This window comes from Nicotiana tomentosiformis, chromosome 9 (assembly GCF_000390325.3).
Source record: "Nicotiana tomentosiformis chromosome 9, ASM39032v3, whole genome shotgun sequence".
Taxonomy (NCBI): Eukaryota; Viridiplantae; Streptophyta; class Magnoliopsida; order Solanales; family Solanaceae; genus Nicotiana; species Nicotiana tomentosiformis.
In genome coordinates, this window is record NC_090820.1 from 38,420,754 (window position 1) to 38,492,842 (window position 72,089).

A 72,089-nucleotide genomic window follows, 5' to 3' on the forward strand; every position below is an offset into this window, starting at 1 on the left:
TTTGCCAAGCAATCATCAAAGAAATCCCCGACTACTGAGAAATCATCCATGAAGACTTCAAGGTAGTCTTCTACCATATCCGTAAATATCGCCATCATACACCGTTAAAAAGTTATCGGTGCATTGTATAATCCAAATGGCATCCACTTGAAAGCGAAAGTGCCATAAGGACAAGTGAAATTTGTTTTCTCTTGATCTTCGGGGGGAATAAGAATTTGGTTGTAGCCCGAATATCCATCTAGAAAGCACGGCCAACCAACCTATCAAGCATTTGGTCAAGGAAGGGGAATGGAAAATGGTCTTTCCTTATGACTTTGTTTAGCTTCCAATAGTCCATACACAGTCTCCACCTGGTCACCGTTCTTGTGGGAATTAACTCGTTCTTGTCATTGATGACCACTGTTATGCCCCCCTTTTCGGGACACATTGCACCGGAGAAGTCCACGAACTGTCAGAAATAGGATAGATCACCCCGGCATCCAACCATTTGATAATCTCCTTTTTTACCACGTCTTACATGGATTCATTGAGTCTCCTTTGATGTTCAATGGAGGGTTTGGCATCTTCCTCCAAATTAATCTTGTGCATGCAAAATGCGGGGCTTATTCCACGAATATTTGCCAAAGTCCACCCAATAGCTTTCTTCCTCTTGTGGAGCACCGCCAATGTAGAGTCAACATGCACGTTAGTTAAGCAAGAGGAAAGAATAACCGGTAAAGTAGAACAAGGTCCAAGGAATTCATACCTGAGATGTGGAGGTAATGGCTTCAACTCCAAGATCGGAGGCTCTTCAATTGAAGGCTTTGTAGGAGGAGTTTTCCTATTCTCAAGATCCACGGAAAGTTTCCGGGTGCATAGCTGTACGACCACATTCCTTGCAAAGAATTAACATATTCCATGAAGCCATCCATCTCGTCATCATCAAAATTGAGCAAGACGGCCTCCAATATATCACCCACATTAATCGTGGCACTTTTAACATCAATAATCACATCGGTCACCAAGTCCACGAATGAACACACTTCATTACTATTCGGTTGCCTCATAGATTTGCATACGTGGAACACCACCTTTTCATCACCCACCCGGAAAGTGAGTTCTCCGGCTTCCACATCAACAAGAGCCTTCCCCGTAGCAAGTAAAGGTCTTCCAAAAATAATCGGCACCTCATAGTCCACTTCACAATCAAGAATAGCAAAATCCGCTGGGAGAATGAACTTATCGACACGAATCAATACATCTTCAATCACCCCCAATGGTGCAAGGGATTGTGAAAGCACCAGGATCTTCCAACTTAGGAGCCATCAAATGCACAATTGCACTTACTTGGTGAGTGACTTTGATAGTTTCAAAATTCATCGACCGCTTCTTTGTCACCAAGTCCTTCATGAACTTTACGTATCCGAGCATTTGGTTCTCGCCATTTTGCTTGGCAAGCCTTTGAGGATACGGAGGAGGTGGCTTAGGCAATGGTGCCTTAGCCTTTTGCACTACCGGTTCCGGTATGTCAATCACATGCTCCCTAGACGGGTTCACTTCCTCTTGAGTCTCTTCCACTGTGTCATCAATATCAATCCGCACTTCATCATTTGCTTGCACTACATTGGATGGGATCTCCTCTTCTTCTACCACTTTCTCATCATCCACAAGTTGCCTTTACTTGAGGTGGGTGCATTCCTACCTCTTCCAGTTCTTGTAGTAACGGCCATGGCATCCCCCGTATTATTCCCACCCTTCGGGTTCACCACCGTATCACTTGGTAGTACCCCCTTAGGATGAGAATTTAAAGCTTGAGAGATTTGACCCATTTGCACTTCCAAGTTACGGATCGAGGTATCGTGTGAAGCAAGTTAAGCATCGGAATCAGTGTTCTTCACCATCATTTGCTTGAACATGTTCTCAAACAGCCAATTTCATTGTTTGAAGAACTAGGACCATGGGAAGGATTAGGAGGTAGATTTCGCGGTTGTTGATACATCGGGGGCCTTTAAAAACCCGACCCCTGATTTCCTTGATTTTATTCCACCCGCCTTGATTGTTGCCTCCCACATTGCCTTGGTTATTGTTGTTATGCTAATTCCCTTGATTATTGCTTCCACTCCAATTGCCTTGACTGTTGATTTATTTTATTTGTTTTGATTGTTTTCACCACTCTAATTACCTTGGTTGTGAGAATTCCAATTGCCTTGATTATTTTGAGGTCTCCATTGTTGTTGGCTAGGGCCTTGGTAGTTGTTTCTTTGCCCTTGAAAGTTGTTCACATATTGGACCTCCTCTTTCTGGTCATTGTAATATTCATCTTGATCAAATCCACTAACATTTTGCCCAAAATTATCCACTTTTTGTTACACTTATGAACTTCTTGTTCTTCGCCTGTTCACCATCATACTTACTCCCTCCATTGCATTGACTTGCCTTGGGTTTTGCACTTGTTGAAGTTGAGCCTTTGCCAATTAGTTCATGGTGGTAGTCAACTCGGCTATGGCTTGTCCATGATCATGCAACTCTTTGTGAAGGTGAATCACATTGGGGTCACCTTGTAGAATATTAGCCCGAGATTGCCACACCAAAGAAGTATCCGCCATCTCATCCAAGATATCACACGCCTCCGCATAAGGCGTAGTCATAAAGTTCCCACCGGCAAGTATATTCACTACATATTGGTTGGTGGTATTGATCCCCCGATAGAAAGTTTGGTGAATCATGGTCTCCGTCATATCGTTGTTAGGGCACTCTTTCACCATTGTTCTATACCTTTCCTATATCTCGTGTAGTGGTTCATTGGGCTCTTGCTTGAATGCTAGAATTTCATCCCGAAGAATAGCCATGTGCCCGGGAGAGAAGTACTTAGAAATAAATTTCTCTGCTAGTTCATCCCAAGTATGAATGGAATGATTTGGCAAACGTTCCAACCAATCTAAAGCTTTCCCCCATAGAGAGAAGGGGAAAAGCCTTAGCTTCAAAGCATCCTCGGAGACATTAGTTTGTTTACTCTCCCAACACGTATCTACGAACCTTTTCAAGTGTTTATACTTATTTTGACTAGGTGCACCAGTGAAGAACCCTCGTTGCTCGAGCAAAGTGAGCATCACGTTGGTTATTTGGAAGTTGCCCCTAATACGGGGAGGGACTATAGCACTTGCTTACCCTTCATTCGGCAACACCCGGTGTGGAGCCGTTCGTGGTGGAGGTGGGGGTGGAGCGGGTACATTGTCTTGAGGCGCTCGGCCTCGTCTGTTTGCTTGAGGTTCAAGAGGGATCTCATCCATTTGATCATCCTCAACATCCACGTACCCCTAAGCTATGTTTCCGAGATCATTGTTTGCCATGATATTGCACCTACAATCTCTTAATTCGTTAATAACAAGGAAGGAAAAGAATATATCCCAAAAACACACATACTATATAGCTAACACCGTTTTTTTGCTCCCAGGCAACGACGCCAAAAATTGATCTCGTCCAAGTTCACATCTTAATTCAAGGTTTATGAAAACGGTCGATGCAATAATAGTAGCCAACAAGAGTCGGGGTCGAATTCCGTAGGGAGCTATAGATAGGAGTTAGTAGTATATATCGTAGCGCGTGAGTTTGTATATCTAAATTTGCACTTCCAAAAAATTTGGTTATTTTGAATTCTAATTCAAACTACGATTGCAAGTTGAGAAATAAAACTAGGAGATTGTTTTTGTTATTTTTCAACTGTTGTAAAAAGGCCTAGGGCTATGACCTTCACCTAGGTATTTTCCTAATGGGATATAAACTTTAAAGTTTGTTTTATCGGTCGGGGTGTATTATAGCCATCAACACTCAATTACCCACTCAATACCTCTCGGTCAGAGAGTGATTTTGCCCAATTTGGCTTTCTCAAGTCCAAATGGGTATTGAACAAAATGGTGGATAAAAGGCTCAAGTCGGGTTGTTACTATCTCTAGGTTCAACCCTTTAATTGGGATTGTCAATCTCTCGATTGACCCAATTTCTTCTTAGCCAAGTTTTCCTAGACTAAGTCTCTCTTTATCAAGTAGAGACCAAGTCAAATAGGCATGAAATAATGTTTGCAACCATTAATTCCACAAGTAAAAGCAAGAACAAGGCTAAATAATAAACACCCAACCATAAATAAGCATTAAATTAAACACCCATTAAGTTTACACACTAGGGTTGGGTCACAACCCTAGTGAAAATCTAGCTACTCATGCTTGAAATGGAAGAAAAAGAAGAAGAAATGATAATGCTCATATTACTAATTAAAATGATAAAATCTATGTTCAAATAGCTCAAGATATGAAAAACTACTAAAAAGAGTAAAAGGAAACATCTATTGTAGAAGCTGATTCAAAAGTTGACCTAAAAATGTGAAACTTTTCTATTTAATCCTACGTCACCCCAATCCATATAGGCCCGACAACATCATCTCAATCGAAGATTATTCCTTCTACTCATGCCGATAAGCCTTAGAATCAATTTCCACATCCACTAAGTGCCCTAACACCACACACACTTTGTAATATCCTCAACTAGATGCAATAGCTCATGCATACATCCACAAGATATAACCACGTGACATAACACATCACTCATATGCCCAGAGCAACAACTCTGACTATAATAGCTGTCCATTACCAAGTCCGGTACCGGCAAACAGACTCATATAGACTAGAACCTTGTTCCGGACCTTCAAAACATTGACAATGAAGAAAGAAACATGTGGAACTCATAACTACTCACCCGATCACAATCCACATCGAATGCCACCCGAGCACACACATCGCAATCCAAACCCAACAAGCATAACTCGAACACGACTGAATATGAGAAGAGGAACACATGAAATAACTATCAAAAAACCCAACATGCATGACTCCATGACGATATCGGACTACGGATCCATTCCTCTAGGAAGAAGCAAGACACACACAACGACCACAATGAATTTCACCCTAACATAACCCCACCGCGGTGCGTAGCCCTGTACAATCACGCCTATCCACAAAGAACACCAGGTCCCCATCCTCCACTCGGAACCACGAGTACGATAAACATCTCAACAACTAAAACACTCTACTAACTCAATCCCGTAAAATCAAAACCACAACATGACGCAAACTTCTCATACCCGTAGAACGCCCAAATCAAAATTCGTGGCCAAAACACCAAGAAATCACATCAAAACCTACCATATTAACTAACAGAAAATTCACCCAAGCCTCATGACCCTCAATAGCAACCAAACCAAAATGATAGACACGGGCTATCACAATAGGATTCCCCAACTAGTGTGAACACATGAACATAATATAAGAATCACAAAACATAACCATATCTGAAGCATGGTAGGATGAATCGTACCAATAAATGGGCCCGAAATAATATCTATAATCAACCAAAATCATACCTGTAATGACATCATCTGGTGCACCAGCGATTGCCCAACCAGGAAGAGCATAACAATGGGCCCGACCTTCCCCTCTAGGACGACCTCTACCCACCTGACCTTTACTCCTAGCTAGAGGTGTAAGTATAGCAGCAACTGGAGTGGAACTTATAGCTTGAATACCCCGCTGTGATACATATATCCGGATTCTGGGAAAATCTCTCACCATGTGATTGGTATCCCCACACTCAAAGCAACCTCTCCGCTGACATGGTTGTGGAAGCTGCCCGGTATGGGTACTCTAGGACCCATGGATATCTGAAGTACCACGTGAAGCCTGAAGTGCAAACTGAACTGGCTGACCCACAAAACCTCTACCATAACGCAGCATGCCTCCAAAATAGGGATTGGTAGATCCTTCCGGTCCACGAGGCCTCTTAGCCTCCCTGTCCTATCTCTCCTGGCCCCGCATAACCTCTAATCTGTGAGCGATCTCTACCACTTGCTGAAATGGAACATCCATCTCCAACTCCCGAGCCATGCTGAATCGGATACCATAACTGATCCCCTCAATGAACCTGCAGACTCTCTCTCTAACTGTAGAAATCAAAGCAGGTGCGTGACGGGACAACTCACTAAATTTGATGGCGTACTATGATACTGTCATAGTGCCCTGACGCAGCTGCTCGAACTCTGTGTGCCACGCATCCCGGAGGGTCTGGGGACAAACTCCCTCAAAAACATCACTGAAAACTGAGTCTAAGTGGGTGGCGTTTCATCCTGGTCTACCCTCCTCATAAGACTTCCACCACTGATATGCTGCTCCAGACAGTTGAAACATAGTGAAAGCAACTCCGTTCGTCTCCACAATACCCATGGTGTGGAGAATACGATGGCGCTTCTCGAGAAAACCCTGCGCATCCTAGGTAGCTAAGCCACTGTAAGTAGGGGATGATACTTCTTGAATCTCTCAAACCTCTTATGCTCCTCCTCTGATGCCCCTGGCCTGACCTCAGGCTGAACCAGAATAATAAGTTGTGCTGACATAACACCCGTTTCTTTGGAGTACGGGCGGCGGGAGTCTGAGTTCCTTCCCCGATCTGTGAAGTAGCTGGGGCAGCTAGAATCAATCCCGCCTGAGCCAATGTACCAAACATGCTCAGGAACTGCACTAAAGTCTCCTGAAGTCCATGGGTAGTAACAGGCGCCTCCAGTTCCTGTCGCCCAACCGGACTCACTCGAGCCCTCGGGGCTCGAAACCAAACATTAACATAAGTCTAAAAATATAACATGACCTCGCTCGCGTGATCAAACCATTAAAATAATATCCGAAACCATGAATCGGACCTCCAAAACAGATGAAATCAACATGAAACTCAATAACTTTTAAAAACACAATTGCGCGTTAGATTCCTATCAAATCAACTCGGAATGACGCCAAACTTTGCGGACAGATTCCAAATGACAAAAAGAACCTATTCAAGTCCCAAAACATAAATCTAAACACGATAGCTATGAAGTCAACCTGCAGTCAAACTTCTAAACCTCAAGTTGATAACTTTCGGCAAAACAACACAAATCAACCTACGGACCTACGAATTCAATTTCGGGTGTATGCCCAAGTCTAAAATCATGATACGACCCTATCAGAACCACTAAAATACCGTTCCGAGATCGTTTTCATAAAAGTCAAACCTCAGTCAACATATTCAACTTAAGCTTCTAAAGTGAGAATCAATTATCCAAATACATTCCGAAACATCTGAAAATCAAATCCGACCATGCACACAAGTCATATTACACAATATGAAGCCACTCAAGACCTCGAACCACTTCACGGAACCTCAAGGCTCAAAACGGCCAGTCGGGTCGTTACAGTTATAAGGTTCAATAACCCCTATGCTAATGGTCGATTAAAAATATTGACAATGGATGTTTCCTAAATCTGATTCTATGGGCAATTGATGGTGTGAACGTGGGTGATTTCAAGAAAAATTTTGAGCTCCCAACATATTTTACTGGAGTTTCACTTGTCAAAAATTTAAACTCCTAACACTATTTACTAGAATTGTTTCACTTGAAGTGGACTCCAAAAAGCTATTATTTCACTTCAAATCATTCACAAAAATTCAAAAATAGCTTTAAATTGTATTCATGTCCAATCATAACTCTAATTTCAAATGCTATTTTCATTTAATTTCTTTTTTACTTTTTTCTGAAATTTCACAATTCTTATATCCAAACGCCCACCTAAAATTATATAGAAGGAAGTTGGCATGAAAGACTTGCAAATCCTTGGAATCAATGCAGACTTAGCTAAGATAAGATACGATGAAAGAAAAAAATCTATATAGGTAATACATATTAGTTAAGATTAAGTTTTAGACTTGGTAGAGAATTTTTATATTATTATTATTATTATTATTATTGTTATTATTATTATTATTATTATTACTATAATTTATATATATACATTTTTACTTGTACTTTTGTTTGGGACTGAACCACAATTATTATTATTGTTGATGTTACTTGTTAACATAATACTTGTAGCTATATGAAAATAAAAGGAATTGAATGAAGACTTTGCATTACTATTTGTTAGAGGTAATCTGTAAATATGTTAGAATTTAATAAAAAGTTTTCGTCAATAGACTTAAGTAGACATTTTCGGTCAAATTGTTTATGTAGTATGAGTTTACGGGTACGCAAGTTTTGTCGGAGTTTACCTTAACCATGCATGATGCCTTATTGACTGTTGCAGTAAAGCGTTAGAGGTTGTTTGATACAATAGTGGGATAAACAAGAATTTCTTATGGGGTGAGATATTTTATAAGATTAGCTATTCCATCTTTTATATAGGATAACTAAGTAAAAGTTAGTAAAAAGCCACTATTTAGGTCGGCTATTAGAATTTAGTCGTATTTTGAATTATCATTGCAAAGTAGCCACTTATTAATGCGAAAATATAAGTTTGGACAAAAATACCCTATCAAAAATACGAAACAACTACAGGAACGATTACTGGACTTTGAATATTTATAAGTTCAAAATCCAGTAATTATTCTTGGAGTTTGAATGACCTAAAATGGTAACTAACAATTGTTGAAGTATAATGTAAATTCAAAAATCATGAATTGTTCCTGAATTTTATCCTAGTAAAGGTTTAAAACTAGTAATTGTTTCCTGGAATTGTATTTAAAGGTTAAAAATTACTGAAGTATAATGTGAATTCAAAAGGCATGAATCGTTCCTGATTTTGTTTTTTAATTTGCACTAGTGAAGGTTCAAAAATCAGGAATCATTCATGGAGTTTGAATTTTATACTAGTAAAGGTTCAAAATTGCTGAATTTTGAAAATTCCAGTATAGTTTACTGGGGTTCCACTAGTTAAATCTTCAAACTCCAATATCAGTTGTTGAAGTTGTGTTCTGTATTTTAGTTGGGGATAGGGGAGGGACAAAAAATGTCAATTTAATCGGATCAACGGTTATTTTATCATTACAATATAAAAAGTGGCCAAACCCAAATAGCAGGGTTGAAAAGTAGCTACGCTGACTAATTAAGTCAATAACTAATCCCATAATTTATCCCTGGACCTATAACCAAACATGAGATAAATACAACCCCAAATTATATCGTGGATTATTATCCTTAATTATCCCTTGTACCAAACAATCCCTTAGTTCTTGAATAAATATATACTAAAATTTCAATGCTAACAAAACTAAATTGGAAAATAACTACTATTAGAAAAAGCTAAATAATGTTATGAAAATATATATTGTAGATGTCTATTTATTACTCCGCTGTAGATAATTTTTCTGAAAAAGATTATCCATTTAGTACTCTTTTGAAGTTTATCTACAAGCAGCTGATGCAGGCAGGTTGCAAGCAACTCAATGAAATGACTTGCAGCAACTTCTTATTAAACAGGCAGGTTGCGAGTAACTCATGCAGACAACTTACAATCAGCTCAAGAAAAGTCACGCAGCTGCTTCATGAAAAGCCTTGCAATTGCTTCCTGAAAAGCCTAACACCTACTTTCTTTCTTCTATAAATAGAAAAGATCTCAGTTCATTATGTACATCAGTTTGAAATTGAATAATATATCGATCTCTTTCTATACTTGTCTTTGATTTATTTACTTCACAGTGTTTATTTTATAACCAATAACTCTTTTTTTAAAATATTTTTTCTTCTTCAAAATTATAAGCACTTAAGCCCATAGTTATATACGTCCGTTAGTGTAAGCATGTTTCATATCACCTGATCACCTTTATTCATTATAGCAGGTAATCTATCTTATTTTTGAGATTTAAAATACTATTGGGATCAAAATAATCAAGTGTCACACGGAAGCTAGTAAAAGAAAAATATACCAAAAGAGACACAAACATTTAACGTAGTTTGATCAATTGACCTACATCCATAAGCGAAAATGAGCAATCTACTATACAAAAGAGAGTACAAAATTATCGAGCGAAAAACCTCACAAAGAGGCAAACAAAAGTGGCACGCCAACACTTGTCCCGAAAATTCTCCCCCCAAACAAGATTCTTAAACCCCATATGGCTACAAATGTTGCTGAATGAGAAGGAAAAATCCTTCATTTGTAGAAGTCAAATCTTTTACTCCAAAAAAAAAAGACATGCAAAATATGGAAGAATTATATTTTTTTTTTCGTAAAAGAAAAAATCAATTATGGTAAATATGTTGCCCTTCTTTCAAAATATAGAAAAATCAAATATATTAAGAAAATAAGGACAAACACCTAACAATTCTCACCCTTGGCCTGAATTTTCTGACAAAATGAACTTGATCCACCTTCTTCATATAACCTTAATAAGTCGCATCTCCAAATTTTCACCACAATATTTAACTCAACGTGAGTAGCACCCCAGTCAAATTGATGAGACAAAAATCATGATTACCGTAAAATGGGTCGTGACTAAAATTAAACTCGTCTAGATGAACTTGTCTCGAATCTTATTTTGATACCACTTGTTAGGATCGAAATAATCAGTTGTCATGTGGAAGATGGTAAATCAAACCTTGAACGACGATAAAACAAACAACAAAAAAGAAATAAACCAAAAGAGACACACACATTTAACGTGGTTCGATCAATTAACCTACGTCCACATGCGAAGATGAGCAATCTACTAATTCCTCTGTTTCAATTTAGATGACACACTTTCTTTATTAGTCCGTTCCAAAAAGAATGACATATTTCTACAATTGAAAATAATTCAACTTTAAACTCTTCATTTTACCCATTTTACCCTTAATGAGAAGATTTTATAACTACACAAATGTCATGGCCCCATAAAGCTTTTACCCCTTAAACTTTTAAGACCACAAGTTTCAAAAGTCTTTTTTTTTTCTTAAACTCCATGCAGAGTCAAACTAGCTCATCTAAATTGAAACGGAGGGAGTAAAAAGAGTACAAAATTATCAAGAGAATAACCTTATAAAGAGGCAAACATATGTGGCACGCTAACACATGTCCAGAAATTTCCCCCCTAAACAAGACCCATTTGGCTACATTGTAAATGCTGCGAATGAGAAGGATTGATATTTCAGTTATAAAAGTCAAAACATTTTCCTCCAAGAAAAAAGGACAAGCAAAATATGAAAGAATTGTATTTTCCTTTTCGTAAAAGGAAAAATCAATTATGGTAAATAAATTGTTCTTTCTTCAAAAATCAGGACAAACACACAAATTCTCTCTCGATACGTTCCTCAAAAAATCCGATTCAGGCGGATTCTTCTCCCAACTAACGAAGAAATCTTGGCGGAATCTTCCGTAGGAACCGTATGTCGGAACATGCCTAGAAAAAAAGGTAAGGTCTCGCTTTCCTTTGCCATCAAGTGTACGGCATCTGCCGTGCTTAGGCAAACACCTAACAAATACTCCATCTGTTCCAGTTTATGTGAACCTATTTCCTTTTTTGTCCGTTCCAAAAAGAATGTCCCTTTCTAAATTTGATAACAATTTAGCTTAAACTTATAATTCTATCCTTACTGAAAAGCTTTTATAATCATACAAATACTCCGAGCCCCTTTTTGACTTATTTAGGATCACAGATTCTAAAAGTCTTCATTTTTCTTAAACTACGTGTCCAGTGAAACAGATTTACATAAATTGAAACGGAGGGGTAGTTATTTTTTACACCGTAATAGCTCCCACTTTAGTTTAACTTTTCCCCACTCTCCTCCCATGTGCAGAGCAGAGGGAGACGAAAGTTCTGTTGAGAATATAAGCCATCAGCCATGGGCAGAAGATCATTCAAGTAGTACTGCACCGACAAAAATGGTATCGTTGCTTGTATTAAACACAGCATAAGTCGTTAGCTGAAGCTACCATTGATTTTCAAGTTAATTTCCTTTCTCATAAGAAGAATCTGCTGCTGCTGCCTCCCAGTCACAGACAAATTTTGCCTTACACGCCACTCCATCAACTCTTTGCGTTTACATTATTTGATTAGACAATTCGATAAATGGTTACTGCAACCGACGATTATACTCCAGTTATGTCATTTTAGTAAATTTTTGTATTAGTTAGGTTAAAATCTCTCTTTTCTAAAAACGAGTATTATTTTATAGTTATGAATGATTACATGCCTTTATTGTACACGATGATTTAACGTACTAATTGATTTACCTTTTCATTCATCAATTTATTTGTGCATAGTACGATGAATGAAATAAATATAATGAATGTCTTATGTTTCAATCACTTGATCTAGACAATAATTATTATTTTGTGCAAAACAATATAGTTACTTGTAATGTCAATGTGGTCAAAACTAATGAATCTCACTATGCACTATCACGTGATCTAGACTATGATATTTTGTGCAAATTAATATACTGTTACTTGTAATGGGGTAATACTAATAACTTCCACGTTGCATTCTTTGTTAACTTTGTATCACCTCTACGAACTTGGACAAGTTTGAAATGTGCATGTACAGTTAGTTATGTGTAAGCATTGTCAATATGTTTTCTGCTGAGATGCATGGGAAAGCTGCAAATACTGGGTGGGTTATGAGGTCAAATAACCCCAAGGTTCAATGGTGGTTTAAGATACTGACAATGGCTCTTTTACTTAGATTCTTGATTGTATGGTCATTTTATGGTGTGAACGTGGGTAATTTTCAGAGAGATCTTGTTCTGTTGAAGGTGAATAATAGTTCAGGAAAGTTTAGTCCTACCTTTAAAGATTTCAGCTTTACCAATATTTCTCTCAGACTGCATTCTGTAAATACTCACCAGAATCTAAACCAAGATTTAGCCCGAAAGAATCTGGCTCCTAAAGTCGAACCTCAACTGATTAATTTGACTGAGAATCAAGGTAATGCCCCTGATTTCAGTCTTGAAATGGTGACAAATGTGTCACATAAGGAACTAGAATTGGTAGAGGTTTCAAGGCCGAGAGTTCATAGGTGGATTTCTGCTGAATTAGAGGCAAACTATTCATCAAATCTTCTTACTAATTGGTTGGCTCCTGGAGGTGAGCCATGTAGGGAATCAAGAACAGTGGATGTAAAGATTCCAGCTTTGGATGGTCGCGAAAACGTTGAATTGTCAGCAGGGGATATTCATGAGTTTGTTTTCCATGCATTGGATTATTCTGGGAAACCCCATTGTTTGGGTGGTGATTATTTTGAGACTGATCTTGCTGGTGAAACATGGAAGTCTAGGCCTCCCCTTAAAGATTTAGGCAATGGTACTTACCACTTTTCCCTGCAAGTCCATCCTGATTTTGCTGGGGATTACAATCTTATGGTTATTCTACTATTTCGACATTATGAAGGCTTGACGTTTTCGCCTGAAAGATTTGCATATGACAAGGTTCTCCGCGTAATCCCAGTCAAGTTCTCCAAATCCTCTGTTGAATTACCTGAAATATCTCAATGCAAGAAGTCAGATCTTGTTAGAGATGTGTGGTCTGGTCGATGGACTCGTCATGCTAAGAATAATAGCTGCTCAATTAGCAATGACGGGCGATACAGATGTCAAGAACCAAATTTCCCATGCCAAAAACCATGGTGTGATGGACCATTGGGGTTGTTGGAGAGCAATGGTTGGGTATATTCAACACATTGTTCATTCAAGATGTTCTCAAGTGAAGTAGCCTGGAATTGTTTGACTGGTCGCTGGATTTTCTGGTGGGGCGATTCAAATCACTGTGACACAGTGAGAAACATCCTTAATTTCATTTTAGATGTGAATGATAAGAAGGATGTCCCAAGAAGAGTTGATATGAACATTAGCAACCCGAGGAATCCATCAAAAACTGTTCGATTTACTAACATTTACAATGGACATCCTAACGAGACAGGCAAGTATCGAGGCTTGAATTCGTTGACAGATGCTGACTATAGAGAACTTTTGAAAGGGTACTTTTCTGGAAATGTTGTTCCAGACACTATAATCATGAATTCGGGCTTACATGATGGAGTGTATTGGCCGAATATTAGGCATTTCATTAAAGGCGCCGACTATGCTGCATCATTCTGGGCTGAGGTATTTAATGGGGTAAGGCAGAGAGGGTTGACGCCACCAGAGGTCATATATAGGACCACGGTTACCACTGGCGGATATGCTAGAAGATTGGCATTCAATCCAAATAAAATGGAGGCGTTCAATGGGGTAGTCCTGGATAAGTTGAGGGCATATGGTCTAGTTGATCGTGTCATTGATGATTTTGACATGACTTATCCGTGGCATTACGATAACCGATGCAATGACGGGGTGCATTATGGCCGTGCTCCTGCCAAGCTGAAGTGGAGGGATGGCCAGATTGGACACCAGTACTTTGTGGACCTTATGCTTGGTCATGTACTGCTTAATGCATTATGTGCAGGATAAGCAGCGCATTGTCTCTGCTTTTGGCTGGCAATTTGCATATACCAATCTGAAGATGCAGGTAACTTCAAGCATTTGGATGGTGAAAGAAGTTTGGTGATATCTCAGTGATATTCTGGAAATATCTATCTGTATTTTACTGTTATTATGTTTTCTGAAGCTGATTTGCTTCCACATTGTAAGTCATATAATATTGTAAGCCATATATTATTGTAAGTCATATACTAGTGCCAATGCTAAAGGTTGTATAGTGGAATACTAAAGAATAGTGTGGTGTAATTCATTTTTTGAACTTCTTGTAGAGTTCTGGTCCATTTGCTAGGACTATTGTAGATCTAAAGAAATACTATTACCATTTACTTCATTGATTATATTTATTCCTTTATTCCCCTATGGAGTTCATATACTTTTGAGTTTTGATGGGTATTTGTTCATAATTTTGTGCAAATCGTGTCCTTTTTGTGCGGATGTGAAATCCCTGGACAGTTAGTTCTTTAAAGGCTTCAGGTACAACTAACTTTTTTTTGACCCTGCGAGTGCACAAGAAAAGTAGTTTGATGTTTTTGGCAAAATAATTAGATATTAGTAAGTATAATTTTGATTAGGGAAAAGGGTCAAATATACACCTCTACTTTGATATATTGTTCACATCTACCCTCCGTTATACTATCCGGACATATTTACCCTTATCGATAAATAAAACTTTTTAAAAACATCCTTCATCCAACGGAAATCCACTAGATTAATAAAATAATTATTTAAAAAAATTATTAACCCATAACCCGTTAAACCTATCATATAAACTACGGAACCTAGATTTCTAAGACGTCTTAACACATTTTATTCATTTGGAGAGAGACCGAGAATGATGGTGGCAGTAAGATTAGTAAGAACTTATATTTTTGGTTCTTAGTTGTTCATGGTGGCATTAGGATGTTATGTTATCACTTTCGATTTTATTTTTTGTGGTTATAATATGGCATCACTTTGTCTAATATAATGCACACTGGACAGTTGGTTTTTATGTCGGTAACAACTAATATATACTTTAACAATACTTGTGTTTGGTTAATACATGAAGTTAGTGTACTTAGATTGTTAAGTTACTTTTCAGCTTGTTGGTGTACTTTCATTCCCGATGAATTTTTTAGATTGTAGCTTGATATTAAATTGAATCTCCTCTAATTATTTTCTAATATTTATTCATTATAAGTTCAGTTGTTACTAAGAATTATGAGTATCCCATCCCATAATATGGAATCTGATTTTGATTCTTAAGACGTGATTTGACAATAATTACTCGTTGCCTAAATGCTTAAATCAGAATAAGAAAATCACGGTCCTTGAATACTCATCAACAAAGGCTCACTGTTGAAGGAAGAAATACCTCGGTAGCTGCCTCAAGACTTCAGAAATGTCTACCTAATAAGATGCTATAAATATTCAAGTCATGGTGAAAAGAAAATCATGGTGAATACTCGGTACAGTTCGATATGGTGAAAAAAACAAAGAGAGAAGCTAGCAAAAAAAAATTGAAAAAGGTAGAATATAATAAACATACAATAAGGATATTAAAAAATTGGGACTCAATATATAAATGAATATATAGTTATCGGTATTTTTATGTCTTTCACTTTTTGAGTTCAATAAGTGACTTTGAAGGAGATGACTAATCTATGAGGAAGAAGTGCAGTAAATAAAAGGCATTTAACAAGTTATTAATGGATTTAAAAAAATAGATTTTTTTTTTAATTTGGTGTCTTTCTGTTAGATGAAGGGTATTTTTAAAAAATTTAGTTAACGATAGGGGTAGATGTGGCCCGATAGTACAAATGAGGATAGATATGAACAATATACTAAAGTAAATGAATATATTTGACCCTTTTGATTATAATAATCATTGCAAGTAAATTACATTATATTATGTCAAAAGCTAGAAGAAAACCATCATGTATGAAAAAGCAAGGGAGCCTTTTCAGAGAGTGAAAATCATTTTGGGAAATAAATAAATAAATCAAAATCCCAATTATTTTATCTTATGTTTGATTAAAAATTGTGATTTCGATACAAGAACTCTTGGAAATAGTTATACCACAATATTGATATAGTTTTATACCACACTTAATATGGAATAACAATCCCACTGTTAGCTAATTCAGGGATAAAACAACCACATGACAATGATGTGAAATACCAAAATTCTTCTCCAAAATGTCAATCTCCAAAATTCTTCTCTCCAAAGCTTTTCTCTCGGAGAAAAGACAAGTGATAAGCATTCTTCAACATCCAACCTGAGGTTGTGGGTTTCATCAAGGGAGTAAAATGGTAAAATGTTTATGTGGCACCCAGTTTTGTCCCACCCATTGAATTTGTACCTACTTTTAAAAAAAAAGTTTAACTGATATTCAATTTTTAGATAATTTCAGATACATACACTTTTCTCTTCTTTATTGTTGTTTTCTTCTTCTTTGTGCTTTGAGTTTCTTCTTCTTTCTTAGTTTCAAAATGAGTTTGTTAAACTTGTTGTTTTGACAATTTGATGACTAGGATTTTTTCTTTACGACATTTGGAAGTTATGTTTCAAATTTGAGCTCTTTTGGAGCAGATTTGAGCATTGAGTCGTGTATTGGGTTGTTAAAATTCGAAGAATAAGTTTATGCTTCAGAATTTAAGATTCGAAATCTGAAGTTGCATTCAATAGATTGAACCACTAAAGATTCAAATTTCTGAAGTTGCATTTGAACGATAAAAGAACTTCTGATTTGATTTCTGAAGTTGCATTGAAGAGATTGAACTATTTCAGATTCGAATTTCTGAAGTTGCATTTGAAAGATAGAAGAACTTCATATCTAATTTCTGAAGTAGCATTGAAGAGATTGAACTACTTCAGATCCGAACGAGTACACTTTACAAAATTTTGTGCAATATGCGGATAACTTCAATGGTGACCCCAAAAGTGGGTATATGATAATACCCACCAAAATGTGGGGAATTACTAGGGAGGGGTTAAGAAGCTCTTCTTTTATTTTACTCTAAGGTCAAAGTTAAATATAAAATAAAAATTTATCCAAGCTTATCTAGTGTAAAGAACCTAATACATATTTTATATTGTACAATGTACACCATATATTCAAGTTTTACTCCGATAAACAACATCTACCAAAAAAAAAAAACGTTCACTAAATAATCCTATTTTATTATTTAATTATCGTAGTATAATCCTCGCATTGTAACCCTAGCATATCGGAAACAACCTCTCTATCTTCTCAAGGTAGGGGTAAAGTCTGCGTGCTCACTACCCTCCCCAAATCCTACTTGGATTTGTTGGTATTGTTGTTGTAATCCTAGTATAACTAGTTCATAAGCCAAACGATCCCTTAAAAACTATCCCTTTACACGGAAGGTATCCAAGCTAGAAACTAGACACAACAAATAGTAAACTACCAATCAAATGTACATGTCAAATAATTAAAGTACAATTGTGCTCTCTTTCCAGAATAAATATACAAGACAGAACAACCTTTTACCATGAAATATTCAAATCTAAGAATCCAGCATTATCTCCAATAGAAGGATAAATATTCAATCTCCATTGCTAATTTCCAATCTTGCGAAAAATCAATTCCAAAATTCATGACAAAGAATGGAAAAAAATGATACGTTCTTCTAGACTACCATTCACTAGGTAAAGACAATATTATACTTTTCCTCATTCTGAAGTGTACATGTAACTGATAGGATACATAGAAATAAAGAATGTAAAGGCAAAATATAATTCATTGAAGTTGCAGGATCAACCCGTTTAGTTCCATGGATCATCCCACCCGCTCGGACCTTCTCGCTTGACGAAGCTCATTATGGCTTCAACAGCTTCAGCAACTCTGTTAGATAGAGAATGGTTCCCATGTTCAATTTCAACTTTTTCAGCACCACCCATTGCTCTACACAATCTGCACCAAGTTCAAAATGCATAGGCAACTATGGTCAAGTAACCGTGAGGACAAATGTATAAGAACAAGAACACACAAAAAGGTCTGCAAAAGGTTTTGTGCTTGCCTATCAACCAACGCTTTCTTATCAACATAATCTGGAACGTACTCGTCACCCATGGAAAATATAACCTGCAGAGAATAGGTGAGAATCAGAACCTGCCATTTTGTCCTTGTAAACAGATTGAAATTTCTAGGCCTATGTGGAAAATGTCAAAAGGGACATTTTATCCAGGAAATTCACCATGTCTGTTTCTTTCTTTTGCCATGTAACACGCTTAAAAAGTAACAAAAATTGCTCGGACCTAAACTAAAGTCTTTCTACAGAGTAAACTAAAAGGAAAATTAGCTTTTGAAAATTGAAGGGACTTTGTTCTCAACCTGACAAGGAGTGTTAGACATGTGCCCAAGTCTTTGCTTCAGCTGGTCATCACTAAAGTCAGAACTGAACAAGTCGTCCTCGCCATTGTATGCGCAAAGTGAGTGATATCTGTCAAAAACATCATTATTAGGAAGGCAACCATGTGTAGAAAAGAGTAAGCAAAGACTTGAGATTCCAAACAAGAAATCCAACTTCTTGTTCAGACCTCTATCATATCTATGATGGCCTTCTTTTCTGATATCGTATATGCCAGAGAATCCACTTATGCCTCAGTGGAAGAACTCCGCTAAAAGTTTCTGAAGGACCTCTTCATTGTGAGGCATTTTCCACGTCATCCTCAATATCTTGCCTTATTATAAAATTCCAGTTGAACGAATAGAAGGGAAAGGTGTCTTTATTGCAATTAATTCACGGTTTTTATTTGATAATTATTGTTCATTATCATAACTTCGTAATTGTAATAAACTAACTTGGAGCGTGCTTTTTAATGCATATAATTGACCTTTTTTTTTCTTTTTTTCTTTTTTTCTTTTCAACTATGCTGTGACTATGCTTTTCCTGAGCCTAAGGTCTATCGGAAACCAACTCTCTACCTCCACAAGGTAGGGATAAGGTCTCCGTACATACTACCCTCCCCCGTGGGATTACACTGGATTTTTCGTAGTTGTTGTAGTTGACCTCCTTTGAATTAAGATTCAGTAGAAACCATGATCATGAAGTGGTAGAGTGCAGTATACGGGAAAGTAACTGGACTACACCATCGTCCTTACCTAAATGCAGTAATTGGGGCATCTGGATTTGCCTTCCTTGGCATTAACTCTGATTCACGACCTTCACTTATCATGTTTGAGGCCAAATCAATCATAGAAGCAGTATCAGGAAGAGTGGCTTTGTATTCTCGATCGCTAACTGGAGCCTGAAAAGCCAAAAGAACATTATGGTTGATGCTGAAAGCAGCACAATACCCAGATTACATAAAGTTGGCCGCATAATAGTAGCTATGAGAACACAGATACTATTCCAAACGCTGTCTCCATATTCACCACGCTTAAGACTGATCTCTCAAGATAAGATTACACTGCCAGCTTGATTCTCTCTCAGAAGAAAAGCACCTGAACTCTCATAATTGAATGTCAGTTAAACGCCAGTAACTGACCGCAACAATTATATTTTCCTCCTTCCCGTCTCACCATTATATTTTCATCACCCCCCCCCCCCCCCACGCACACACATACACATTAACTGCAAAACTCAAACAGCATATGACTTTGAAGACCGCCTTAACTCCATTCGAACTAAATGTAGGTCATTCACCAGTAACTGCAAGAGTCACATATCAGGTATGAAGTAATAAAGATATCTAAGAGGCAAAATCTTGTCCGTTTTACAAATTTCTCCTCACTAAAGAAAGACGGAGATTTGGATAAACCATTAGAGCTCAAAGGACCATATCCATTGCATGTGCTATCATGAGCATTGAGGTACAGTAAGTTAGCACATTCAGCTAAAATGGTAGGAAGCATGTACTGAACTTATTTGTATCAAAAGAGGCAACTTAAACTACAATTTTTAAGCAGGTATTACCTGCAATATGGCTGCACGTACTGCTCTGGAGCATGCAGCATTTGTGCGCATGTAATACACTATATCCTGTATACAAATGGAGAAAGTCAGTTTCCTCTATCCTCATGTTTCGTGCATAATGATATTACATGCTTTTTTTACTGGAGTAGCATCAAATGTTCGATTTGTCCATTCAATGAAATAAATACCTACCTGACAGCCAGTGCTGTGCCCAAGTAGTACCACACCTTCAGAATCTTCCTTGTTTATCAAGTAACTTATCAACCGATCAAGCTCCGTTGCGTCCTTTAGAAATTCACGGAGGTAGAAGGAAGTTAAGCTCACAAACACAAGCAAAAAGAGGAATAGCTCTAAACAAGCAGATCCAAAGGTTTATGCTCCCAAAACAGGAAACATTATTGAGTGTGGTAAATATATAAACGCAATATTTTGAATGCACAAGTGTTAGGACGTCAAACATAGACATAAGAACATGCTCTTTTGAAAACCAAAATGAAGACTAAAATAGGAAAATAATCATTAATACAAAAGCAGATCTGGGACACGACAATTTCACAAGAAATGAGGCTTGACATTTGTGTAAAACATATAGGGGCATGCAAGGTTTAACGTTTTATAGGTATATATATGACACCATAAATTGGTACAAAATCATTATTTTTTATGACGATGGTGTTCGGGCCAGCTTGTACACCTCGACTATTCCACCAGGTACCTGCTACCTCCCACCAGCACAGGTACTAGGTAACTCCGCTTACCGAGGTTTAGGAAGATAGAAAGAAATCACCTAGTGATTTTTGCCTCCGATGGGATTTGAACCTGAAACCTCGTGGTTCTCTTCCCACTTCATTGACCAATAGGCCACAACCTTGGGTGCTTGGTATAGAATCATATGTAAGCCTTGTGCTGTTGTAGATCATTCTTCCTTCTTTCCTTTTTTTTTTTTTTTTTGGTGGTGGGGAATGGGATAGAGGTTTGTTCTCATACCATTTATCCCAACCTTGTGTTCCCCCTCTTCCAAGAGGGCCTAATTTATAATTTATGATCTATTGTTCAAAAAATTGCCACTGACCAACATGCTGAATTTAATCATTTGAAGGAGAATAACATCTTTTGGTCAAGTTCCATGCACTTCTGAATGAGAGTATATAGAAGAACTGGCAGCAACCTTTCCAGTTATATGACAAGTATAGGAAAGTGAGGGTGATAGCCATGTTAAAGCACTAATTTAGATGAAGATGGAGCTGTATGGGGGTTTAAACAATCCAACAGGAATTTCCAATTAGTGTTCCTCAAACCTTAACAACTACAAACACCATTCCAACATTTTCAATTCATTAAAAACTTCAGCGAGTAAAGATCCCAAAGCAACTGCCTTAAAATCATTTGAAGCAAATCTTAGCTTAAGTTCCATGTCCGAGAGATATAGGAGTTATTATGTGATCTATTCCTTTTTCTCAAACATAATTTCTCTTTGATTTCCAGCCTTGCAAACAGAGTAAATTGTCTCTAGTCCAGCTCCTTCTATATCCTTTTGACCTTAAAACTGTGTCAAGCCCTTACCCATCATAAATCCTTTATGATTAAGGAACTTCAAACAAGTTTCGGTATCAAAACTTCTGAAAAACAAACCACGAGCAAATTTGCACTGAATTATGATGTCTTCCGGCTGTACAAGACATCCTTGAAATTGCACAAACTTAAGTTTTTCTGGAACAGGATTGCACAATTTAAGCTTTTCCTTCTTTAAAAGTCTTTATTGTTTTCAGGGGAAGGCATATATAAGAACATGTTTCTATGGACCTGCGTAAATGCAAGATGCTTTGTTCACCGGGCTGCCCTTTATTTTTCTTCTTTCTATGGCCTAAATGAGTTGAGAGAGATTGTAACATTTACCTTTCACAGTACATGATCAATGATGGAATAACCTAATAAGCATGTCAAGAATCTACATATCAGATCTAGTACTCTACATATCAGTGAGAACAGTTTGAATATACGTGGAAAGAGGAGGCAGAGATTTTTACTTTTCTCAAGCTTGACGTTCCATATCCACTATAAGATGATGAAAGTAGAAACTGAACCAATGACCATTTTTCTTTATCCAAAGCAATAGCCAGAGGCTCCAAGTAACTGCAATAATGGAGATCATCAAGTTTAATAACCACAAAAGACAAAAGAAGTAGAAAGGGCTATCAAGAGTATATTTGATGATTTTGCTGCTTGACGTGGGAGAGCTTTGTGGATTTAACGTCATTAACTTTCATTCTCTTTATTTTTGGTTCCTTTATCTTCTTTTTTGTGTGCGCGTTCAGCCTTGTAGAAAGGACTCCAACTCTTGTTCGAACCAATATAAGCATACAGATAAAATAATTTGTTATGTGTATTGCAGAACGGTCACTATTAACTATACCCTCAGAACCCCCCCCCCCCCCCCCCAAAAAAAAAAAAAAAAAAAAAGAAGACAAAGGCAGAACCACATTAGAAAAGGAAAAGTCAAAAGGACCAAGGGCAAGTAGCAGCAGATTTAAATACAGTTTTGGGGAATAGGTTGCAGAAAAAGAATTTCAAGGTAATCGCTGAGGACCTCAGTCCAATAAATTCATGATTATGGAAAATGCAAAATCTTCGACAAGTCATTTGAATTGAGCCAAGTCAAATAAGGAACAGTTCGAAAAGAAAATCATTTTTTCTTTCTTTGATAAGCCAGTTCGAAAAGAAAGATCTTCAATATATTTTGAACACCCTTAATCCAGACTATGAACAAAAAAGTGAAAAAAGAAAACAAAACATGGAGAAGGGAATGAGAAAAGAGGAAGAGAGGGTAGATGGGTGAGAGGGATGTTTAAACCAATATAACAAGATACTTACTCAGTAGCTAAAAATCCATCCGTTAGTCCACCTATGAAAATGACCTGTTGTTTATAATCACCCGTTTTAAAAGCAACCTGCAAGAAATTGAAGGCATCATGTTAGAGAATTGAGTACATAAGAGTAAATGGCATTGGAAGTCCTTGAAGTTTTTGATTCTATAATTACTTGCTTAAATTGAAAATTTTTCCCTCTGTTCCCTACACATTGTCTTTTAGCAAGCTGCCAAGCTTTAGGTGGAGAAGGGGAATGATCAGAATGTTTCTCCACTGTGCATTCTTCAATTTGACAGGCAATAGAAGGACAGAAACCTCTAACTTATTGAGAAAAGGGATTCGAGGAGAAAAATAGCAACATAAGGCAGTTTGGTTCTGTATTTTGTGTTTGATTGTTTTAGGTTTAATTCTTGATTGGTCATAATCTTCCCTCGAGTTATGATCTGTGTCCCTATATAAAAAACATGTTCCAGTCAAGATAATGTTTGATGGAAATAACACTCCACTGGCTAGAAGGACCAGTTATGAGCACAAATAAATGTTGAAGGATTAACGTGAGCAAATCCAGACTGCTTTAGAGACAGTGATTGAAAAAGCGAGAGCTTCGTCGCGACCCATCACTTTTCTGACCCTGAAGCGAATCGATTTACAAAAGCGAGCGCTTCAATACGAAGCGAAGCGAAAAAAGCGATCACTTCATTTAAATGGGTCAATTTTAAATTTAAAAAAAAGATTGGGTCTTTTTTTTATTATACAAACATAGACCCCAACCAAAAGCGAAGACATTTCTTCTTCTTCTTCCATCGAGCATCGACTGCTGCTGCTGCTGCTAGGGTTTGCTGCTCCAGCCTCCAGGTCATTTTTCTTCCTTCTTCTTTTCTTCTCTCTTCTTCCCGTCGAGGCGTCGACTGCTGCTCACTGCTTGGGCAGGCAGCAGTCTTTTTTTTCTTATTATTTAGCCTTTATTTATTAATTTTTGTGTGTATTTCAGTTTCTAAACTTAATTATTACGTTTTGAAACTGATTTCAGTATATTAAACTTAATTATTATATTGTTTTCAGTTTTTTTCCTTTTTCTTTGAAATGTTACTGATTTGAGTTATTAAATTTAATAAGGTGTTGCTGATTCCAGTTATAATATATATGTTATATTTCATTATGTTTGATTTTCTTATATCTTAATAGGGATTTAAAATGTCTCAAAGTTTGAAAGAGAAAGACCCAGCTTGGTGATAAAGTTAATGAGAAGAATAGTACAAATGTTATATGCAAGTTTTGTAACAAGATTACCACGGGGAGAATTTATCGCTTTAAATTCCATCTTATTGGTGGCGATAGTGTTACACCCCATGTTTTCGTACATGAAAGTATGCCATAAGTGAATTGATGAAAGCTCGGGAATGAGATGTTACATCCCGCATTTTCGGACGTTAAGGTTTCGTCGTAAAGTTAATCGACGCAAGCTCGGGAATGAGATTATTTTGAGGTTACAAGTATTATAATATTTCAAACAAGGCATAAGTAAATTCGTAAAGGTGAGAGGGTAAGCAAATCGAAGAAAATAAATTTCGTCGAAGTTTGACATTTTGGGATAAAATATGGCCCGAGCTAAAATACCCGGTATTTATGGACTAGTACCATACAAAGTACCACATGGCCATGATAGTGAGGTGTATAAGGTATGCTAAAAATGAGCAATATTTTAAGTAATTTGGGATAATTCTTAATCATGTGGATAATTGGTTAATTATTGATTAGTGGGAGATTAACTAGTTAATTAAGGATTAGTGAGTAATTAATTAAGACTTTGGGGATAAGGCTTAAGGGTCCTAAACGTGGCAGCCACCCCCTTAACAATAATATGACTCTTAAAAGGTCTTGCAAGATGTCAAAATTTTGAAGATGTGGTTAGTCACCACTTGAAGTGGGCCCACATTCCATTCAAGCTCACTTTAAGATTTGAGACCATTTGGCTTCATTTTAGTCTCTTAAAAATTCCAGGAGATGCAAACTAATTGTTCTTTCCATAAGGAACTTGCAGTAGACCATAATTGAAAAAAATCATAGTACTTTCATACCCCAGTACCAAATTACCACGGTGGAGCAATTAGTAGGCGTTGGATTTATGTTACTATTGTGAAATTTTGCAATATTAAGGGAGTACGGTGTAATCTTTCTCAAGAGAATCGACTCAGGTATGTTAAGGCTATCCCTTATTTCTTTTGGCATGATCCATACGACACAAATGAAACGAGAAAATGCACAATTTCCATACATGACTCTATTCATAAAAATATTAGAGATGCTTATGTTCTTGATTCCCCACGTGTCATATTATTTTATCATCTGTTCATGGGTCTCAGAAAATACGTAAGTTGATAAAGTTTATTTCATGATATTAATCAAAGGCAAAATGGTCTTATAACACTCCGAAAGATTTTATTGACGTACTTCTCATGCATTGCATTCATTTACATTGACCCATGACCAGATGGCGTTATATACGCGTATATATGTATATTATATGTATATGGGATATGGGAAAAGGTTACGCGTTATATACGCACCACCACCTGATCAGCTGGTATACGTTGATGATTTTGCCCACAATGGCCAAGATGATATGATGGGATGCCCTCAGAGGCCTGATGATGTTATGAAACATGTACCTATGCACGACATGACATTCATACGCATATGCATGACACTAAGTATTTCATGATTTACCGAGTTATCCAGACTTACAGGTTGAGTCATTTACTCTATATTTCTTCCATGTCTGTTATGTACTTATTAATGTGCCTTACATACTCGGTACATTATTTGTACTGACGTCCCTTTTGCCTGGGAACGCTGCGTTTCATGCTCGCAGGTCCCGATAGACAGGTCGAGAGTCCTCCAAGTAGGCTATCAGCTCAGCGAAAAATGTTGGTGCGCTCCATTTGCTCCGGAGTTACTTATTTGGTCAGTATAATTAGGACATGTATTGATTGGTATGGCGGGGCTCAGTCCCGACCTTTATGATACTTATGTACTCTTAGAGGCTTGTAGACAGATGTCATGTATACGCATACTTGTATGGCCTTGTCGGTCTATGTTTAGAGTTTATAAATGATCATGTTGGCCTATTAGACCAGTATGTCACGTGTATATGATGATGTAATAAGAAAGATACGTTACGTTGGTACTCGGTTGAGTAAGGTACCGGGTGCCCATCGGTTTGGGTCGTGACAGATAGAAATGTCACAAGTTGTCCGAAATGCCCGCCGGAGGTGAGGGAGGAAATAAAGAATTTTGATGAGAAGAAAGAGCTAAAACATCAAATGAGTCATTAACTATTTGTGACCAATCTTGATGATGATATGGAAGAAGGTGACGCTGCTAATTTGTCACTTCCAACAAAACGGGAAAGAGATGCAATCTCTTCAAGCAATGGATCAATGGGTACGAGTAGGACTAAAAGTCCTATAGATTGTTATTTCCCAAAGAAGCCAGAAGCAAAGAGCGGTGGAAAAGATTTGCAAGAAATTGCCAAGGACATTTTAAGGGATCGTGCAATTAAAGCTTTTGCACGATGGGTCTATAATGCAGGGCTACCATTCAATTGTGTCAACTATACTGGCACTTTTGGAGACTTTATTGAGGCCGTTGGTCAATATGAACCTGGAATGAAGCCCCTCACTTATCATGAAATCATAGGTCCTTATCTAAATAAGGAAGAAAATGAGACCAATAAAATTATGGAGAAACATAAAGTTGTATGGAACAAGTATGGATGCTCCATTATGATGGATAAGTGGACGACAGGAACTGGGAAAATGATTATTAATGTGTCGGTAAATTCTCCCAAGGGAAGTTTGTTTCTTGAGTCTATTGATGCTAGCGACGCGTCCACTGACCACAATAAAATGTTCGCCTTGTTTCAGAACATCATTGAAAAGATTGATCCAAGCAATGTTGTTCAAGTGGTCACTGATAATGCGAGTAAAAATATTAAAGCGGGTGGTATGGAAACTGGGCAAAGAAAGCAGGAGGGAAAGAAGCTGCACGCAAGATGTCTTCACAAAGAAAATACGCTCCTTGCACCATACCACCCGCTTTAATATTTTCACTCGCATTATCAGTGACCACTTGAACAACATGGCTTGTGCCAATCTTTTCAATAATGTTCTGAAACAAGGCAAACATTTTGATGTGGTCAGTGGACGCGTCGCTAGCATCAATAGACTCAAGAAACAAACTTCCCTTGGAAAAATTTACCAACACATTAATAATCATTTTCCCAATTCTTGCCGTCCACTTATCCATCATAATGGAGCATCCATACTTATTCCATACAACTTTATGTTCCTCCACAATTTTATTGGTCTCCTTTTCTTCCTTATTTAGATAAGGACCTACGATTTCATGATAAGTGGGGGGCTTCATTCCAGGTCCATATTGACCAACAGCCTCAATAAAGTCTCCAAAAGTGTCAGTATAGTTGACACAATTGAAGGGGAGCCCTGCATCATAGACCCATCGTGCAAAAGCTTTAACTACGTGATCCCTTAAAATGTTCTTGGCAATTTTTGTAAGTCTTTTCCACCGCTCTTTGCTTCTGGCTTCTTTGGGAAATAACAATCTATAGGACCTTTAGTCCTACTCATACCCGTCAATCCATGGCTTAAAGAGATTGCATCTATTCGCCGTTTTGTTTGAAGTGACAAATTAACAGCTTCACCTTCTTTCCATATCATCATCATCATCATCAAGATTGGTCACAAATGGTTGATGACTCGTTTGATATTTTAGTTCTTTTACCCTCCCCAGATCCCACGTGTGGGATTGCACTGGGTTTGTTGTTGTTGTTGTTGTTGTTCTCAACAAAATTCTTTATTTCCTCCCTCACCTCCGGCGGGCATTTCGGACAACTTTTGACGTTTTTATCGCCACCAATAAGATGGAATTTAAAGCGATAAATTTCCCCCTTGTAATCTTGTTGCAGAACTTGCATATAACATTTGTATTATTCTTCTCATTAACTTTATCGCCATATCGCCAAGCCGGGTCTTTCTCTTTCGAACTTTAGAACATTTTTAATCCCTATTAAGATATAAGAAAAACAAACATAATGAACAAACTGAAAATATATATATAAGAACAAACTGAATATATATATATATATAAAACTGAAATCAGCAACACCTTAATTAAATTAAATTTAATAACTGAAATCAGTAATATTTCAAAGAAAAAGAAAAAAAATTGAAAAATAAAATATAATAATTAAGTTTAATATACTAAAATCAGCAAAGAAACAACATTTCAAAATATAATAATTAAGTTTATAAACTGAAATACACACAAATTAATAAATAAAGGCTATATAAGAAGAATAAAAGGAAAGAAAGAAAAAAAAGACTGTTGCTTGCTCTAGCAGTGAGCAGCAGTCGACGCCTCGACCGGAAGAAGAAGAAAGAAGAGAGAAAAAAAGGAGAAGAAGAAGAAAGAAGAAAGAAGAAAAAAAAGAAGGAAGAAAAATTACATGGAGGCTGGAGCAGCGAACCCTAGCAGCAACAGTCGATACTCGATGGAAGAAGAAGCAGAAATGTCTTCACTTTGGGTTGGAGTCTATGTTTTGTATAATAAAAAAAGACCCAATCTTTTTTTAAAAAGCAATTGACCCATTTGAATAAACCGATCGCTTTTTTCGCTTCGCTTTTCTACGTCGCTTCTTGCTTCAAGTATTGAAGCGCTCGCTTTTGTAAATCGATTCGCTTCAGGGTCAGAAAAGCAATGGGTCGTCGCCTCGCGCCGCCTCTCGCTTAAAGCGACGAAGCGCTCGCTTTTTCAAACACTGAGTAGAACCAGTTCAACAACCAATATTGACAATAACAAGATAGAAATTTATGACCTGATTGTAAGAACCTTTCTCTATGCATGGATGTGCAAGCAAAAAGGTAAATAGCAAAAAACCCATCATCTGTAGAAGTAACTCAAGATGTCTTCACAAAGCAAATACAGTCATGAAGAGACACTCGTGCACAAATGTCAGATTTAGACACTTAGCTCAATTGTCGAATGATCATGAAGAGACACTCGTGCACAAATGTCAGATTTAGACACTTCTTAGCTCAATTGTCGAATGATGTTCAAGTAAACAACTTCTGTTATTAAATTTTCAGCTTAACACACTGTTCGTTCACTTTTCTTTATGGGCCCACAATTAACATGCAATGTTTCTGGTCTTTATGCCCGTGGGTATCATCTGTTTTGATCGAATGGGTCTCACTAGTTTGACTACTAAAAAGCGCATCGGAAGATAAGAATTTTCTTTTCGTTTCTTCTCCTTGTTCACATCTGATGTAGGACACATTCTGTCTCTATCCTACAAGGATACTCTTCTTCAAACTGGAGTTATACTTTTCTCCTAATAATACGCCTCACTTGGAGATCATCAAACTCCCCCCGACAACACTCCCCTCACTCTCTCTCTCTCTCTCTCCCTTTCTCTCTTTGCAACACATTGCAATTCTTTTTTTTGTTATATGTCATTGCAACTCTACCACTTGTTGGCCCGAAGTTTTTGTTTCTAAACGGCAACTACCATTAACATATCCACAAGATGTTGTAGAAATATGAATGTGAAGATGGATGTGCAGCCATAAAACATTAAACAAAAGAATAAATAATCACATAACGAATACAAGTAGCACATGTAAAGGATAAAATGAGAGAAGGTTGTCCGAGATAGTTATGCCATGTCATAGGTAGAATACCAAATACACCGGTCCATGACCATGATTGTAAAACCATGATGATTATTGTGTTAAAGGGGGTCAATGTAGACCTAAAATCGTGTGGAGAGAAGTTGTCTCGAAATCTATGGAGTTACCGATGAATAAAACACAACTAATGCACAAGATAAATTTGCAGCCACTACCAACTAGTTGGAATTAAGGCTTAATCAATTGGTATACTTCCATTCGATATGATGTTTTCCAAGATTCTTCTAGTTTATTTAGAGATTTACATACCAGTATAAAACATCGAGAGTTCCTAGCATAAGAGAACCTAATTTGTCATTACACTAAATAACGGTGGTGTTCAGGCCAACTCGTGTACTCCATACCTACTACTTCACACAGGAGATGCATCTGGTAGCTCTGTCCATCAAAGTTTAGACATATGAGAAGAAATCACCTAAATTTTTTTGCTCTATTAGAATTTAAACTGTAGTCTCTCATGGTCCATTCTAGCTTTATTGACCATTAGGTCAAGCCTTTGGCAGTAGGAACCTAAGGCTTTATTGAGTGTGGGGATGAAATGGATTCAGATGGAGCAAAATGGATATTGAGAATGCATATTGTATCATCTTGTGTTTAGTATTACAAAAAGACATCGCTCTGACGCTTAAAACGATGAAGCAATGCGAAGCTAGGAGTTATCGCTTCACGGATGAAGTAATGCGCTCTAGAGAAGTGTGCGCTTCAAACAATGATGCGCAAAATGGTCCCAACGAGAAGAGTTTGGTTCTTTAAGTTGCAAAACCGAGGAGTTGGATTTATATCGGCATTACTAAATGTTGGATAGTGAAATTAGTTATTGTAATTACAATTTGCATATTGTAGTACAAAATTCTTATATGTTTGATAATTTTTTATTTTCGGTAAATTGTGCGCTTCGTTGCATAGAAATTTGCTCTTCACTTCTTACTTTTCACTTCAAGCTTTGTGAACCTTGTCGCTTTTTTTGTACTTTTCGCCTTTAAAAAACACTGGGTGTTAATGTATAACTTCCATCTTGCCCTTTATGGTTCTAGCTATTATATCTTTCGGCCAAATGGGTATCCGATGTTTTCCCATTAAAAGGCACCTCGGTATATAAGGATTTTTAATTTCTTGTAAACTCAATGATGAACTCCTCGTACAATCTAATATATGACATGCTATGTCTGCCCCCAAAAGGGGCTCGCACTTGTGGTCAACACCCTCAGATTTACCAATGGATTGTATCTCATTTAATCAACAAAATGATAGATGAATCTGCAAAAGAGAGGCAAATTTTGTGGATTCTCCCAACATCATATGCTCATAGCATTGACCCGCTACCAAGTTTAACGTTTGGTCAATAGAATCGAAAAATGGCACATTTCACTGAATCTGAAAGGTATGGTATGAACTATGAAGTACTGCATTAGGAATTACAATAGTCTAACTACTTCCCCATAACCCTCCCTAACCTCCCCAAAACTCAAAAGCTGAATCTTTTCCATGGAACTGGAAACTCCCAGATCCAATGCAGTTAACTACTATCTGAAATTTTTTCCCAATATAATTCAAAATGTTGCGAACCTCTAGAGTCAGAGAATCACAAATTCTTAAGTACTGGTATGAACTCGTCCAAACGGAACTAAACAGAATTGATGATTCATACAGCCGACCCCAACTAGTTTGGAATTGAGGCATAGTTTGTTGCAATGAACAGTAGCTAAAGCACAATTTCCCACACACCACAATCCTTAGCACACACAAAGCTCAGATTCTTAACTCACAACGTGTAATGATATTGTTAACCAACTCAACATAAGTAACTTCCCTGCAAACAAGAATATATGTTGTTTCATTAATCTTTGAATGCCAAGTCTAACTCTCCACCCATTCCCCAAGAAATGTTTTTTTTATAAGGTCCTCCATGCCTATATAGTTGTCAGAATCATTAATCCAACTAAAAGAACTAAAGGTTAGTTAATTAACACTAATCAACTTAGGGTTAATTACCAATCTACCTTCTTGATATGCTAATGAACTAAGGTCAAGAACTCCAAAAAGCAAATTGATTTGCTTAGTTGAACTTCCACAACAAATTAGAGCACCTAGAAACTCAGTATACCTAAATTTGCTTAGAACCATACTTCATGAGTAATTTTCCATTAAATACAGTAAGCTAAAGCAAAATCTTTCCCATACATGATATACCATAATGCTTAACAAACCCAAAAACAAAAATCATTGTTTTTTTCAATTAATAGCAAATTATTAGCAAAGTCCAAATTTCACAAGAAAATAGAGAACTTTGAAAACTCAAACACAGACCTGAATTGCCTTAGGACCATACTTAAACATTACACCGCGGAACTGCTTTTTCCCAGTAATAGGACCAGCACCGGAGACACTGTCAGCACCGCCGGCTGCGGCGGCCGGATTTTTATTAGACATCTTGACCCTAGCGGAACGGCCACGAACTATGCCGGAAAACCAAGAAGACGATGAAGAAGATGAAAAAGAAGCAGAAGTTGACAGATCCATTGATTAAGCAAAAGGGTCTGGTTTCAACAAAAATAATTTCATTTTTAGATGTTTGGATTTGGTAAAAAAGTCTCCATTGATCGAAGGTTTTAAGATGATATAAGAACAGGCAGAACTGACACTACTGAGATAGTTTTGAAATTATTAATTAAAAATGGAAAAATGTTTAATTATTAGTACATGCTTTATTAAGCAAAAATGGAAAAATGTGTAAGGCGTTTACATTTATTTACTGTATTTTATAATATTAATATTATTTCTGTAATTTCTGTTATTGTTACGAATTTATTGTCTCTATCACTTCATGATTTTCTGTTATTGTTACGGATCTATTATCTCTATCAATTCAGGGTTTCTGTTGTTGTTACGAATCTATTGTTTCTATCCTTTCAGGATTTCAGGATAAGAGTAAGGTCTGCGTATATTTTATCCTTTTCAGACCCCACTAATAGAATTCATCTTTATTGTTTGTTGCTTTATTAGGCAAAGAGAGGAATAGTAGGAAATTCACAATCCAAACTCCAAGAATTATTTCTTTACCACCAAAAAAGATTAGATTTCATTTATGTAATCTATTGATAACTGTAATACCGAAAAATTAGTCGAGAATTTACAAATAATATGTTTTATCAACAGTTCTTTCTCATATATAAATATTGTCTCCGGTTTTTGATTTAGCTCTTTTCTATGTTGTTTTTAACAATCAATTATTTTGACTGACCGGTCAAATGTGCAGTTGGTTTCTTTTTAATCTAATAATCTATTTTATTTTGGGTATTTATAGTTAGTTTTTATGTGCTTATAAACTTTTTTACCTTTTTTTTTTTTTTTTTTAAATGAGGATACGTTCTCAAATCACTTTAAAATTAAAATCTTTTAATATTAAAATCTTTTAAAAACCTTACTAGAAATGTAGAAACTATTATGTAAGCTCAACTCGAGGACTTTTTAATATTCTTCTCGTGTTATTAGAATTTAACATCCATTAGTACTCATCCATTAAATTATGAAAATATGCTCCTTGTCTAACTACTTGGGAATGGATCGATATGGTGTTGATTGGTCGGTTTGGTACGATTTTGAAAGATTTTGATTTAGTATTGTTGATTTTTAATTTTTTAAAGAATTATCACAAAAATATATGGCGAATATTAGGGGTGGGCATAAAATTCGAAAAATCGAATTCCGAACCGGATCAAATTAACTCGGTATTTCGGTATCGATTTATTCGGTATTTCAGTATAATTCGATTAATTTTTTGATATTTAGATACGGCCTTCGTTATTGAGGTTTCAATATTTCGATACCGAAATACCGAATTATTTAACTATTCCCATTTCTTACACTACCCCAGGAATATACTCTATGAATTGGGTACTGGAAAGTTGCATAACAGTATCTCTTCCTTGCATCGATTAGGAATAAACCAAGGACAATTAAATATTGGAAATTTGTACAATATTATTTGTTCGTTGCATCAATCACAAATATGGCGTCTGTTTAGTGCTACCTCATTTCTGTACTTATGTCATTCTCTGGCGCCGGATAGTTATAATCTTCTCTCAGTTTTACATCCCTTAGGCTTGGGATTCTAAGTAGGAACTTCATGAAATGTTCATGCGCTGTTCCATGGATGAACAGCTTCACCGAATCATCAGTGGCCAGTGCCACTTCTTGTCATGTTAGACAGGGGACGGTGTGATACCGAATCGTACCGAACCAAATAGGAAAATACCGAACCGTACCGAACTACTTGAGTACGGTATTTGGTATGAACAATTGATATACAAGATATCGAAGTACTGAACCGTAATACGTCCACCCCTGGCGAATATTCAATAATAATTTTAGTTTGGATATTAAATCACAAAATTAACAGCAATTTTCATAATATATTCACAAGGAATATGCTCTTCAAATTTCCCCAGTAATATAGGCAAAAATGTATGGAATTATTTTGGTGCACCATGGGGGATAACGGGTAGCACACCTGAGGAGTATACTTGAGGAATGGTGGGAAACTAAGCCAAGAAGTATGATCGGTAAGATGACCCGACACACTACTTATATTGCCATCTGTTGGGAGATTAGGAGCGACTCAAGGATGGCTAGTAAAGCCTTTGCTTCCCTAAATTATGGGGCCCCAATATTTTTGTTGTGGATTTTCTATCTATTTGGCTAAAACAATATTGAAGTTTATAGAAAAAAGAAAAAAATAATACAAAAACCTTATAAAAGTAGAAAGAAAAACTATCTATTTTTTAACAATAAAAATATTTTAGAACTTTGAATTAAGCTACTCAAATCTTTATATTGATAAATAACGTTTTATACAATAAGATTCAAAGTAACACATTATAAATACGTAGCTAAATAAACACTATATTTTGTAGGATAACTACAATATAGGCACAAAACAAAGGTCCCTTATTAAAATCTGAAACACTTTTCTAATGTAAACTCACTTTGTCATAGCTCTTAAGCTCTTTTATAAGTTCATGAGGTTCCTATGATGCTTAAACCATTCTTTGTTTTCATATAGTCACAACTTTGTGAAACCTTTATGTTTTTCATCTTTGACCAGTTTGAGTATAAATACTCCTTTCCTTTCCTATCTTTTTCAACGGTAATATTATCTAGTTTGATCACATTTAAGTACAAAATCAGTGACACAAGTAGTTAACAAAAAAATGATCCATTAAATAATTATTGTAAGACAGGACGAGACTAAATGGATAGATGGTTACCCTCGGAGACCCCAAAGCTATTAAATCTGAGTCGTCCGTAATAACAACATCTACTATATATGTCATTTGTGCGTCCGCCTCGCACGGGGCAACAATGTATCTAACATTTGCCTCTTTTAAGAGCTTCACATGCAAATATTATATTGGGAGAACAAAAGTTATTGTTTTTCATTAGTGAAATCAAGTGGACTCTCGTTACCTTTATTAGATCATGAGCATCCTTAGGTGATATATGAATCACGTCTCTAAAATGCTTCTTAGTTTGTTCTTCATTTCCTTTGGAGTGAAGGTCTCTTGCACGCTTCAATTTTTTTTTCCTTCTTACTGATTTTTTTTTTAATTGAATAGAAATTTGAGGTTGAATATAAAAAAATCTTACTAGTTCATTAAAAAAAAAAGAACAAATGTTACCTTGCTCGTTGATCCTTCACATTTTTCTTGATAGCAAGATGCCCTCCATGAAAAACAATAACGGGAGTGATACCACTATCACAAAGTTTATTTACTATTCCCATACAGTAATTGATATGCCTTAACAACATCAAATGAAATAAATTGTCAAATATAAATTAATGGTGCTATATGTAAGCTAGTAAATTCTTTGCTTTAGACCCTCTAAATTTTAGGGCCCCAAATATATTTTTTGTTTGGAATTTTCTATCTTATTTTTTCTTAAACAATATTGAAATTAGAGGGAAAAAAAGAATACAAAATCCTTATAAAAGTAGAAAGAAAGGCTGTCTATTTTTTAACAATAGAAATATTTTAGAACCTTGAATTAAGCTATTAAATTTTTTATATTGGTAAATAGTATTTTTTACAATAAAATTCAAGGTAACACATTGTAAATACGTGGCTAACATCTTCTTGTTTACCCGTAAAACGGTGTAGTTGAATTTATAGCGTGGTTTATAGATCAACGAATCGACTTGATCCAGAAATGATAAAGAAATAGGAACAAAGATAAGATTAATGACTGAGATAAAAGGAGATAACAAGCCTGATCCGAACTCAGTCTTTTCGAGAGCAAAAGAAGAAGCAATGGTAAAGCAGTGATAAAGTTGTTTAGATTGAGCGTAAAATAGTAGACTGTAGCTTTTGTGTACAGAATGTTTCATGTCCAACAATGGTTGCTAATCTTGCTATTTATAACCTCTACTTAAGGGGACAAGATCCTAAAATCAAGCTCCTCTTGAATGAAAATAAAAACATCAATGATGGGTGCATAACGGTTGGCTTTGGATATAGATATTCTCTGTAATTACTGAATACTACCCAATGTCAAACCTTTGAATCTCTATTATCGGTTATGTTCCCTTCAGAATTCATCCCGTACCGGTTACACCCTTCGTACCCGATACCAGTTTTTTGCTGACCCATCTTTTGCCTGTTATTAGTTCCACGTGTCATCTCGCCATTTGACCACTTGTTATCAACCAATTTCACCCCATACATATAGTCTTCCTACTTCCCAGTGACGCAAGTCAGTGTTACCGGGAAGTAGATGATAATTCTTCTCTTGGGGGGAAAGTTCCTGAACAGTCTCTAACATTTGAAGGGACACACGTCTCCACGCATTTAATACTCCGAATATGTGTTGCCACGTGATTCAGCAAGTATTTTCGCCAATTTTCGAGGTAATCATGACCACTATTTTTGTCGTCTATAACTTCTCCACTACTCATAATTTTTACTTCTTCACTTTCACTACTTTCATAATCTTTTTCTCCCTTTCTGAGTTTTCTTAGAACATTAAACTTCCTCGGCAAGGACCCCTTCACTGATCTTTTACCATCATGTCTTCTTTCATCACTAACTTTGGAAACACTGGTCTTATCTTTGGTGGAGGACCACAGAAAAATAAAGCCAGAGAGGTTGACGTTGAGTCTGAACGTTTAACCATTAACACCATTATACAATTCCATCTCCGCACCGCATCCGATCTCCAAGAGCAAAATGCACCTGAAAATTCTCAAAGCAGTAGGTTTTGGCCAGTCCGTAGGTAACCGTCCTCCATTCGCCCTTCTACAACTGCTCCAATGTCGAAATTCTCGCTCCAGATGGGGTAGAACGAGTTACCTACTCCAGAGAGGGGTTTATGTATGTCTATATGTTGATACCCAATTTTTTCCTCATATTTTATAAAGTATTCCATATACTTTCAAATGTCATTCTGCACTATTACCCAATTTACAGGGGGTATATAAGTATTTTCTATAATTTTAAAGCTTTTAAATTGATTTCTTGCATTTTTATTTATTCAATATTTACTAATTATTCCCCAAATTATTTTGAGTAATTTAAATTAGTTATTTTATACCCACAAGCATATTTTATAATGTTTTACTCCATTTTACATAACTATATTTGCACTTTTAGTATTATTTACAACATTTGTAATAATAGCCTATAGTCTCGTAATAATTTCATGTATTATATTATTTATGTCAAAATAGCATTTTTTTGTAACTCTGAGTTATTATTTTTAAGCATTTAATTTCTTATATAATATTTTTTATTATTTATTGGTCATTTTATAATTTATTTCTATAAATTTTGTGTATTTTAAAATTCAGCCCAAAATTAGGCTATAATTGAGCCAAATCCGGACCAGATTGGCCCAAATCACCAACCCAAAACCAAACGACCTTTTTTACTAAACCTGGTCACGACCCGCTTCAAATGACTCGTCCCAACCCCTTTTAATCCCGACCGTTGATCTTAGAGATCAACGGCCCGTAAATCATCTCCCCTTTTTAATTACCCCTCCCCTCCCCCCCCAAACCCTAATCCTCACTTGTCTCTACACAGCCGCCCTCACACGCTCTCTTCTCCCTCAGAGACTAAACCCTAGCCGATCTAAGAGATCCCATATTGCCCTTCCTTATACGCGTTTATACGCATATTTTACTTACCTTCTCTGTTATTCTTGCTCAGTTATGGTAACTTTCGTTACCGTTCCACTTATGGCAAGTCCGATTCTCATTGAATCAGAACTAGTTCTGAGCCATGCCTGTCTTGAACCCCTGTTTGTTGAAATCACTTTGAGAAGTTTTTGCCAAAGTAGTTATGTTCTTGTTTCATGTGCCTCTGCCATCTCTTAGGTATCATTTTGTTTAAAAGCCCAGTTTCTCTATTAACTACAACACCAGGCATCCAATGTGGCAGCGGTCTAGATAATCCCGTGGGTCCTCAGAAGGTGCACCACTGAAACGAACAGGAAAGTGCTTGGTAAACTTATCCAACCTAAACAAAGCCTAAGAAAACATAGCTGGCCTATCACCGTCCTGTGCCGCAACAACCGGCTGAACCACCCCTACTGGCAGGGCTGTTAAAGCCTGATACTGGGGAGCTGTATGCTCCGAGGTGTGAGTAGCAGGAGTCTGTGCTCTTCCCCCATCTCGAGAGACGGTCGGTGCCACTGGGAATGTATCGGTCTAGGACAGACTCTCCATAAGTCCCACCAAATAGATTAGAGTGTCTTGAAGCTCTAGAGTGGCTATGAACCCTCCGGGACCTGAGCTGGTCTGACGGGTACAGTCTGAGCTAGAACCTCCTCCTCATGATCAATTTGAGGCTCCACTGTGGGTGTTGCTGCTCGAGCTCTAGGCTGAGCTCTACCTCTGGCTTGGCCTCATCCTCGGCCTCTACCCCTAATAGTAGCTGCCACAAGGGGCTCTGGCTCCTGTTCTGTTGTAAAAGCAGTGCGTGTTCTCGCCATCTACGAGAGAACGAGAATAAAATAGTTCAATCATCAATGATAGAATAAAATCGCATGATAGTGAAAGAAAGAAGTGAAATTTTTCCTAAGTTCCATAGCTTCTGAAAGATAAGTACAGACGTCTCCGTACTCATCCTCCAGACTCTACTAAGCTTGCTCGTGACTCGTGAGACCTAGGCAACCTAAGGCTCTGATACCAACTTGTCACAACTCAGAATTGCCACCCTCGGGACTGTGATGATGCCTAACATTTCACTTTCTAGGCAAGCCAACGTTAGAATAGTTTTTAGCTATTTTCAACAATTCAAATTAAATAATAACCAAGAAACTGAATAAACTGAAATAGAGTGAGAAAATCATGACAACATCGATATCTAGATACAATCCCAGGGCTAGTGTTACAAGTATACGAGCGACTAGAGTAATACAAATAATGGTCTGAATGAAAACATGACTGTCTGAAATTAAATAAACAGCTAGAATAAAGTAGAAGGGGACTTTAGGGCTGCGAACGCCGTGCAACTGTACCTCAAGTCTCCGTCAGGCAATCAATTCGAGCAATCTACTGACTGCCGCTAGGTCCGACTCTAAAATCTATAGAAGAAGTGCAAAGTGTAGTATGAGTACAACCGACCCCGTGTACTCTATAACTGCCGAGCCTAACCTCGACGAAATAGTGACGAGGCTAAGACAGGTCACTTACAATATCATGTACGCAGCATAATGAAAATAATAATAGGAAAGGAACACAGAAAAAGTAAGGCAGTTAACTTATGAAAATAAACTCAATCCTCGAAATCAGTAAAATCAGAAACATCAGTCCTCAAAATCTCGTTTGAAAACACTGAAAGCTAACACAATGCAAAAATGAATACATAACACACAATTCGTTGTGGCGCGAAACCTGATCCCACCGTACAAACATAATCCTCCCTTATTTCACCATATCAATATCAAGAATAACATGTAAAATCCGTTGCGGCGCGCAACCCGACCCCACCATATAATCATAATCAATATTATAATCCTCCCTTATTTTACCTTATCAAAATCACATAAAAATACGTTGCGGCGTGCAACCCGATCCCACCATGTCAATATCATTCCTCCCTTATTCCACCCATTGCGGCGTGCAACCCGATCCATAAACAAAATCAATAAATGTAATTAATTCAACAACTTAATTCACAAGAATTTCTAAGATTAAAGAATATGAAAGCAAAGCAATAAGAAACCCCGTACCAAATCAAGGAATGCTACAATTAATACAAAGCAACAAGACAAGCCAAATATATGACAGTTAAAGTGTAAAAGTAAGACAATTAAGGCAAGTAGCAATTAATCATGGAACCATGGAGGAAATAAACATTTCAATACAAGAGTAATTAATGATAAGTAACAAGTTACAACATAAAAAGCAACTAAAGCATGTAATAGTTAAGACACATAATAAGATAATTAATGAAATACGGGAAAGCATGGAAACAACTATTTTGACGACGTATATACACTCGTCACCAAGGACGTTACACACATAATTCACATAACATATAGTTCAAGGGTTCCTAATTCCCTCAAATCAAGGTTAGACCCAACACTTACCTCGCTCCGCAATCAAATCAAAGCTCAACCAGGGCCTTTCCTCTAAAATTTGCCTCCAAAGCAATTGAATCTAACCAAAATCAGCTTAATATCAACAAACAATTCTAGGGAAATCAATTACAATACATAAAGTTAAAATCTTTACACTTTTCCCAAAAAGTAAACAAAAGTCAACCCCGAGCCCGCTTGGTCTAAACTTGAGATTCGAACCAAAACCTAATTATCATTCATCTCTGAGCCCGATTATGTGATTAGTTTCGAAATTCGACCTCAATTTGAGGTCTAAATCTCAATTTTACAAAAACCCCCAATTCTACCCAAATCCCTAATTTCTACCATGAAAATCCTAGATTTAATGTTGAAAATACTTGGAAAGTAATGGGTAATAGAAAGGAAATAGATTAAAGGTGCTTACCAAAGGTTTTGGGAAGAAAATCCTCTTAGAAAATAGTTTCTAGGGTATTTAGGGTTGAGAGTTTGTAAGAAATGAGCTAAATCTCGTTTTCTCAGCTATTTGTCCAAGCGCAAATGTCGCAAATGAGACATGGGGCTCGCAAATGTGAACCCCGCAAATGCGAGAAATCCATCGCCATTGCGAAGAGCTCCCATCTCTGCTGCCATCGCAAATACGATGGTTTTGTTCACAAATGTGAACATGGGACAACCGCAAATGCGACCATTTGATCGCAAATGCGAACTAGCCCACCCCAGCACCCTATCGCTAATGCGAAGAAATTGTTCGCAAATGCGAACCTGACAGAGTTCCTCCTATTATCACAAATGCGATCCTAATCTTGCAAATGCGAGAACCGAGACCTGTGCAAAAAAACATCAGCAGACTCCTAACTCTCTCAAACACTCTGTTACGCGTCTGAAACTCACCCAAGCCCTCGGGGCTCCAAACCAAACATGCACACAAGTGTAATACATCATACAAACTCGCTCGCGAGATCAAAACATCAAAATAATACCTAGAACTATGAATCGGACATCAAAATGAATGATATTTTCAAAGAAACTCAAGAACATGCAACTTTACAACCGGACATCTGAATCATGTCAAATAAACTTCGTTTTGTACCAAATTTTGCAGACGAGTTATAAATAATGAAATGAATCTTTAAGAAGTTCTGGAACAGAAATTTGACCCCGGTAGCAACAATGTCAAACTTAGAAATTCTTTTAGCCTTCAAATTACTAGTTTTCAATAAATTACGTTAAATCAAGTTAGGGACTTCCGAATTCGATTTCGAGCATAAGCCCGAGTCCAAAATCACGATACGAACCTACCAGGACCGTCAAAACACTTATCCTGGTCTATTTACATAAAATGTTGACCGTAATCAACTCAAGTGAGATTTAAGGCAAAATTTTATATTTTCATCAATTTTTCACATAAAAGTTTTTCGGAAAAAGACATGGACTATGCACGCAAATTGAGAAAGGCTAAACTGAGCTATTCGAGGTTTCGGATCAGAGAAATAAAGGCTAAAACTAAAATTGACCTATCGGGTCATCCCATTCTCCACCTCTAAAACAAACGTGCGTCCTCGAACAAACATAGAAAGGTACTGTTACATACCATGTGTTTCGTACATATGAGTACGTTGTAAGATAATTGATGTAAACTCAGAAATGAGATCATTTTTGAAATTACATATGGTAAATTAATCATGTTACCTTGGATGTTACAAATCTTTAAGATCATAGACAACAAGTACCAAGAGGGTTGAAACGCTTGGAAGCTAAACAAATTGAAGAAAATACATTTCGTAGAAAGTCGATAAGTTGGGAATTTTATAACATGTACTTTTGGAGTGATACTAGGATTCTTAAGGTAATAAGAAGGTTATGTTATGAGTTAATTTAGGCTTATGATAGTCGTGTTCTATGGTTTCAAGTCAAGCGAGTTGTGGAACAAAAGTTGGCAAAGGTCATCACAAGTTATATTCATAAATGTGCTGAAACTTAGGTAAAATGTAGTGGAGTTTTTATCAAAATATACTTAGAATTACGGGATGATCCAAATATAATAATAAAGATCTACGAGTCTAGATTATAACGCATTAAACTGTCTATTGATATGACATTGGAGTAGAGAGATATTTGCCATTTTGCGAGACTGCGCAGACTGCATAGGTGACAAGTAGCTGTGTTACTAAAGCTTTTTGAGCAATATATTTTGTGTATTATATGAGGTCTTTTTGGGACATATTATATACCAAATTGACGGTCTTGGAATTATTTTCCAACTCTATTAACCATTCATTCATACGACATCTGGATGAAAAGATATAAGCATTGGAAGATGGGCCAATGCTAGGGTGCCAAGCTAGCACCTCTTTGACTTTTCAAAGTTGATATATATAGGTCTTAGGTCATCTTTATCTTTATTTTTTCATATAACACGACCATAGAACACCCATAAACATATTCTTAAGCCCTCTTCTAGGGTTTCAAAGAAGATTAACATCCCGAGTATGAAATCAAGAAGCGATAACATTAGAACAATCCCTACGACGTAAGTATTGCTATATTGCCTCTTTTTTTTTTGTAGTTTGAGTTTTTGGAAGGTACTTTATAGTTGAGAAAATGTTTACTTTCTGTATTTAGGCTTTTAAATATCAAGGAAGGTTGATAAATTAGTTTCCTAATAGTTAGAACTCACGGGACGGTAATCGGAAGCCGTGAGTTTGATTTATTTTACTTTTATTGGACTGTTTTGTAGTCCACTCATGTTGGCCTATTGTGCTGATTTATGGAATTTCGGAGGATGAAGGGCATGGAGAAACACCACATGTGGTAGGGTAGTAGGCTAATAGCTCGTCGTTGCAATTTCAGGCTAATTGATAACTTGTGGATTGGGTGTGTTATGGTATATTTGGGGATTTTGTTGTATTAAAGGTCCTGAATTGTAGTTGGATTATTTTTGAGTTGCTGATTGTATTGTGTTTGTATCTCGCCTATAGTAGGCTTGAGGGAGCAGTAAAATCAGGGGTAATGCTGTCCGTTTTATTTTAGAATCGAGTTATCGTTTGAGATACGTGATATACTAGCACCATCTAAGTTGCACATGTATTTCTTTGTTAAAGGGTTGGCATGCTAGTTGTCATAAGCTTGTTGTTGAGTTGCATTGACAACTTGAGGTATGTTAAGGCTATCCCTTCTTTCCTTTTGGCATGATCCATATGATATAATGAAACGAGCAAGCACACAGCTTTCATAAATGTTTCTATACTTAAAAGTACTAGGGTTCCTATGTTCCTCATTCCCCACGTGTCCTATTATACTATCTTCTGTTCATGGGTCTCAAAAAATACGTAAGTTGATAAAGTTTATTTCATGATATTAACCGAAGGCATAATGATTTTATGACATTCCGAGAGATCTTATTGACTTACTTCTCATACATTAAATTCATTTATATATGTACATTGACCCATGACCAGATGGTGTTATATACGCGTATATTATATGTATATAAGGTATGGGGAAAGGTTATGGCATTATATACGCACCACCACCTGATCAGCTGGTATACGTTGATGATTTCGCCCACAATGACTGAGATGATATGATGGGATGCCCTCAGAGGCTTGATGATGTTATGTACGTATATACCTATGCATGGTTTGACATTTATACTCACATGTATGACATTATAAATTTTTCATGATTCACAGATCTATTCAGAATTACATGTTGAGTTCTTTACTCCATGTTTCTTTTATGTCTTTTATACTACTTTTATGCCTTACATACTCGGTACTTTATTTGTACTGAAGTCTCTTTTGCTTGGGGACACTACGTTTCATGCCCGAGGTCTTGATAGACAGGTTGAGAGTTCTCCTAGTAGGCTATCAGCTCAGCAGAAGGTTTGTGCACTCCACTTGATACAGAGTTGCATATTTGGTCAGTATGATTTGGATATGTATTGATTGGTATAGTGGGGCCCTGTCCCAACCTTTATGACATTTATGTACTCTTAGAGGCTTGTAGACATATGTCATGTATATGGATACTTGTATGGCCTTATCAGCCTATATTTTGAGTGTACGAATGATCGTGTCGGCCTTATAGGCCCGTATGTCACATGTATAAGTTTCTATATCATGTCGGGTCATTGTATGACTAGTATTCCCTTATGTTTTATTCCAGTTATCTCATGACAACCCTTCTGGTCCACTTACCCATGACTATATGATAAGTAAGATATGTTACGTTGGTACTCGGTTGTGTAAGGCACCGAGTGCCCGTCGTGGCCCTACGGTTTGGGTCGTGACAAAAGTGGTATCTGAGCAGTTATGTCCTAGGGAGTCTACAAGCCGTGTCTAGTAGAGTCTTGTTTATGGGTGTGTTGTGCACCACACTTATAAGCAGGAGGCTACAGGGCATTTAGGACTGTTATTCTTTCTTCTTACTCTAGATCGTATGGTAGAGCTCAGTTGTAAGAAATTCAAACTCCTAAATTCTATTTTATTCGTTATACAATGACATCTACATCCAAAAAGACATTTGGTAAGCGATTGAATGTGGCTGTGGAAGAGTTGAGTCAGAGGAACTCGGTTTTGTATCATACTTATGATGAGTAAATGTAAGGTCTTCAGTAGATTATGTGTATACTGCGACGTGTAAGCTTCTTGATAAGTAGCCCTAAGGCATGAATATCTATCCACCCCTATGGTAAAACGTAATAAGAGAATCAAAAGGTAGATACAAGTTTCAACAAGTAAAAGAAGCTAGGTAAAGAAGGGTACAAGGTACCCAGTTAGTAAAGATTATCCGTATTTACAATTCAGGCAGAGAAATATAAGCATTCTGAGTTGCTTTCAACAATAACAAAGATATATTCACTTGACAACATCTATTCCAGTTATGCCATATGGGAGCTAACTGATATAATGTATGAGAAGGATGGGATATCAACATTCAGCTGGGGTTAAAGTAACACAAAATTGTGGATGGATTGTTATCATTAGCTCACATTTACGAAGGATATTGCAAACGTGGTAATAATTCTCCTTGTGAGACACCCAGATGGTGCACTCTAGAATAGTACACTCTAGAATAGTACAATGAGATATGAATACTAGAATGTTCAGAAATTTCAGAAGATTGGCATTGGAATCCTAGAAGGGATAAATATTTACCTTTGTGTGGCTCCCATCCCTAGTAAAGAGAGAGTGTTAGGCAACCCGAAGAGCCAGTGAGGTGAATCAAGGGGCGCTTAAAGTGAAAAAATATTTTGTTGAAGTTTTCATAATAAGGTGATAGACAGAAATATTACCAGGAGAATAAGAAGAAAGTAAATGAAGCATTATGAGTACGATGTGATAAATGGATGATAACGGTAAATCAAAATATGATAGGACTATAGATTCTATAGTCAAGTGAAGGAGAAGACAAGAGGTTACATGCCTTGAGACAATAAAATAGTATAATCCATAAAGTCATGTCCCCATTTCGAGAAATGAGTTGGCGACTCGTATGTGATTACTAGAAGGAAAAGTTAGACCCCCGGAGTAATAAAAATTAGTATGGGCTAGTGAATAAGATAAACTAAACATGAATACGGGACTGAAGGATTTGATAATAGTCGACATCGTGAGAATTTTAGAGATCGCGTTCCGGCATAATAGAATGGACAACAAAAGAATAACCTTTAAAGGTCATTTAGGAAGACGCTTCCCTAAAACAAGAACTATGAGCAGAGTTAATCTTAAGGGACTAAGTGTGTCAGTTACACTAGATGTCACCTTCGTGCGTAAGAAATTCAGTTATCCATGGTACAGAAAGGTTACCGCAAGGCAAGTAAAAGTCCGTGGAAATGTGAAAAGACGCCAAAGATGAAGAGGTAAAACATTTATAGGTAAATTTTCATAGCATTAAATGTTAGTACTCCCCTAAAGGGGGAAGATGGTGTGATATGGTATTAAGTCGGAGTTATGTAGTGCAGGTAACTATGGAATAGTTAAGGAAAAATGTGGTAGAAAGGCGAAAGGAATGAGATTACATTTATTCAGATCCTATAGATATCATACGACTCCAGAACATTATGTAAGCATGACGAGGATAGGTAGTAAGGGTTCCATCACTAGATGTTAATGATAAATAAGTGTAAATGAATACTTGATACATAAGGAGCCAGTGTGCGGGGTAAGTTAAGACAAAGGATATAACCCAAAAGAGATTACACAGAGTATAGATATGAGAATGGACTAACGAGTAGTTAGTAATTGATTCAGGAAGAGCCTAGTCATGGCTAGACAAGAGGATAAAGACAAATCAGCAGATTGTGCAAGATAAACGTAGTAAACCTCAACATAGTGAATCCAGTCTCGCATATATGATGTTGTAACTCTTGAGAAATATTCAAATAGGAGTTGGGGTAATTAAAGGTATGTATAAGTGTTATGGAAATAAAAAATAGTGCCACTGGGAAGATAGTCAAAAATTTCATTTAAGAAGAAGCCCTACGACACAAGGGCATGGAGGTAAGTAACTAAGGATAATTATAGGTAAGTAAGAACATCAAAAATTCTTTTGGGTATACGATGTAATAAGCTTGCAGCTTTACAGGAGTCAAAGGATCCCCCTAAGTCTACAAAGAAAGACTAGGTGAGGAAATAAGGAAGAAGGCTTCAACTTAAGCATAGTGACATAAAGAAAAAAATGGTCTTGTAACAACAGTCTCACTACAACATTGTATGCACTCCATAAGAAAGTGGCACCTATCGCGTCTAATGAACGAGAAGAAAAAAAAAATCAAAAGCTGATATTTGAGATCATACGAGTTACAGGAAATTCCAGTATTTGTGGGTAATGAGATAAGCCATGTATTCATGCAACAAGTGGCAGAACGACCATGAAAACTAATTGCTTATGTTTAAAGACAACCGAGAAGGCACGAAAGGAAATCTGTGGTGCTAGCAATTTCAAGGAAGACTACGAGTAGTATGAATAGATATGTGTAGGTCACAAGCTAAAGTATCGTAGAACGACAAAGGGTTTAGGTAGATAGGAGTAAGGATAAGTAAAGATGAGTGAGAAGGTGACAAGAATAGGTAAGGCCTCAGGATTAATCCCATCAAAACAAGAGAGCTGATGGTTTTTGTAAGTTAAAGAAAGCTCAGTATAGCTTGAATTAACTCGGAGGAGTCTAAGACTAGGTGCATTTAGAAGAGATGAAATTTTGCCCTGGTAGTAAAATAAGGGTGTAATTGTGATTGATAAGAGGATGGCGTCTAGGACTTTGGTTGAGTAATCATTAAAGAAAAGGGATTTCATGAATTGCACGTGATTAGAATATCCCCATAAGATGAATCACGTTGGGATGCCATGAAATATGGTTATTGAAGTATATTATTTTCCCTATGTGGATCAGGAAAATCACTTCAAATGTTCCCCGATGCAACGTGAGCCCTAGTGATAATGTATTACATTAGAGATTTCAAGTTATAAGTGATAGTCTATAGATCAATGTTGAGGTGAATCACCAATAGATGGATAAAAGTACAAAGTATGAGATGAGATTTGGCCATCATTCTTAAGATGAAAAGTAATGAGGAAGCACTAAAGGACTTAGATTTATACATATAGATAAGCAGTGAGAGACTAACCTAGAGTTGGGTAGCAGACCTCGGTAATAATAAACCGAACTAAAAGTTATGGTATAGTATGACCTACATAGTTTTAGTAAAGCCATAAGCATAGATAACCGAAGATATAAAACAAGATATATCAATAGTCGTAAGTTCGACAAAGTACCGAGCGAAGAACTTTAATACACCTATAGATTCCGAGAGGGGCAGCTTGTCATAGTTCTGTATATGTTCACAAAGTGAGGCCTAGAGATTGGCTAAAAGCTGGACCAAAAAGGAGAGAAGAGTCGCATAGGCGTACATACAAGGACAAAGTCGTACAGGCTGCATGACAGAAGGTAGCAACAGTTAAGAGATTGGAAGAATTCCGATCATAAGTGGTGGTGTGAGAAAGAGGCCTAAAGGGGGGAATGCCCTAGTCTTTGAAATTATTCACAGAACAATTGCCTAGATAGCAAGGACAATATTAAAGTATTCGCAAGAGCAATAGGTTATGAGACTGATAAGCACATCAGTCAACATTCGAGGACGAATGTTCCCAAAGGGGAATGATGTTACACACCATGTTTTCGTACATATGAGTACGTTGTAAGACAATTGATATAAGCTCAGAAATGAGATCATTTTTGAAATTACATATGGAAAATTAATCATGTTACCTTGGAAGTTAAAATTTTTTAAGATCATAGACAAGAAGTACCAAGAGGGTTGAAACGCTTGGAAGCTAAACAAATTGAAGATGGGCCAATGCTAGGGTGCCAAGCTAGCACCTTTTTGACTTTTCAAAGTTGATATATATAGGTATTAGGTCATCTTTATCTTCATTTTTTCATATAACACGACCATAGAACACCCATAAACATATCCTTAAACTCTCTTCTAGGGTTTCAAAAAATATTAACATCCCGGGTACGAAATCAAGAAGCGATAACATTAGAACGATCCTTACGACGTAATTATCGCTATATCGCCTCTCGTTATCTTTATAGATTGAGTTTTGGAAGGTACTTTATAGTTAATAAAATGTCTAATTTCTGTATTTAATCTTTTAAATATCAAGGAACGCTGATAAATTCGTTTCCTAAGAGTTATAACTCACGGGATGGTGATCGGAAGCCGTGAGTTCGATTTATTTTACTTTTAGTGGACTGTTGCGTAGTCCACTCATGTTGGCCTATTGTGCTGATGATTTATGGAGTTTGGAAGGATGAAGGGAATAGAGAAACGCCACATGTGATAGGGTAATAGGCCGATCGCTCGTCGTTGCAATTTCAGGCTAATTGATAACTTGTGGATTGGGTGTGTTATGGTATAATTGGGGTTTTTTGTATTAAAGGTCCCGAATTGTAGTTGGATTATTTTTGAGTTGCTGATTATATTGTGTTTGTATCTCGCCTATAGTAGGCTTGAGGGAGCAGTAAAATCATGGGAAATGCTATCCGTTTTATTTTTCAATCGAGTTACCATTTGAGATACGTGATATACTAGCGCCATCTAAGTTGTACATATATTTCTTTGTTATAGGGTTGGCGCCCTAGTTCTCATAAGCTTGTTGTTGAGTTTCATTGACAACTTGAGGTATGTTAAGATTTTTTGGCATGATCCATATGATACAACAAAACGAGCAAGCACACAACTTTCATAAATGATTCTATTCTTAAAAGTACTAGGGTTCCTATGTTATTGATTCTCCATGTGTCCTATTATACTATCGTCTATTCAAGGGTTTCAAAGAAGATTAACATCTCGGATACGAAATCAAGACGCGATAACATTAGAACGATCCTTACGACGTAATTATCGCTATATCGCCTCTCGTTATCTTTATAGATTGAGTTTTGGAAAGTACTTTATAGTTAATAAAATATTTAATTTCTGTATTTAAGCTTTTAAATATCAAGGAACGTTGATAAATTCATTTCTTAATAGTTATAACTCACGGGACGGTGATTGAAAGCCGTGAGTTCGATTTATTTCACTTTTAGTGGACTGTTGCGTAGTCCACTCATGTTGGCCTATTGTGCTGATAATTTATGGAGTTTGGAAGGATGAAGGGAATGGAGAAACTCCACATGTGGTAGGGTAGTAGGCCGATCGCTCGTCGTTGCAATTTCAGGCTAATTGATAACTTGTGGATTGGGTGTGTTATGGTATAATTGGTTTTTTTTGTATTAAAGGTCCCGAATTGTAGTTGGATTATTTTTGAGTTGCTGATTATATTGTGTTTGTATCTCGCCTATAGTAGGCTTGAGGGACTATTAAAATCATGGGAAATGCTGTCCGTTTTATTTTTGAATCAAGTTATCGTTTGAGATATGTGATATACTAGCGCCATCTAAGTCGTACATGTATTTCTTTGTTATAGGGTTGGCGCCCTAGTTCTCATAAGATTGTTGTTGAGTTGCATTGATAACTTGAGGTATGTTAAGGCTATCCCTTCTTTTCATTTGGCATGATCCATATGATACAATGAAACGAGCAAGCACACAACTTTCATAAATGATTCTATTCTTAAAAGTACTAGGGTTCCTATGTTATTGATTCTCCATGTGTCCTATTACACTATTGTCTGTTCAAGGGTTTCAAAGAAGATTAACATCCCGGGTACGAAATCAAGAAGCGATAACATTAGAATGATCCTTACGACGTAATTATCGCTATATCGCCTCTCGTTATCTTTATAGATTGAGTTTTGGAAGGTATTTATAGTTAATAAAATGTCTAATTTCTGTATTTAAGCTTTTAAATATCAAGGAATGTTGATAAATTTGTTTTCTAATAGTTATACCTCACGGGACGGTGATCGGAAGCCGTGAGTTCGATTTATTTCACTTTTAGTGGACTATTGCATAGTCCACTCGTGTTGGCCTATTGTGCTGATGATTTATGGAGTTTGGAAGGATGAAGGGAATGGAGAAACACCACATGTGGTAGGGTAGTAGGCCGGTCGCTCGTCGTTACAATTTCAGGCTAATTGATAACTTGTGGATTGAGTGTGTTATGGTATAATTGGGGTTTTTTTGTATTAAAGGTCCTGAATTATAGTTGGATTATTTTTGAGTTGCTGATTGCATTGTGTTTGTATCTCGCCTATAGTAGGCTTGAGGGAGCAGTAAAAGCATGGGAAATGCTGTCCGTTTTATTTTTGAATCGAGTTATCTTTTGAGATATGTGATATACTAGCGCCATCTAAGTTGTACATGTATTTCTTTATTATAGGGTTGGCGCCCTAGTTCTCATAAGCTTGTTGTTGAGTTGCATTGACAACTTGAGGTATGTTAAGGCTATCCCTTCTTTTCTTTTGGCATGATCCATATGATACAATGAAACGAGCAAGCACACAACTTTGATAAATGATTCTATTCTTAAAAGTACTAGGGTTCCTATGTTCTTGATTCTCCATGTGTCCTATTATACTATCGTCTGTTCAAGGGTCTCAAAAAATACGTAAGCTGATAAAGTTTATTTCATGATATTCTTCAAAGGCATAATGATTTTATGACATTCCGAGAGATCTTATTGACTTAATTCTCATGCATTGCATTCATTGATACATGTACAATGACCCATGACCATATAGAATTATATACACGTATATTATATGTATATGGGGTATGGGGAAAGGTTATGGCGTTATATACTCACCACCACCTGATCAACTAGTATACGTTGATGATTTCGCCCATAATGGCTGAGATGATATGATGGGATGCCCTCAGAGGCTTGATGATGTTATGTACGCATATACCCATGCATGGTGTGACATTTATACGCACATGCATGACATTATAAATTTTTCATGATTCACAGAGCTATTCAGAATTACAGGCTGAGTTCTTTACTCCATGTTTCTTTCATGTCTTTTATATACTACTTTTATGCCTTACATACTCGGTACTTTATTTGTACTGACGTCCCTTTTGCCTGGGGACGCTGCGTTTCATGCCCACATGTCCCGATAGACAGGTTGAGAATTCTCTTAGTAGGCTATCAGCTTAGCGTAAGGTGTTTGTGCAATCCACTTGTTCTGGAGTTGCCTATTTGATCAGTATGATTTGGACATGTATTGATTGGTATGGGGGGGCCCTGTCCCGACATTTAAGACATTTATGTACTTTTTGAGGCTTGTAGACAGATGCCATGTATATAGATACTTGTATGGCCTTATCGGCCTATGTTTTGAGTATACAAATGATCATGTCGGTCTTATAGGCCCGTATGTCACATGTATAAGTTTCTATAACATGTTGAGTCGTCCTATGTCTAGTATTCCCTTATGTTGTATTTCCGTTATCTCATGACGGCCCTTCTGGCCCACTTACATATGATGGTATGATAAGAAAGATATGTTACGTTGGTACTCGGTTGTGTAAGGCACCGAGAGCCCATCGCGGCCCTGCGGTTTGGGTCATGACAGGTACCTGGACTGGTGAAAAGGTGTGGATATCTACTCCACATATCCGACTCGGACTCCCAAGCGGCTGCCTCGATCGGCTGATGTCTCCACTGCACTCAAACTGCATGATAACTCTTAGACCTCAACAACCGGACCTGCTGGGCTAGAATAGCCACTGGCTCCTCCTCATAAGTCAAATCCTTGTCCAATTGGACTGAGCTGAAATCTAACACATGTGACAGATTACCATGATACTTCCGGAGCATGGACACATGGAACACAAGATGGACTGCTGGTAAACTAGGTGGCAATGCGAGCCTGTAGGCCACCTTACCCAATCTCTCAAAAATCTCAAAGGGTCTGATATACCTAGGGCTCAACTAGCCCTTCTTTTCGAACCTCATCACACCCTTCATGGGTGAAACCCGGAGCAATACCCTCTCTCCAACCATGAATGCAACATAACAAACTCTGGGGTCGGCATAACTCTTCTGCCTAGACTGAGCGGTGCAATGTCGATCCTGAATAATCTTGACCTTTTCCAAGACATCCTAAACCAAATCGGTACCCAACAACCGAGTTTCTCTTGGCTCGAACCATCCAACTGGCGAACGACACTGCCTCCCGTATAATGCCTCATAGGATCCATATGAATACTCGACTGATAGCTGTTGTTGTAGGAAAATTCCGCAAGCGGCAAGAATGGATCCCAAAAACCCTTGAAATCCATAACACAATCGCGAAGTATATCCTCCAATATCTGAATAGTGCACTCGGACTGTCCGTCTGTCTGGGGGTGAAATGTTGTACTCAACTCAACCCGCATCCCTAACTCACGCTGTACGACCCTCAAGAAGTGCGAGGTGAACTGCGTACCTCAATAAGAAATGATAGACACGGGCACACCGTGAAGATGGACAATCTCACAGATGTAGATCTCAGCTAACCACTCTGAAAAATAGGTATCTGCCACTGGGATGAAATGTGCCGACTTGGTCAACCTGTCCACAATGACCCATATCGCGTCGAACTTCTTCTAAGTCTGTGGTAATCCAATAACAAAATCCATAGTAATACGCTCCCACTTCCACTTAGGAGTCTCTAGCCTCTGAGGCAAAATAGTATGCCTCTGATGCTCGTACTTTACTTGCTGGAAATTCAGCCACCAAGCTACATATGCAACTATATCCTTCTTCATCCTCCTCCACCAATAAAGTTTGCCGCAAGTCCTGATACATCTTGGAGGCACCCAGGTGAATAGAATACCGGGAACTGTGGGCCTCCTAAAGAATCAACTTACGAAGCCCATCCACATTGGGCACACAAATACGACCCTACATCCGCAAAATCCGATCATCTCCAACAATAACCTACTTGGCACCACTGTGCCACACTGTGTCCTTAAAGACAAGCAAATGGGGGTCATCATACTGACGCTCTCTGATGTACCCATACGAGGAAGACCGAGAGACTGTGCAAGCTAGAATACGATTAGGCTCTGAAATATCTAACCTCACAAACTGATTGGCCAAAGGCTGAACATCCGATGCAATCGACCGCTCACCAGCTGGGATATACGCAAGGCTACCCATACTCACAACCTTTCTACTCAAGGCATCGGCCACTATATTGGCCTTCCCATGATGATATAGAATGGTGATATTATAGTCTTTCAACAACTCTAACCACCTCCTCTACCTCAAGTTAAGATCCTTTTGCTTGAACAAATGCTGTAGACTCTGATGATCCGTGAATACCTCACACGACACGCCGTAAAGATAGTGCCTCCAAATCTTCAACGCATGAACAATGGCAACCAACTCTAAGTCATGAACATGGTAATTCTTCTCATGAACCTTCAACTGCCGCGACGCCTATGCAATTACCCTACCATCCTACATCAACACTGAACCGAGCCGAATACGAGGTGCATCATAATACACCATGTAGGATCCTGAACCTGTGGGCAACACCAACATTAGCGCCATAGTCAAAGCAGTCTTGAGCTTCTGAAAGCTCAACTCACACTCATCTGACCATCTGAATGGGTCACCCTTCCGGGTTAATCTAGTCAATGGGGATTCTATGGTTGAAAATCCCTCTACGAACCGGCGATAATAACACGCCAAACCCAAGAAACTCTGGATCTCTGTAGATGAAGTAGGTCTAGGCTAGTTCTGAACTGCCTCAATCTTCTTAGGATCCACCTTTATGCCCTTTGCCGATACAACATGCCCCAAAAGGTGACCGAGTCTAGCCAAAACTCACACTTTGAAAACTTGGCATATAACTGAATATCCCTCAGAGTCTTAAGTACAATCCGAAGAGGTTGCTCATACTCCTCTTGACTGCGGGAGTAGATAAAGATATTTGCAATGAATACAATCATAAAATAATCCTAATTGGGCTTGAATACCCGGTTTATCAAATCCATAAATGCTACTTGGGCATTTGTCAACCCAAATGGCATCACTAAGAACTCATAATGACCATACCAAATCTGAAACGATGTATTAAAGACATATGATGCTCTAATATTCAACTGATGGTAGCCAGACCTCAAATCAATCTTCGAAAACACATTAGAACCTTGGAACTGATCAAATAGGTCATCGATCCTCGGCAACGGATACTTGTTCTTGTTAGTGACCTTGTTCAAATGCTGATATACACATCCTCATCGACCTATCATTCTTCTTCACGAACAATATGAGCGCACCCCAGGGTGAGACACTAGGTCTAATGAATCCCTTATCAAGCAAATCTTGCAACTGCTCCTTCAATTCCTTCAACTCCGGCCGGTGGAATAGAAATAGGCTGAGTGCCCAGAGCCAAATCAATACAGAAATTAATATCTATTTCGGGTAGCATCCCCGACAGATCTTCAGGAAACACCATTGGAAACTTACGCATAACAGGTACTGAATCCATGGAAGGAACCTCCAAACTCGAATCACGAACATAGTCCAAATAGGCTAGACATCCCTTCTCGACCATACATAGAGCTTTCACATAAGGAATAACCCTTCTTGTAGAATGGCGAGGAGTCCCCCTCCACTAATCAAGGCAACCCCGGCATGGCTAAGGTCACCTTCTTGGCTTGACAATCCAATATAGCATGATAAGGTGACAACCAATCCATACCCAAGATAACATCAAAATCTATCATATCAAGAAGCAGGAGATCTACACTAGTCTCAATACGCCCAATAGTAATCACACACGAGCAATAGACACGATCTACAATAATAAAATCTCTCACAGGCATAGACACATACACATGAGCACTCAAAGAATCACGAGGCACAACAAGCTAAGAAGCAAAATAGTATGACACGTAGGAATAAGTAGAGTCTGGATCAAATAACAGTGAAGCATCTCTATGGCATTTTGGGAACAATACCTGCGATAACGACGTCAGATGAATCGGCCTCAGGCCTAGCTGGGAAAGCATAAAATTAGGGATGTGCCCCACCACTCTGACCTACGTCTCTGGGACGACCTCTAGTTGGCTGGCCTCTACCACTAACGACCTGACCTCCACCTCTACGGCCTGACCTCTACCTCTGGCTGCCTCACCCTTGCCTCTAGCTGGCTGAGCGGGCGATGGAGCAACTGGTGGCGGGACCATGGAATGAGAACCATGTCCTGGAATGTCGCCCAACAATCTCGGACAGAACCTCTTGATGTGACCAGTACCTCCACACTCAAAACACCCATTCCACTGCTGTGGCTGCTGAAGCTGACCCGAACGGGCCGGTCAACCATGGTGATAGCTCTGAATCGGAGGCGCACTAATAGGAGCTGATGGTGCACTATAGGTTGGCTGCCCTGAATGAGGTACATAAGGACCACGACTCCCTGAAGCACTGTGAGATGCCTGAAGCACTGGCTGAAATGGCGTGGGAGGATGGCCCCTACCAAAAGGGCCCCTGCCTCAAGATGAGGCACCACTGAAACTACCCGAATGATGAGGCCTCTTATCAGAAACTAGCCCCCTCTCCTGAGCACGGACCATCTCGAACCGTCTAGCAATATCTACGGCCCTGTGAAAAGTAATATCATCTCTAGTCTCCTTGGCCATTTTTAGCCTGATAGTGAAAGTGAACCCATCAATGAATCTCCTCACTCTCCCCCTTTCAGTAGGAAGCAATATAATGGCATGGAGAACTAGGTCCACAAATCGAGTCTCGTACTGGGTAACAGTCATACTACCCTGCTGAAGACGCTCAAAATGCCTGCGGTAATCCTCTCCCAGAGTGACAGGGATGAACTTCTCTAGAAATAGCTGTGAAAACTGATCCCAGGTAAGTGCAGGTGACCTAGCTGGTCTAGTCAACATATAATCTCTCCACCATCTCTTGGTGGAACTAGTCATCTGAAAAATTGTAAAGTCGACCCCATTGGTTTCAACTATACCTATGTCCACAACATCTCGTGGCAGCGGTGTAGATAATCCTGTGGGTCCTCAGAAAGTGCACCACTGAAATGAATAGGAAAGAGCTTGGTAAACTTATCCAACCTCAACAAAGCCTCAGAAGACATAGTGGGCCTATCACCGACCTGCGCCGTAATAACCGGCTAAACCACCCCAACTGACGGGGCTGTCGGAGTCTGATATTGGGGTGTGAGTAGCGGGAGTCTGTTCTTCACTGCCAACCCGAAAGACAAGTGTTGCCACTGGGAATGTATCGGTCTAGGCCAAACTCTCCATAAGGCCCACCAAACAGACTAGAGCGTCTTGAAGCACTGGAGTGGCTATTAACCATTCTGAGACCTGAGCTACTTTGATGTGTACAGTCTGAGCTATAAACTCCTCCTCGTGATCAATCTGAGGCTCCACTGCGGGTGCTGCTGCTCGAGCTCTGCCTCTGGCTTGGTCTCGGCCTTTGCCCTTGGTAGTAGCTGCCACAAGGGGGCTTCGTCTCCTGTCCGGTTGAAGATACAGTGTGTGTTCTTGCCATCTACGAGAGAACAAGAATAGAATGGTTCAATCATCAATGATAGAATAAAATCGCACAATATAGAAAGAAAGAAGTGGAATTTTTCCTAAACTCCATAGCCTCTGGAAGATAAGTACAGATGTCTCCGTACCGATCCTTCAGACTCTACTAAGCTTGCTCATGACTTGTGAGACCTAGGCAACCTAGTGCTCTGATACCAACTTGTCACGACCTGGAATTCCCACTCTCAGGACCGTGATGGCGCCTAATCTTTCACTTGCTAGGCAAGTCAATGTTAGAATAGTTTTTGGCCATTTTTAACAATTCAAATGAAATAATAACCAAGCAACTGAATAAACAGAAATAGAGTGAGAAAATCATGACAACAGTGATATCTAGATACTATATCATAACTGGTGTCACAAATACACGAGCGACTAGAGTAATACAAATAATGATCTGAATGAAAACATGACTGTTTGAAATGAAATAAACAACTAGAATAAGGTACAAGGGGACTTCAGGGCTGTGAACGCCATACAACTGTACCACAAGTGTCCGTCAGACAATCAATCCGAGTAATCTACAGACCGCCGCTAGGACCGACTCCAAAATTTGCACAAGAAGTGCAAAGTGCAGTATGAGTACAACCGATCCCAAATTCTGCACAAGAAGTGCAGAGTGCAGTATGAGTACAACCCACCCCATGTACTCTGTAAGTGCCGAGCCTAACCTCGACGAAATAATGACGAGGCTAAGAAAGGTCACTTACAATATCATGTACGCAGCATAATGAAAATAATAATAGGAAAGGAACACATGAAAAGTAAGGTAGTTAACTTATGAAAATAAACTCAATCCTCGAAATCAGTAAAACCAGAAACATCAGTCTTCAGAATCTTGTTTGAAAACACTGAAAGCTAACACAATGCAAAAATGAATACATAACACACAATCCATTGCGACACGCAACCCGATCCCACCGTACAAACACATTCCTCCCTTATTTCACCATATTAATATCAAGAATAACATGTAAAATCCGTTGTGTCATGCAACCCGATCCCACCATATAATCAGAATCAATATCATAATCCTCCCTTATTTCACCATATCAAAATCACATATAAAATCCGTTGTGGCGTGCAACTCGATCCCACCATGTCAATATCAATCCTCCCTTATTCCACCCGTTGCGGCGTGCAACCCGATCTATAAACAAAATCAATAATTGAAATTAATTCAACAACTCAATTCACAAGAATTTCTAAGATTAAAGAATAAGAAAGAAAAGCAATAAGGAACCCCGTACCAAATCAAGTAATGCTACAATTAATACAAAGCAACAAGCCAAGCCAAATATATGACAGTTAAAGTGTACAAGTAAGACAATTAAGGCAAGTATCAATTAATCATGGAACCATGGAAGAAACGAACATTTCAATACAAGAGTAATTAATGAGAAGTAACAAGTTACGACATAGATAGCAACTAAAGCATGTAATAGTTAAGACACATAATAAGATAATTAATGAAATACGAGAAAGCATGGAAACAACTATTTTGACGGCATATATACACTCGTCACCTTGCTATACGCTGTTACACACATAATTCACATTACATATAGTTCGAGGGTTCCTAATTCCCTCAAATCAAGGTTAGACCCAACACTTACCTCGCTCCGCAATCAAATCAAAGCTCAACCAAGGCATTTCCTCTAAAATTCACCTCCAAACCAATCGAATCTAACCAAAATCAACTTAATATCAATAAGCAATGCTAGGGAAATCAATTACACTATATAAAGTTAAGATCTTTACACTTTTCCCAAAAATTCAACCTTGGGCTCGCTTGGTTAAAACCCGAAATTCAGACCAAAACCCAATTACCCATTCACCCCCGAGCCCGATTATGTGATTATTTTTGAAATCCGACCTCAATTTGAGGTCTAAATCTCAATTTTCCAAAACCCCCCAAAACCCCCCAATTCTACCGAAATCCCTAATTTCTACCATAAAAATCCTAGATTTAATGTTGAAAACACTTGGAAAGTAATGGGTAATTGAAAAGAAATAGATTAAAGTTGCTTACCAAAGTTTTTGGGAAGAAAATCCTCTTAGAAAATCGCCTTTAGGGTGTTTAGGGTTGAGAGTTTGTAAGAAATGATCTAAATCCCATTTTCTCAGCTATTTGTCCAGGCGCAGATGTCGCAAATGCAACCCAGGGCTCGCAAATGTGAACCCCGCAAATGTGAGAAATCCTTCGCAAATGCGAAGAGATCCCATCTATGCTGCTATCGCAAATGCGATGGTTTTGTTCGCAAATGCGACCATGGGACAACCGCAAATGCCCACCCCAACACCCTCTCGCAAATGCGAAGAAATTGTTCGCAAATGCGCACCTGACAGAGTTCCTCCTATTATCACAAATGCGATCCTAAGCTCGCAAATGCAAGAACTGAGACTTGTGCAAAAAAACCAACAGACTCCTAACTCTCTCAAACTCTCCGCTACGCGTCCAAAACTCACCCGATCCCTTGGATCTCCAAACCAAACATCCACACAAGTGTAATAACATCATACGAACTCGCTCGCACGATCAAACACCAAAATAACACCTAAAACTATGAATCAGACATCAAAATGAATGTTATTTTCAAAGAAACTCAAGAATATGCAACTTTACAACCGGACGTCCGAATCACGTCAAATCAACTCCGTTTTATACAAATTTTGCAGACAAGTTATAAATACTGAAATGAACCTATACCAAGTTCGGAAACCAAAATTTGACCCCGATAGCAATAAAGTCAACCTACGGTCAATCTTAGAAATTCTATTAGCCTTCAAATTACTAGTTTTTACCAAATTACTTTAAATCAAGTTAGAAACTTCCGAATTCGATTATGGAAATACGCTCGAGTCCCATATCACGATACGGACCCACGGGACCATCAAAATACTGATCAGGGTCCGTTTACACAAAATGTTAACCGTAGTCAACTCAAGTGAGTTTTGAAGAAAAATTTCACATTTGATCAATTTTTCACATAAAAGTTTTCTGGAAAAGGACACGGACTATGTACACAAATCGAGGAAGGCCAAACTGAGCTATTCAAGGTCTCAGATCATAGAAATAAAGTCTAAAACTAAAATTGATATATCAGGTCATCACATTCTCCACATCTAAAATAAACGTTCGTCCTCGAACGGAAATAGAAAGGTACCTGGACTGGTGAAAAGGTGTAGATATCTATCACGCATTTCCGACTCGGATTCCCACGTGGCTGCCTCGATCTGCTGATCTCTCCACTGCACTCGAACTGAATGATAACTCTTAGACCTGAACTGCCGGACCTGCCGGGTTAGAATAGCCACCAGCTCCTCCTCATAAGTCAAATCCTTGTCCAATTGGACTAAGCTAGAATCTAACACATGGGACGGATCACTATGATATTTTCGAGATAAACTAGGTGGCAATACGAGCCTGTAGGCCACCTCACCCACTCTCTCAAGAATCTCAAAGGGTCCGATATACCTAGGGCTCAACTTGCCCTTCTTTCCGAACCTCATCTTACCCTTTATGGGTGAAACCCGGAGCAATACCCTCTCTCCAACCATGAATGCAATATCATAAACTCTACGGTCGGCATAACTCTTCTACCTAGACTGAGCATTGCAAAGTCGATCCTGAATAATCTTGACCATTTCTAAGGCATCTTAAACCAAATCGGTACCCAACAACCAAGCCTCTCCCGGCTCGAACCATCCAACTAGAAAACAATACCTCCCCTATTATAATGCCTCATAGGGATCCATTTGAATGCTCGACTGGTAGCTATTATTGTAGGCAAACTCTGCAAGTGGCAAAAAATGATCCCAAGAACCCTTGAAATCCATAACACAAGCGAGAAACATATCCTCCAATATTTGAATAGTGTGCTCGGATTGTCCGTCCATCGGGGGGTGAAATGATATGCTCAAATCAACCCGCATCCCTAACTCTTGATGTACGGCCCTCCAGAAGTGCGAGGTGAACTACACACCTAGATCAAAAAAGATAGACATGGGCACACTGTGAAGATGGACGATCTCGCGGATGTAGATATCAGCTAACCACTTTGAAGAATAGGTATCTGCCACTGGGAATAAATGTGCCGACTTGGTCAACTTGTCCACAACGACCCATATGGCATCAATTTTCTTCTAAGTCTATGGGAGTCAAACAACAAAATCCATAGTAATACACTCTCACTTCCACTTAGGAATCTCTGGCCTCTAAAGCAAACTAGCAGGCCTCTGATGCTCGTACTTTACTTGCTGACAATTCAGACACCGAGCTACATATGCAACTATATCCTTCTTCATCCTCCTCCACCAATAATGTTGCTGCAAGTCCTGATACATCTTGGTGGCACCCGGGTGAATAAAATACCGAGAACTGTGGGCCTCCTCAAGAATCAACTCACGAAACCCATCCACATTGGGCACACAAATACGACCCTGCATCCGCAAAATCCCATTATCTCCAATAGTAACCTGCTTGGTACCACAGTGTCGCACCATGTCCTTAAGGATAAGCAAATTGGGCCATCATGTGATGCTCTTTGATGTGCTCATACAAGGAAGACTGAGAGACTATGCAAGCTAGAACACGACAGGGAACCGAAATATCTAACCTCACGAACCTATTGGCCAAAGCCTAAACATCCGATGCAAGTGGCCTCTCACCAACTGGGATATACGCAAGGCTACCTATACTCACAACCTTTCTACTCAAGGCATCAACCGCCATATTGGCCTTCTCAAGATGATATAAAATGGTGATATCATAGTCTTTCAACAGCCTCAACCACCTCCTCTGCCTCAAGTTAAGAGCCTTTTGCTTGAACAAATACTGTAGACTCTGATGATCAGTGAATACCTCACATGACACACCGCAAAGATAATGCCTCCAAATCTTCAGCGCATGAACAATGACTGCCAACTCTAAGTCATGAACAGGGCAATTATTTTCATAAACCTTCAAATGCCATGACACGTATGCAATCACCCTGCCATCCTACATTAATACTGCACCGAGTCCAATACAAGGTACATCATAATACACCATATTTGATCCTGAACCTGTGGGCAACACCAACACTGGCGCCGTAGTCAAAGTAGTCTTGAGCTTCTGAAAGCTCAACTCACACTCATCCAACCATCTGAATGGGGCACCCTTCTAGGTCAATCTAGGAAGGCGAAGCGCCACTCTTTTGATTTCAAAAGAGTGCCATGTTCTCTCTAAGCTGGTGGAGCTTACCAATTATATGAAGCCACTGCTTCAGTGAATGATTGGAAAAATATGGGCTCCCTTTCTAGGGAGTGCTTGATAAACAACAACATACACTGTTCGGTGCTGGTATCATCCTAAATTCCTCTTATCTTTTTTTTAGTTTATACTTTGCGATAATAACCTTGATTTTAACCTTTTTAGGCCATCCTTTTTACTTTTGAGGGCCTGCAAAGGTGGATCCTTGATAAATAAGAACTTGCTTCCGAGCGGGGTCATTTTTTGGCTGAAATAAATTAGCTCACTGAGCGCCTCCCAGTGCTGGAAGAAAATGTTGCACAAATGAGTGAGCTTGAAGCTTAGTTACAAAAAACTAAGCAAGATAAAATGGCCCACAACCAAGAAGTTGCTCAATTACATAAAGATCTCAGAGAGGCTAAGGCTAAGTGGGTCAAATTTTAGGATGCTGTAACCGCCGCTACCGAGCGCGAATATGCTTTCGAGGAACAAGTTAATAGCTTGAAGGCCAACTTATGCTCCAAAACCGAGGAGGTCAATGCTGCCAAGGAGAGGAGGGCTAAAATTGAAGAGAGGCTCAAAAGGGTTATGGAGAAAAATCAGCTTCACTCAACTACCAATGCTGAGCTTGATTTCCGACTCAGCGCAATGAAGGCTGAAAAAGAAGAGCTCCAGGCCAAAATTGACAAGCTCAGAGCAAAACTCCAGGATCAAGAAGATCCCTCATCTTCTAGAAGACCTATTCTATGTATCATATGAAAAGGAAGACTTTGGAGGAGGCCAAAGTAGACATTGCCAACATTGACGATTGCATTGCTAAAGCTCGGGAACTGGAGTTAATGGCTCGTGAGAATCTTGATGCTCGGCCCACTACAACGGACTCCTCAAATACCAATTCTGATTATTCGGGAACCGAAGGGGAGACCGAAGAGGATGAAGGTCCCGAACCGGCAGGGGAACAACCTTCTTCCACCAGGGAGAATGAGGACCCTTCCCTCCCTTCGGGTTCTGGCAACAAAGAATAATGTATAATTTCTTTCTTTTATCCTTTGTAATTATGCCAATATGTTTTTACTAAGTTTGGCACTTTAATAAATAAAAGAACCTTTGCCTAAATATTGTGCAAAAACATAAGATAAGAAAAGGACTTTTATTTATTCCTTCTATCTTCAAAAGTACACCTACATAAATATCGTTGAAGTTTGAATCATTCTATTCTTGTTCTCTCATAGATGGTGTGGACATGCGCAACATTCACCATTGATCAGGAGCCGGAGCCCCAGGTTGCTTCCACTACCAGAGGTAAAGTTGGGGCCAAGGTAGGGCCAGAGGCAGAGGCAGCGCTTAGCCTAGAGCACGCGCAATAGCACCTATTTTAGAGCCTTAGATTGACTAGGATAAGGAGGTCCCTATTCAAACCGTGCCAGTTGGACCAGCTTAGATCCTAGAGGGGTTCATTGCCACCCCAGTACTTCAAGACGCTCTAGTCTATCTGGTGGGCCTTATGGAGAGTGTGGCCCAGGCCGGTGTGCTCCCAATGGCACCAACCGTCTCTCAAGCCGGGGGAGGAGCCCAGACTCCCACTAGTCACACTCTATAGCAGATGGCTCATGGATATGAGACTCTGCCAATTCTAGCAGTTGGGGTAATTCAGCATATTATTGCTACTCACTCCGAGGAGGGACTAACTATGTCGTTCGAGGGGCGAAAGAGGTTGGACAAATTCACCAAATTGTTTCCTATTCGCTTTAGTGGATCACCTTCTAAGGACCCTAGGATTTCTTGGACCGTTGCCATGAGGTATTACGCAACATTGGTATTGTGGAGTCCAATGGAGTTGACTTCGCAGTATTTCAGATACACGGTTCTGCCAAGAGGTGGTTTATGTTTGATGTAGACCAGCAGGTTCACCTCCACTCACTTGGGATCAGTTCTCATAGCTTTCCTTGGATAAGTTCATTCCTTTCACTTTGAGAGAGGACTAGCGCAACCAGTTTGAGTGCCTCTAGCAGGGTAGCATGAATGTTACCCACTATGAGACCAAATTCGTGGATTTATCTCGCCATGCAGTTGTCTTGATCCCTATTGAGAGGGAGAGGGTGAGGAGATTTATAGTTGGTCTTACCTATGGTATCAAGCTATATATGGCTAGAGAGACTGAGGATGATATCTCTTTCACATGGGTTATGGAGATTGCTAGACTGATTGAGAGATTTTGTGGTCAGGGTAGGGAGGCAGTATCTAAGAAGAGGCCACGTCATTTGGTAGTTTCAGTGGTGCCTCGTCTGGAGGCAGGGGTTCATTTGGTAGAGGCCATCCCAGTAGGCTAATTCAGTTAGTGCTTCAAGTATCACACGATGCTTCAGGCAGTCACAGTTCTTATGGGTCTCATCCTAAGCAGATAGCGTACAATGCACCTTCAGCTCCGGTTAGTGCACCTCCGATTCAGAGTTATCGGCCTAGTTGTTTAAGTTGACAGGGTCAATTCTAGAGTCAACAGCCATATCAGCAGAAGACTTGTTATATTTTTGGAGATTCGAGGCATATCACGAGGTTTTGCTGTAGATCACATAGTAGCATGTCAGAGCAAGGTACTGGTACCATGGTTACGACACCGGTTGCTACACCACACGCTTAGCCAGCTAGAGGAGGAGGTATGGCACCCTGAGGTGGTGGTCAGGCTATCAGAGGAGGAGGCTAGCAAGGCCGTTTGAGAGGTGGATGTCAGATTGGTGGGGCTCAACCCTGTTGCTATTTATTCCCAGCTAGACTCGAGGTGGAGTCATCTGATGCAGTTATCATAGGTATTGTTCTGGTTTGCTATAAAGATGCATCAGTTTTATTTGATCCGGTTTTCACTTATTCGCATGTGTCATCCTATTTTGCTTCATATCTGGATATGTCTCCTGATTCTTTGAGTGCTTCAATTTATGTGTCTACGCTTGTTGGGAATTTTATTGTGGTAGATCATGTTATTGGTCGTGTTTGATTACTATCGGGGGTTATGAGACTAGGGTAGACCTTCTGTTACTAGTATGGTGGACTTTGATGTGATTTTGGGTATGGACTAGTTGTCACCATATAACACTATTCTGGATTATCACGCTAAGATCGTGACGTTGGAAATGACGGGATTTCTGAGATTGGAGTGGAGAGGTTAAGTGGGTTATGTATTCCCGGCAGGATAGTATCTTATCTGAAGGCACAACGGATGGTTAAGAAGGGGTGTTTGGCATACTTAGCCTTTGTCAGGGATGTTAGTGCTGATACTTCTACCGTTGAGTCAGTTCTGATAGTGAGACTTTCCAGATGTGTTCCCCTCAGACCTACTGGGTATGTCGCCCAATAGGGATATTGATTTTGGTTTTGACTTGGTATCGGACACTCAGCCCATCTCTATTCCTCATATCGCATGACACCAGTGGAGTTGAGAGAATTAAAGGAACATTTTCAGGATTGCTTGATAAGGGTTTCATCAGACCGATTGTTTCACAGTGGGGTGCTACAGTTCTATTTGTAAAGAAGAAAGACGGCTCTATGAGGATGGGTATTGACTACAGGCAGCTGAACAAGGTTACAGTTAAGAACAAGTACCCACTATCACGTATTGATGATTTATTTGATCAGCGTTAGGGTGCTAAGGTGTTCTCAAAGATTGTCCTGAGATCGGGATATCATTAGTTGATGATCCAGCAAAATGATATTTTTGAAAATATATATACTTATTTGAAAAATATGAGGGCAAAATTGGGTATCAACAATATACACCTCGGTCCCGATAAGACATTGATCCTGGTTCTAACAGCCCCCAGTTTTGGTGGCACTCCTGGTGCCGTAAAATGCATTATTCACCCCAATGTTCGAATACTAAGTATGAGGATTCGAACGCCGGAAGTCTTGTATTCATTGAAGGTTCTTCCCTTCATTTCGTACTTTGCTATTTCATCGGTTGAGACAACTTGTGAATGATTAAACAACCTATTTGAGTTTTGGGAGGCGAGGTTTGCCATCAAACCAAAGATTATTTAACCATCCATAAGCTCTTTTCCGCACGAGCTCATGGTCGTCGGCCCCATCGGTGGAAGAATTTTTAGTGCCTTGATATCGAAGGTCTTGTCCTTGCCGATGATCCTTTCTTCATAGTATGCTTTATGTCGCTGCCTCGTTAAATACCTTGCCAGAAAAATTTGGCTGGGACAAAAACTGGACAAAGGGAAAAGGAGTGCAGCACATACTTTCAGTACCAACAAGGATCTTCAACAATAATACCTTTTTAGGTGATTCACATTCCAGTTGCTCGGAATTTGACTCCATCCCGATTTTCCAGTTTATACGAGCCTTTATCGGTTATAGTTGAGATCTAGTAGATTCCTTCTCATGTTGGTCCCAACTTCCCGCCGTTGAATTTTGAGTGCTTTGAGTACCTTTCCTTAGAACCAGATCTCCAACTTTGTAATAAAGTAGGTTTGCCCCGCGATTGTAATATCTTTCCATTCTTTTCTTCTATGCTACCATCCTCACATATGCCAGATCCCGGTGTTCTTCAACCAACTCTGGCTTCATTAGTAATGCTTCATTGTTTGCTTCTTTGTTTTCTCAGGAAAACCTCAAGGTCGGCTCCCCTACTTCCATCGGTATCAGAGCCCCTGAGCGGTATATGAGTGATAAGGGTGTTTCACCCGTGCTCGACTTTACCATGGTCCGATACGCCCATAAAACACCCAGTAGTTTATTTATCCACTTACCCTTAGCATCTTCTAGCTTCTTCTTAAAATTTTGAATAATTACCTTGTTGGTTGACTCCGCCTGCCCGTTAGCTCTCGCGTGGTACAATGAAGAAGTAATTTGTTTGATTTTTAACCCTTCAAAAGAACTTTGTGACTTTTGAACCTACAAATTGTAGCCCATTGTCACAAGCAATCTCCTTTAGTATCCCAAATCGACAGATTATGTGGTTTCATAAGAAGTCAACCACTTCGCGTTCTCCAATATTTTGGTAAGGACCTGCTTCAATCCATTTAATGAAATAATTAGTTAAAACTAAAAGAAATCTTACCTTCCTGGGGCCCGGTGGTAAAGTACCAACTATGTCCATTCCCCATTTCATGAATGGCCACAGGCACACTACCGAATATAAAAGCTCTGATGGTTGGTGCACTAACTGTGCAGGAAGTTGACATTTGTCGCACTTTTGTATGAAAGTCTTTGCCTCCTGTTCCATCCGAGGCCAATAATAGCCAGCCCTGACTAATTTGAGAACTAACGAGTCTGCCCCGAAGTGATTTCCGCAGACTCCTTCGTGGACTTCTCTCATCACGTAGTCCGCCTCCGAGGCCCTTAGACACCGAGCTAACAGTCCTTGGAACGATCTCCTATATAACTATCCACCAACAATACAGTAGCGAGCCTCTTTGGTTCACAGTGCCCGGGACACTTTTGGGTCTTCGGGTAATTTACCATGTTCGGGATATTCAACGAACTCGTTCCTCTAGTCCCAAATTAAGTTGGTTGAATTTACCTCTCAATAACCGTCTAGATCCAATACTGAATGCAACAATTGGACGACCGTACGAAAGTCAGATCCTTTCATCTCTATGGATGACCCCAAATTAGCCAATGCGTCTTTTTCCACATTTTTCTCCCTCAGAATATGAACGATTGACAATTCTGTGAATCGTGCCAATAATGCTTGAACTTTGTTCAAGTACTGTTTCATGCGCTCCTCCTTCGTGTCGAAAATCCCAAACACTTGGTTGACCACCAGCCGGGAGTCATATTTTATCTTTATGACCTCGGAACCTAGTCCCCAAGCTAGTTCAAGTCCTGCAACCGAAGCCTCATACTTGGCTTCATTATTAGTTAGCGGTACAATTATAATGGCCTGCCTTACGGTCTCCCCTGAGAGCGTGATTAGAACTACTCCGAGACCAGACCCTTTTACGTTGGAGGCCCCATCCATAAACAAGTTCCAAACTTCCGACGTCATTTTCGACACTAGCACTGCTTCCTTAGCAGCCAAAGGCATTAATCACGGACTGAAATCGGCCATGAAATTTGCCAAAACTTGTGATTTAATTGCAGTCCTCAGTTTATATTCAATGTCAAATTCGCTAACTTCGACTGCCTATTTAGCCAAACGGCCTGACAACTCAGGCTTATGACAGACATTCCGTAAGGGAAAGTTTGTCACAATGGCTATTAGGTGGCCTGAAAATAAGGCCTAAGCTTTCGAGAGGAAACTATGAGAGCTAAGGCCAACTTTTCAAGGTACAGATAACGAGTCTCCGCTCATGATAATATTTTACTAATGTAATAAATAGGAAATTGCGTACCTTTATCTTGTCGGACCAAAACGGCACTTACCGCTACTTTCAATACCACTAGATAAATTAGCAGTTGTTCACCCTCCCCCCGATTTTGACAATAACGAAGGGTTGGATAGGTAACTTTTTTAGGTCCTTCAATTCCTGTTGGCATTCTGGAATCCACACGAAGCAATTCTTCTTTTTCAAGAGTGAGAAAAAGTGATGGAATATTTCTGAGGACCTTGAGATGAATCTATTGAGAGCTACGAATCTACCGGTCAACCTCTGTACTTCCTTCACGCTTGTCAACTAGTCTGGGATATCCTCGATGGATTTGATTTTGTCAGGGTTTGCCCCGATTCCTTTTTGCGAGACCAGAAATCCTAAGAATTTACCAAAGCCAACCCCGAAGGAACATTTCTCTGGGTTACGTTTCAGGTTATGCTTCCGCAAGGTGTCAAAAATTTCTTGGAGATGTTTAAGATGATCTCCTGCATTTAAAGACTTAACTAATATGTCATCAATATACATTTCTATCATTTTGCCTATCTGATTCTCAAACATCTTATTAACGAGCCTCTGATAAGTGGTTCTGGCATTTTTAAGCCTGAAAGGGATCACATTATAGCAATTTGTGCCTAACTTTGTTATGAAAGAAGTCTTTTCTTGATCCTAAGGGAATTTGATTATACCCGGAGTAAGCATCAAAGAAACTCATTAACTCATGCTCGACTGTAGCATCAATCATTTGATCAATGCTCGATAACGAGAGTGAGTCTTTGGGGCACGCCTTATTTAAATCCTTATAGTCCACACACATCCTAAATTTGTTATTCTTTTTAGGTACCACAACTACGTTAGCTAACCATTCTGGGACTTTACCTCTTATATCGAACCGATGTTAAGTAGTCGGTTTACCTATTCCTTAACAAACCTATTTCTGACCTCTGCTATCAAGCGTTTCTTTTGCCTTACCAGTGGGAAGTTTGGATCCAGGCTCAATTTGTGGACCGCTATATCCAATGGGATACCTTTCATATCCTAGTGCGACCACGCAAAGTAGTCAACGTAAGTTTTAAGAAAATTTATAAACTCTAACCTGAGCTCGGGATTTAACCCCATTCCCAAATGAAACTTTCTTTCTAAAAATTCCTCGAACAAAGCCACTTGCTCGAGCTCCTCTGTGGTTGACTTGGTTGTATCTATTTCTTTTGGTACCTGGAAAGACCTCGGTACCTAATAGGATTCCGATGACTCCTCGCCTTAGTCATCTACAATAGGAAAGGGAGAAGGCACAGGTTCCTATAATTGCTATTTTCTGGTTTCTTTTCCCTTGCTGTTGGAAACAGTCACTGCGTTCATCTCCCTCACCGTCAGTTACTCTCATCTTATCCGTTTAATCCTCTCAGGTGTCGGAAACGTCAATAATTGATGATACATCGAGAGCACATCCTTCATCTCATGTGTCCACGGCCTCCTGAGGATTACATTGTAACCCATGTAGCCATCCACCACTTAGAACAAGGTGGTCTTTGTTACACCTTCGGTGTGAGTGGGTAGCCAAATCTCTCCTCGGGTTTTCACGCTTGTCAGATTGAAGCCAGCTAGAAGCTTTGTCGCTGGGATGATGTTTCTGATTAATTCTGCTTGCTTTAGAACTCTCCATTGTATGATATTGGCTGGACTTCTTGGATTAACAAAAACACGCTTAATATTTAAATATAAGACATTAAGTGAAAATACCAGCGCGTCATTGTACGGTAGGAGAAGTCCATCAACACCTTCTTCCGTAAAGGTAATGTCGTCTTTCTAGACTTCCCAAACTCTCTTGCAATGAGTCACTAATATTTTTGCTTTTTTCAAGGCAAAAAATGTCACCTCATTGACTTCGCTCCCTCCGAAGATCATGTTGATTGTCATCCAAGGTGACCCTACTGCTGTCTTTGAGGGCTCCGCATTGTCTCGGCTTCGACCATAATTGTTTTTGTCACGGCCACTTAAAACTCTCTAAGATGGACATTCTTCAACAATGTTGCCACCTCCTCGTGAAGATGTCTGCAGTCCCCCATTCTATGGCCGTGAGTCCCATGGAATTCACACTACGAATTAGGATCCCTCTAACTAGGATCTGATCGAATTGGTTTTGGAAATCATGCTTTTTGGATGTTTCTCATTGCCGACACTAGTTCTACCAGGCTGATATTGAAGTTGTAATTAGATAGCCTAGGATACACGGGATCCCGGAATCCCCGTGCTTCTTTCTCATGCAATGATCTATTTTGACCGCGATCCGTCCTTCTGTTGGAGGTGAACCTTTCCTATGACTGGAACCCTTTACTGCTACGTCCATAAATCCTCTTGTATGGTATAAAACGACCCCTAGTAGACCTCTGATCTGTATCAAAGTCATTTTTAAACTTATCCTGATTTTTATTGCTACCCCGTCATTTGGATGACACTCAAGAGCCATGATAATCATCTTCTATCCTTATATTTGACTCGTAGCGATTATGGATATCCGCCCATGTGGTTTCCTGAAGCTCGAGCAATCTCTTCTTTAGTTTTCAGGAGGCATAAAAACTCAATGGATTTAGACCCTTCGTGAATTCCTCTGCTGCCCATTTCTCTGAAATCGCTAGTAACATCATCCTTTCTTTTTGGAATCGGATCACGAATTCTCGCAGCAGCTCGGATTCACCTTGCGAAATTCTTAATATATCTGCATTTCTAGCATGGACCTTTCTTGCTCCAGCATGAGCTTTGATAAAAGAATCTGTAAGCATTTCAAAAGAATCTATTGAATGTTCGGGTAAGAGGGAATACCATATCAGGGGCCCCTTCGTGAGGGTTTCACCAAACTTTTTCATCAAAACCGACTCGATCTCATGTTGGGCCAATTTGTTTCCTTTTACTGCCATGGTGTAGGTCATGATGTGCTCCTGCGGATCCGAAGTCCCATCATACTTTGGTATGTCTGGCATCTTGAATCTCTTCGGGATTAACTCTAGTGCCACACTTAGTTTAAACGGCAATTGCGTGTACTTTTTTGAATCTAGACCATTTAACATCGGCCGTGCACTTGGGATCTGATCCATTTGAGCATGAAACTCCTTCGC

General features: G+C 38.7%; 2 protein-coding genes across 3 annotated transcripts; one reads left to right on the forward strand and one right to left on the reverse strand.

Annotated features, from left to right (window-relative positions):
- Nucleotides 1-12,088: 12,088 nt before the first annotated feature.
- LOC104102622 (uncharacterized) lies at nt 12,089-14,508 on the forward strand. Its single transcript, XM_009610383.4, has one exon. It carries the CDS (start codon nt 12,380-12,382, stop codon nt 14,252-14,254), a length of 1,875 nt encoding a protein of 624 aa, XP_009608678.1. The 5' UTR covers nt 12,089-12,379; the 3' UTR covers nt 14,255-14,508.
- A 3,312-nt stretch (nt 14,509-17,820) lies between these two features.
- LOC104102621 (UPF0613 protein PB24D3.06c) lies at nt 17,821-32,497 on the reverse strand. Of its 2 annotated transcripts, none has more exons than XM_009610382.4 (9): nt 32,151-32,497; nt 23,078-23,154; nt 22,234-22,339; nt 20,399-20,491; nt 20,207-20,272; nt 19,393-19,538; nt 18,622-18,730; nt 18,308-18,372; nt 17,821-18,201 (listed from the first exon to the last, which is right to left on the reverse strand). In XM_009610382.4, the coding sequence occupies exons 1-9, from the start codon at nt 32,361-32,363 to the stop codon at nt 18,054-18,056; spliced, it is 1,023 nt and encodes a 340-aa protein (XP_009608677.1). In that variant the 5' UTR covers nt 32,364-32,497; the 3' UTR covers nt 17,821-18,053. The 2 variants fall into 2 exon arrangements, with proteins under 2 accessions (XP_009608677.1, XP_070042272.1); XM_070186171.1 differs by lacking the exon at nt 32,151-32,497 and adding an exon at nt 23,845-23,984.
- Nucleotides 32,498-72,089: the final 39,592 nt, after the last annotated feature.

Bases quoted from the DNA above. Each gene is read 5' to 3' on its own strand.
- LOC104102622 (XM_009610383.4), top strand. From the start codon at position 12,380: ATGTTTTCTGCTGAGATGCATGGGAAAGCTGCAAATACTGGGTGGGTT.
- LOC104102621 (XM_009610382.4), bottom strand. From the start codon at position 32,363: ATGGATCTGTCAACTTCTGCTTCTTTTTCATCTTCTTCATCGTCTTCT. The intron at 18,731-19,392 runs GTAAGGACGATG...TGTTTTTGACAG, and splicing joins GCCCCAATTACTGCATTTAG to ATATCACTCACTTTGCGCAT. The intron at 18,373-18,621 runs GTTGAGAACAAA...TATTCTCTGCAG, and splicing joins TGTCTAACACTCCTTGTCAG to GTTATATTTTCCATGGGTGA.